This window comes from Saimiri boliviensis, chromosome 1, assembly GCF_048565385.1.
Source record: "Saimiri boliviensis isolate mSaiBol1 chromosome 1, mSaiBol1.pri, whole genome shotgun sequence".
NCBI classification, from domain to species: Eukaryota; Metazoa; Chordata; class Mammalia; order Primates; family Cebidae; genus Saimiri; species Saimiri boliviensis.
The window spans coordinates 277,890,054-277,962,142 of record NC_133449.1 but is presented as its reverse complement, the minus strand read 5'-3'; positions in this window follow the sequence as shown (position 1 = coordinate 277,962,142).

Below are 72,089 nucleotides of genomic sequence, written 5' to 3'. Positions count from 1 at the left end.
AAATCATTTTAAAAGTGAAACAAATAAATAAGCCCAGAAAATTCCAAGGCTAGCAGTCTGCTTTTCTCCCTCTTTATTTTCTCTACACATCTTAAATATTTTCGATTAGAAAATGTAATTCAATCACATTGTTAAAAGGTTAATATGTTTGTTGCTATTACTCTAATCCTGAATCATTAGTAGGCATCAGCAATATTTCATATTTTTATTCATCAAATCTCAGGTTTGAAGTGAGTTGGGTTGTTCCTTCTTTACGTTATTTTTTTTTTAAAGAATGATATCGAAAAACAGTATGTTACACTGCAATTATTTTATTTTACTATAGCACTGTTAAAAGTTATAAATAATTATTTGAATAATGTTAAAGTATTTTTACTGAAGACATCAGAAGGAAATGTCACGCAATTGAAAGCAAAGTATTGGGAAAATTATTTTGCATGTGGCTGAATATTATTGCTTATTTGTTTTACATGATTAAAACTAGAAAGGCATATTTTACAATTCCAGCAGGCAATTGAGTCAGACAACCTAGATTTAGATTTAAAATTTACAAATTTCCAATTTAGTGACCATGAATAAGACATCCCTTTTCTTATTTACAAAATAGGTGATATGATATAAACCACCACATAATCTCACTGAGGAGACCAACTGGCATGTATACCATTTTATAGAGTCCTGCCACTGTTTGGGTTTTGGTTTAAAAAATTGTTAGTTTAAAATTGATATACACTATTTTTTGTGTCACAGAGAATATGCGAATGATTAACTTCATGAGAAAATAATTTATGACATTGCCATTCTGTCAAGGGTGGATAATTACAATGAAAGTTTATCTATTGTTCCAGAACAAATTATCAGTGAATGATGTTTAAGAATAAGTAGGAAGAGTATAATCATTATCTTTAGTGTTGTTTTTGAAACTTCCAAGATTTTGATAATACTGTCAACCTGAGAATAGCTGGTAAGTAGAATATACTAAACCTATAACAATGGTTCTAGCAGAGTTGTGGAAATAATTATTCTATTCTAGGCTTTGCTGATCCTATAGGAGAACAATTAGCCAGCATTTAAAGGTTCCATACAGAGAACAGTCTAGCATTTTAGCCCATCTGAATATATTTCTTCTTACGAAGCTACAAATATGACTAATACTAGGATACAGAAATGGGCAAAGAAATGTAATATGACATGAATACAGTATATTCCCATCATACTCAATGCAGTGATTCTATGGAAAGTTTGAATAAACAATTAAGTACTGCGATCTTTAATTCAGGAGACGAGAGCACCTTGAAAGCTTTACTACAAATGTGTGTTCCAGTTGCAGGTGAAAGAAGAAAAGGAAGAACACTACTGGAAAGCTTTCAAGAATTCCTGTGTAGGTATATGTGATGACAGCAATATAATTATGCAGCGTGATTACCTTTCTCTTGAAAACTTTTATTTGGTTTTGACTGAGTTGATGTTTAAGCATTGTGACCACACTCAGCCAGTAGGAGAATATGTCACTGCAGAAGACATGAATCCATACCACTGAATTTGGCTTGTGCACTCCTAAAAGAGCCTTGGGGTCGGTAACAATGTGTTCCTTTGTAGTTAAATAGAGTTCCTTGTGGCTACATTAGCAAAGGGAAGAACAGTGGTGCAGTTTTTACCTGTCAAATCTTATGATACCTTCCAGGGGAAGAAGCAGAGGAGAAATCATGGCAATGTTGTTACTGTTTGCTGAGTAAGTAATACTGTCAAAGCCTGCTATTCTGCCAGGGAAAGTTAAATGAGGTAATAAATGGGAACTGATGGAGCTTGTGACGAATGTGTAGAAGACTCACAAGACTGTCTCAAAGAAATAGATTAATTCTTATCTTAGTTCATTTATGCTGCTATAACAAAATGTACCATAAACCGGTGGCTTACAAACAACTGAAACTTAGTTCTTACAGTTCTGAAGACTGGAAAAACCACGATCAAGGCACTGGCAGATTAAATGTCTGGCGAAGGCTCACTTTCTGGTTTATAAATGACATTTTTATGTTGTGTTCCCACATGTTGGAAGGGGCAAAGTGGCTCTCTGGAGCCTCTTTAGGAGCACTAATCTCATTCCTGAGAGCTCCAGCCTTATGATCTAATCTTCCCTGAAAGGTCTCACCATCTAATGGCGTCATACTGATAATTAGGTTTCAACAGATAAATTTAGGAGAGGCACACACTCTCAGAACTTAGCAATACTCTAAACAACTTTTCTCCAGCTTGATGCAGACAATGGGTGATGTTAAGTGAAGTTGCCTAAATTACTCCTTTTTCCAGTAAGAGCAAATAGGTCTCCTGCTTATTGAAAGTGTCTGCCTAAAGACTTCACCTGAATGATCTGGATTTAAGAGCAATGGGGCTCACTCTAATATAATCATTGACTGGCTGGAGCTACCATTTGACTCATGATATTAGGATAATGTTCATTGTTGTAATTTTTCAGGTACCTGGATAAAAATATTGTCTTTAAATCATACATGGCAAAGGCTACTGGGCAGCTGAGTATATGTACACTATGTCACTATGAACTAAGTGACAAATTGCTACGATAAATATGTGGAGAGGATGAGAAGCAGATTTTTTGCCAACTGCCCAGTTTGTCATAACTTTGGTCTTTCAATTTTGTCAAATTTGAATGTGAATAAAATGTCTTAAAGTGGTGATAAGACCTAAATAGTCTTGAAAAAGTGGGCACAGAAATGGCCCATAGAGCGGCACAAATCACTGGTAATTCTCATATTGGTCACTCATGGAGAGTCCCATCCAGCAACCAGATTCAGCTGTCTTTATAAAGAATGGGCTCTGATGAAATTTTCATGAAGCATCCAATACGGTGGTGTTCTTACTGGGCATAAAAACGATTCTCATGACAATTGGAGGAACATTGGGTTTTATCAACACCGGCCCCTACCAAAACAGATGAGTCTTGGAAAATTTAGAAAGTTTATTTGGATCACTGAATCATCTGAAAGCGTCCTTCCAGGCTGAAAAAGATTTGCTAACTGCGTAGGAACACTAGAGGGAGCCCACTTCCCAGAGACTTCATGTGGCTGGCAGATAAAGATTATGAAGTGATTCATGAGTGGACAAGACACGTTTTCAAGCCACTAAGGCATCTCATTCATCAACCATACTGGAAGAGGCCTTTACTCTCATTCAGGAAGGAGTACTAGAAATTTACATTACTATAGAATCTGAGAAAGTGATAAAGAGTCCTAGGGGACTAGTTTGGTATACGAGGGGGCAGTTCCTTTACAGAAACTCCATGGCAAGCCTAATCTATGGAGAGAAAAAAAAAAAAAAAAGAAAGAAAGAAAGAAAAAAAGCAGAAAAGCTTGTTGGAAAATGCAGCTTTAACTGAAATATCTACGAGTTTATATCTCCTGGATAAAAATGTCTTTCTGTCGGGGGCAGATGTGTGATTCATAATGATATCTAGAAATCTCTTTTTATATAAACCTGTAATATAATTATGTCCACAAACTATATGGAATCTAAAATTAGTTGAACAGTGGTTTCTTGTCATCAGTCTAGTCACTAAAACTGTATGTCACATGAAAATTGTTCATTTGTTTCCTGGAAATAAATACAAAGAGGAATCTGTAATTTTACTAGATGTATGATGTGTCAAACATTGTTTTAGTCACTATGCTATGGTTATACAAAGTTTAAAAGTGCATGTACGTACATTGATAAAATTAAATTGAAATCAAACTTCTTCGTATGATGACAAATTATTTTGCGAGACTAATTTGAAGCACCTATCTCATGTGATAACTAACAAACTTAATCGGCCGAAAAAGCAGAGCAGTTGGCCTTAGAAAAAGCCGCCACCTCTATTTAGGTGTTTTAATAAAATTATTCAAACCATTGGTGAATATGGGAGAAATAATCCAGCTGATAGTGCGGTGCCAATTCTCACCTGGCTCATGGCCTGCCTTTCACATCTCGATGCCTGAAGTGTTTACTGGTATCCCTTATTTGGTATGCCCTTTTTTCAGTGATCTCTTTCCACAAAACCTTAGTCACAACAGGCATACATGCACACACACCACATCAAACACACAAGTAAGCATTTATTTATCCCATAAATCTGCTGCTCAGGAATTTTAGGCTGGGCTTCAACTGGTGATTCTTCTCATCTTGTTTGACCCTACTCAGATCAGATATTTGATGGTCAAAGGTTGAGACAACTCAGGGTTACTGGATTCGGTTCTACCTACTTTTCCTTTCCTAACAGGCTAGCATGGGTTTTTGTTTATAAAATGGTAGTAATGCAAGACCAGAAAAAGTCTAATCACCCAAATATCCTCAAGCCTCTGCCTTTAATGTGTTCGTGAACAACGTGCCCAGGCCAGAATCCATGTATGAGAGCACTGCAAGAGGACTTGGAAAGAAGGAAATATAAACAGTGTTAGAGACTGAATCACATTTTCCAAACTTTATATATTGAAATCCTAACCTCTAATACCTCATAATGCTACTATATTTAGAGAGAGGATTTTTAAAGAGGTAAATAAAGTTAAATGAAATCTCTGGGGTAGACCCTAATCCAATATAACCGTATCCTAAGAAAAGGAGGTCAGTAGAAAGACCATATGGAGACAAAGAGCGAAGGCAGCCATCTACAAGTCAAAGACAAAGGTTTCAGAATTAAACAAAACCTGCCTACACCTTGAATTTATAGATTTCTTACCCACAGAACTGTGAGAAAAATTTTAAACTTTTGTCATTTAAGTCGTCCAGTGTCTGGTACTTTATTAGGGAAGCCCTACCCAATTGATATGGGAGAAATAAAAAATGTTATCCCAATATGTTTAGTCCCAGATAAGGGCCCCAATATTCCTACACAATCATTTCATCAAGCTCAAATTACAGGACTTTATGAGTCACATCAGGTCTAGATGTAGTGATCCTTAAAATACTGATCTATTAAATGAAGTGCTATGGTTTTAATATCTGACCCCTCCAAAAGTCCTGTTAAAAATATCATCTCCAATGGCAGTATTGAGGGGTGGGCCTTTAAGAGATTATTGGGTCATGGGAGCCCCGCCTTCATAAATGGATTAATTCATACATGAATTAACAGATTAATTAAATACTGGGTTAACAGATTCAACAGTTATCATGGGAGTGATGCTGGTGGCTTTGTAAGAAGAGGAGAGACCTGAGCCAACACATTTAGTTCCCTCACTATGTGATGTCCTTACCTAACTCAAGATTCTGCAGAGGGTTCCAACCAGCAAGAAGGCTGTCATCAGATGTGGCTCCTTAATCTAGGACTTCTTAGCCTCCACACCTCTAAGAAATACCTTTTCATTAAATAAATAACCCGGAGTCAGGTATTCCATTATAAACAACAGAACACAAACTAAGACATTAAATGAAACATTATCCTGACACACACCCAAATGTAGTGTTGGAACAGAAACAGAATAACATCAAAGAGGATCTACATTCAAAAACATGAAAAAAGTGAAGCAGCTGTTCCAAGAAGAGCTCAGCAAGTCTCTATTCAAATAGTGCACATTCCTCAGGTTTTAGATTGGCTCTTTGTGCAGTACCTGGCAGATGTCTCCCAAGTCCCTCAAGTATCTTGCTGAGTTAGTGTGTCTTTGTACACTTGAGTCCTTGGGCCACGACAGATAGTTTATTCTACTAATCTTATTTATGATAGATGTCTGCAGTTGTGGATCTTAGTAGCTGAGCTCAGTCACATGAGCACTGTATGCCTTTGTGAATAATGATTCAGAATGTGAGCACTGCAAACCATTGGCACCAAGGGTGACATCACTGTGCACAGGCTCAAGAAATCCTCCCACTTTAGTCTCTTGAGTAGCTGGGACTACAGGTGTGTGTACCATCAACTGCCCCGAGGTTACAAATCTGTTTGAGCATTTTACTATACTAAACACTGGAGACAATTATAACACAATGGTAATTTGCGCTTACATATATTTATTTACTTATTTATTTATTTACATTTATTTGAGATGAGAGAGTCTTGCTCAGTCACCCAGGCTGGAGTGCAGTGGCATAATCTCGGCTCACTACAACCTCCACCTCTGGAGTTCAAGTGATTCTCCTGCCTCAGTTTCCCAAATAGCTGGGATGACAGGCATGTGCCACCACACTGGCTAATTTTTGTATTTTTAGTAGAAATGAGATTTCATCATGTTGGCCAGGTTGGTCTTGAGCTCCTGCCCTCAGGTGATCCAACCATCTTGGTCTCCCAAAGTGCTGGGATTATAGGCAAGAGCCACCACAACTGCTCCTTAAACATATTTAAACATAGAACATGCAGAGTAAAAATATGGTGTGAAAGATAAAATGTGGTCCACGTGTATAGAGCATTTAACATGAGTGGGGCTCTTAGGACTTCAAGTTGCTGTGGGTGAATCAGCAAGTGAATGGCGAGTGAATGTGGAGGTCTAGGATATTACTGGACACTACTGTAGACTTTATGAACAATGTACTTTTAAGCACTATTAAATTTATTAGAAAATATTTGCTTTATTCTGTAATTAAACTTAGCTTACTGAAAGTTTTTATGTTATAAACTATATTTTTTTTACTCATACTCTTATAAAACACCAACACATTGTACAGCTTTACAAGAAATATTTTTCTTTATATCCTTATTCTATCATCATTTTCCTATTTTAAAATTTATTTGTTATCAATTTATTTTTAAACCTTTACTAAAAAGAAGACACAACCACGCAAATTCACCTAGGCCTGCACATGGCTAGTGCCATCGACAGCAGTTTCTTCTACCTCCACATCCTATTTCTCTGAAAGGTCATCAGAGGCAATCACACTCAAGGAGCTATCATCTCCTGTGATAACATGGCCTTCTTCTGGAATGCCTCTGGAAGGACCTGCCTGCAGCTGTTTTACAGTTAAACTTTTTATTTTCTTTAATACGTAGAAATAATACACTCTGAAATATAGTGTATACATTAATATGAGGTGATGGGAAATAATTTAATATACATTAAATATGAGGTGATGGGAAACTTTCAGTGCCAACATAACCTTATAGGACCACAGTCATATTGTGTATGCAGTCCAAATGGTGACAAGAAATATGATTGTAAGATATTTGTCTATATAAGGTAATATTCACAGGTGTCTGGGATTGGGACATTTTGGGACCATCATCCACTCCATATAAGACAAAGACCAAAGTCAAACGGTGAGGAACAAACTCCGTCCATCATAAGGATATGGCCACAGTGTAAGTTTACAGTACAACAAGGGGCTACTAAAATGTTGGGACCAAAAAGGAAAAAAAAAAAAAATGGCCATCTTTTACATAATGAGTCACGGTATGCAAATGTTACTTTCCCCTAATTCCAAAACTCCCCCAATCTCATTCAACTGTGGTGTCAGACCTAAAGTCTTGGTTTTTATGATCTACAGACAAATTATCCTGTTTTTTAAAATTGTTTAAATATATTTTTAAAATTTTTGAGGGCACATAGTAGGTGCATATATTTATGGAGTGCATGAGATATTTTGATACAGGCATGCAATGTGAAGGAAACATATTATGGAGAATGGGGTATCCCTTCTCTCAAGTATTTATCTTTTTCGTTACAAAAAAATCCAATTATACTCTTTAAATTATTTTAAAATGTACAGTTATTATTGACCACAGTCACCCTCTTGTACCATGAAATAGTAGATCTTATTCATACTTTTTATTTGTTGTATCTATTTAACCATCTCCCTCCTTTCCCTCTTCCCCCTCACTACCCTTCCCAGACTCTGGTAACCATCCTTCTACGCTCTACATCCATGAATTCAATTCTTTGATTTTCGGATCCCTCAAATAAGTGAGATCATGTGATGTTTGTCTTTCTGTGCCTGTATATTTCAGTTACCATAATGATCTCCAGTCTCATACATATTTTTGCAAATATCAGGCTCTCATTCTTTTTTTTTGTGGCTGGATACTACCCCGTCATGAATATGTACCACATTTTCTTTATCCACACACTAATTACAATTGTGCAGTCTTAGCATAAAGTAAACACACTCTCACTTTAAAAAGGAAAAAAAGGGGAGGTGCATATCATATTCTGTGAGCATTGTGAAATCTTGCTGAGAAAATCTTATTAGGTTCTGGGAACCTTCCTTGACTTAATTCTGGTTTTGATCCCAGGGAAGGGCTTCTTGAACCATTTTTCTTTATAGTGTGAATTTGCCTTCTCTGGACTTTTCCTTCCCCATAATATGCTGGTTATTTAAAGAGATCACTGAAAAATATGCCCTTCAATCAACATTTCCAAAATAACTTCTTGCAGAACTTTGGAAGGCAGGGCAGAGATATTTATCACTTTTTACTTTTCCCATCACCTTTACTCCAGACTGGCAGTTCTTTTGGAAATACAACTTTCTCAAATATTCATGAGCTTCCTTGATTTTTGATTCAAGTCTACTCTGTGTAGCAAAAGACAGAAGCAAAATTTATTTCTTAACTTCCCTCTCTTTCTAAGCTTGGTTACTCCAACTATGGGTATGCCGTGACCACTAGCATATTTAAAGTATATTAATTCAGCAAAACTATATTCTGGAGAAAACTTTAATAATTTTAGAAATATTAGTAAACATTTTAGTAATAACAATCTTGATTTGGTTTTATCCTTTAGGTTATATCTTAATGTAAAAATGTTTAACTGAACTTAAAAAAAAATCATCCAAACTAGCAAATTCAGCCCACTGCATATTAATCTCTAAATTCTACTTTGAAACTTTTTAGTTATTTTCTGAGTTAATATCTTTCTTGTAGTATCACAATATCTCATATCATCAGTATGCTGCCTGGAAGACTCTGTTTAAGTGTAAAAGCTCATTTATGCATTTTCTATCTTTTATGTCACTGCTGCTGAAGAGTTGTACTAAATAATTTGCTATTGCAAAACATGGATTGCTCTTTTCCCAGCTTACTATTTTCTTTAATGCTGTGTTATCTCAATCTTCTATAATTATTTTCTTGTCATTTACTAGCCGCTTTTAATAATGTCCCCATCTAGCATCTGGTACAAAATTACTGCTATATACTTTAAGGTTGTCTTACGGTAGCATTGCTCTCTAGGTATTAAAAAATTGATTAATTTGGGCTTTTATCATTTTGAAAAGTTATTATGTGATTTTGAAAACATGGAAATACTGTATTATTCTGTTCTCATGCTGCTAGTAAAACCATACCTAAAACTGAATAATTTAGAAAGGAAAACGGTTTAATTGACTCACAGTTCCACATGGCTGGGGAAGCCTCACAATCATGTTAGAAGGCAAATGAGGAATGAGGAGCAAAGTCATGTCTTACATGGCAGCTGGCAAAGAGAGAACATGTGTAGGAAAATTCCCCTTTATAAAAGCATTGATCTCCTGAGTCTCATTCACTATCATGAGAACAGCAGAGGAAAGACACATCCCCATAATTCTATTACCTCCCACCAGTTCCCACCCATGACATGTGGAGATCATGGGAGCTACAATTCAAGATGAAATTTGGGTGGGGACACAGTCAAACCATATCAAATCCATAGCAGCTAACATACACAAATGTGAGCGGATCTACAGAGTGAAAGTTTGGAAAAAGAAAGTCATAGTATCAGAGAGTTATTGACAATTCCAAACTAAAGCACTGGCACAGAGATATGGACTGTGTGCCAGTTGCTATAATTATCTTCTTTTCAGCTGCAAATTTTGAAATTGCTACTTCCCTTCCAGGGGCAGTGGTTTATATTACAAGGATATATCAGTTTATACAGATCAATTAAGTCTTTAGTAGATTGACCATTTATTCATTTTCTAGAGACACCATGACCAATGTCATATGTCTCTTAGAATCAGACTAGTTTGATTACTGCTTTGGAACTACTGTTCATATTCACCAAATCTTTGACAATTAAAATTAACTCAGCTCCTGCTGTTGATGGCTGTTGTGAAACCTTGGTTCTTGTCTTCTTACTTTAACGGAATTTAAACAAGAGACATAGAGCAAAGGAGATACAGCACAGAGCAATTTATTGCCAGGAGAAATAATACTCTAAAAGTTAAGTGAAAAATAGGTATTACACACTGCGAGGAGATTCATGGTGGGCTGTTCATTAGGATCTGTCTGCAAAAACTGACACTAGGAAAACTCCCTTTATGGGAGGTATTAGTGCATTTTCATACTGTTACGAAGAAATACCCAAGACTGGGTAACTTATAAGAAAAAAAAGGAGTATTAATGGACTCATAGCTTCCACATCACTAGGGAGGTCTCACCATTATGGCAGAAAGCTAAGGAGAAGCAAAGGCAAGGGAGCATGTGCAGGAGAACTGCCCTTTATAAAACCATCAGATCTTGTGATAGTTATTCACTTTCACGAGGACAGCACAGGGAAACTCATCTCTCTGATTTATTCAGGTCTTACTGTGTTCCTGCCTGGACATGTGGGAATTATATAAGCTACAGTTTTAGATGAGGTTTGGGTAGTGGGGACACAGGTAAAACATATCAGAAGCCTTACATGATTATTTGTAAGGGAGTGGGAAGAAGTGTTACTAGGAAGCATGTTATAATGGGTGGTCCTCTGGGTGTACATGTGTAGTGGTGGTACATGCTTTTTCTTACATCCAGGATGTCTCATTAGAATTTTTTACTATTATAATGAGCAAAAAGTCAGTCTTAGGTCAGGTAAAATCAAAATGCACATTCTCTACAGGGAAAATGTCCTACTGAAGATAGCTTTGCTTGAATGAGCTTGACTACAGTGTGAGTGCTGACGCTTGTTGTGTTGACTATATGGTTGCCATGGCTGTTGCATCCAGAAGATGTGATTGCTTCTTTGACTGCCTATCATACCTCAGTGTTACCCTGAAATTTTATTATCACAATTGCACTTAAGGATTCTAGTTTAATGTTAATAGTTCCCACTATAATTTCTGTCATACAGAGAAGAGTAAACATAGATCACATTAAGGACACTGGGGGCACTATCAGAAATTTGTACCTTATAGTCATGATGAAAGATGATTCTTTTGGACCCCCTTAGGGTTGGTGAACAGATCTTTTAGACTAAATTCAATTTAACATCCCCTGTCTAAGCCTTTAATACCTTCCTCTATCCAGCTAGTATGAGAATTTTAACTTCATTAACCATAGGCCACATTTGAATCTATGTGTCAGTCAACAAATAAAACAATTAGAGCCATTTATAACACCTTCTGTTAAAATATTGATTCCAAAAGTTCTGTTTAGTAAGGGGTGTGGTCAAGATGACTGACTACGAGCAGCTACTGTCCATGGCTCTCCCAGAGAGGAACAGAAGGGGTGAGTAAACGTTCAACTAAAACATTCAGGTACTGGCTTTAGGACTAATCAAGCAGACAACTCAACCCATGGTAAATGAAGCCAAAGGAAACTCGTCCACCTAGGGAAGTGGTGAGTGAATGTGGAATCCCAGGAAACCATGCTTTAGTCATGGATCTTTCCAACCCTTGGATCAGAAGATCCCCATGTGGCCTTACTCCACCAGGACTTTTAGTCTGACTCGCAAAACTGTGTGGAGTCTCTACAGAGCAGTCACTTGGGCACACGTGCATACCCAGGAGCTTTAAATACTCTGGCTTTCTGGACTTCCTGGCAAAAATAGCTGCAAATTTAGACCATCTCTATATACCCCCAGGAAACAGGCTGAATCCAGGGGACAAAAGAGCAATTGTCTGCGGGCCTCATTTCCATGACACATCACAGGATAAGACCCTCTGGCTTGAAATTCCAGCCAGTCACTGATAGCAGTGTCCTGAATATCTGGGAGGGAGCTCCTGGGGCTAGGGACAGGTTGTCATCTTTGCTGTTTGGGCAACTTAGCTGTTCCAGCCTTCATGCTTTAGAGAGTCCTAGCAGAGTAGGGGAGGAGGCAGTATCCCAACACATCTCAGCAGCCCTACAATAACATGGCCAGTCTACTTTTTTAAGCTGGTTTCCAATCCCATTCCTCCTGACTGGGTGAGACCTCCCAACCAGGGCTTCTAACCACCTATTACAGGCTCATTCAGGCTGGAAACAGATCTGTACCTGCCTGAGATGGAACTCCCAGAGAAAGTGGCAGGCTGCCATCTTTGCTGTTTTGTAAACTTCACTGGTAATTTTGTAAACTTCACTGGTTATACTCCAGTGAAAGTAACACATACATGGGAAATCTGAGGTGACTAGGGACTGGAGCAGGCCTCAAACATACTGCAGCAGACCTACAGAAAAGTGACCACCATGGGTGTCTGGTCACATATCTTTTCATCAGGCAGGTCTTCCAGGCCTGTGGCTCTAGGCATTTCTCACCAGTTATTGAGCTAGTAGCAATTTGGCAACTCACAGCCTCCAGGAGCAATTTTCCTGTTCTGGCTGGAGAGTCAACATTCAAATTCAAGAAATACAGGGAACCCCAGTAAGATACTCCACAATATCATTCCCAAGACACATATTTATTAAATTCTCAACACTCAAATTCAGGAAATGCGGAGAACCCTAGTAAGATATGCCACAAGATCATCCCCAAGACACATAATTATTAAATTCTCCAAGCTCAAAATGAAAGAAAAAATGTTAAATTCAGCTAAAGAGAAAGGCCCAGTCACCCACAAAAGGAAGTCCACCAAACTAAGAGGCAAACTTTCAGCCGAAACCCAACAAGCTGGAAGAGATTGGGGGCTAATATTCAACATTCTTGAAGAAAGCAATTCCAAGTCAGGATTTCCTGTCTGGCCAAACTCAGCTTAATAATCAAAAGATAAGTAAGTCCCTTTTCAGACAAGCAAATGCTGAGGGAATTTGTTACTACCACAGCTGCCTTATAAGAGCTCCTGAAGGAATTACTAAGTTGGAAAAACAGACCATTAGCAGCCAAAACAAAAACACATTAAAGTACAAAGACCAGTGACACTATAAAGCAACCACACAAACAAGACTGCAAAATAACCAGCTAACATCATGATGACAGTATCAAATCCACACACTTCGATACTAACCATAAATGTAAATAGGCTAAATGCCCCAATTAAAAGATACAGAGTGGTAAGGTGGATAGAGAACCAAGACACTTTGGTATGTTGTCTTCCAGAGACCTATCTCACATGTAATGGCACATATAGGGTCAAAATAAATGGATGGGGAAAAATCTACTTAGCAAATGAAAAACAGAAAAAAAAATGCAAGTTGGAATTATAGTTTCAGACAAAACAGAATTTAAACCAACGAAGAGAGAAAATACCAAGGACAATAAACAACTATAAAGTGTAAAATTCAACAAGATGTAACTATCCTAAATATAAAGACACCCAACACAGGAGCTCTCAGATTCATAAAGCAAGTTCTCAGAGACCTTTAAAGAAACTTAAATTCCCACACAATAATAGTGGAGACTTTAAGACCCCACTGACAATATTAAACTGATCATTGAGACAGAAAATTAACAGAAATTCTCAGGGCCTGAATTCAGCTCTGGATCAAAGATCCCCTGATATCTACAGAACTTTCTACCCTAAAACACCAAAATAGACATTCTTCTAATTGCTCCATGGCATATACTCTAAAATTAATCACATAATTAGAAGTTAAACACTCAGGAAATTCAAAATAAATGAAATTATAGCAAAAAGTCTCTCTGATCATAGCACAAATAAGTTCAAAGTTAAAACTAAGAAATTCACTTAAAACCGTACAGCTACATGAAAAGTGAATAAGCTGCTTCTGAAAGACATTCAGATAAATATTGAAATTTAGGCAAAAATCAAGAAATCATTTGAAACTAATGAGAATGAAGATACAATATACCAGACTCTCTGGAACTAAGACAGTGTTAAGAAGGACATATATAGCACTAAATATCCACATCAAAAAGATAGAAAGATTTATTTTAATGATTCAACAGCTAAAATAATTAAACAACTAAAAGCAAATGAATCCCAAAGCTAGCAAAAGATAAGAAATAACCAAAATCAGAGCTGAACTGAAGGAGATAGAGACATGAAAAAACCACTCAAATGGTCAACATATCCAGGAGCTATTTTTTAAATTAGTAAAATAGATAGACTGATAGCTAGAATAATGAAGAAGAGAGAGAATATTTAAATCAACACAATTGCAAATGAAAATGTGGGTATTACCACTGACCCCACAAAAATACAAAGAGCCAACAGAGAATATTATGAACACTCTATATACATGGACAAGATAGTCTTGAAAAAATAGTTCGGGTCCTGGACACATGCACCCATCCAAGACTGAACCAGGAAGAAATTGAATCCCTGAATAGACCAATAACAAGTTCTGAAATTGAGGAAGTAATAAATAACCAATCAAACAAAAACAAAGGCCAGAACCAGAAGCATTCACAGTTGAATTCTATCATGTGTATAAAGAAGAGCTGGTATCATTCTTACTGAAACTATCCCAAAAGATTGAAAAGGAGAGATGTCTCCCTTTCTATGAAGGGAGCATCATCATTCTATGAAACTAACATCATCCTGATACCAAAACCTGGCAGAGATGCAACAACAACACAAAACTTCAGGGCAACATCTCTGATGAACATTGATGTGAAAATCCTCAATAAAATATAAGCAAACAAAATACAGCAGCATCAAAAAGCTTATCCACCTTCATCAAGTAGGCTTTAACCTCAGTATGCAAGGTTGGTTAAACACACATAAATAAATGTGATTCATCACATAAACAGAACTAAAGACAAAAAACACATGATTGTCTCAATAGATCCAGGGAAAGGTTTCAATAAAATTCAACATCCATTTATGTTTAAAACTCTCAACAAACTACATATTGAAGGAGCATGCCTCAAAATAAGAGTAGCCCTATATTACAAAGATACAGCCAACATATAGTGAATGGGCAAAAGCTAAAAGTGTTCCCCTTCAAAACTGGCAGAAGGATACCATCTCTCACCATACATATGCAACATAGTATTTGAAGTTCTGGCTTGGACAATCAGACAAAAGCAAACAACAACAACAACAACAACAACAACAACAACAACAACAAACATACAAATAGAAAGAAGAAGTTGAACTATCCCTAGCATTCCTATACACCAACAATAGTCAAGCTGGGAGACAAATCTCAAATTAACTCTCATTCACAATCACCAAAAAAAGAATAAAATACTTAGGAATACAGCTAACTGGTCCTCTCTTAAAAGGAGAACTGCAAACCACTGCTCAAAGAAATCAGAAATGAGACAAACAGAAAAACATTCCATGCTCATGGATAGAGAAATCAATATCATTAAAATGGTCATACTGCCCAAAGCAATTTATATATTCAGTGCTAGCGGTTTCTATTCAACTACCATTAACATTCTTCATTGAGCTAGAAAAATCTATTTTAAAATTTATATGAAACAAACAAAGAATTCAAACAGTCAAGGAAATTCTAAGGAAAAGGAACAGGGCCAGAGATATCACACTACCCAACTTTAAACTATATTACAGGGCTACAGTAACCAGACCAGCATGGTACATAAACAGATGCACAGATAAATGGAACCAAATAAAGAATCCAAAAATAAGACCACTCACTTACAACTCTCTGATCTCCATCAAACCTGACAAAAACAAGCAATAGAGAAAAGATTCCCTATTCAACAAATAGTGCTGGTACAACTGGCTAACCATGTAAAATAGATTAAAACTGGATCCCTTCCTTACAGTTTATACAAAAATTAACTCAAGATGGACTAAAGACTTAAATGTCAAATCAAAATATCTAAAAACCTTGGAACACAGTCTAGACAATACAATTCTGGATGTAGGCAGGGACAAATTTTTCATAAAAAGGCACCAAAAGCAATTGCAACAAAAGCAAAAATTGGCAAATTGGATCTAATTAAACTACAGAGCTTCTGTACAGCAAAAGAAACTATCACCAAACAGACAACCTATAGAATGGGAAAGAAGACAGACATATAGCAAACAATCATATGAAAAAAGCTTAAATTCACACATTTAACTTAACAGTTATAAAAAAAAATCAGCCTGATCCAATGTCATATTTTTTTCTGCTGTGATCTCACATCCTTAAGATAAATTTCAACAGATATTCCTAAGATTTCTGGGTTAAGTGGAAAAATCTTGCTGTTCTTGGTGTTTAGCACTTTTTTTTATTGGTTATGCTTTGTATCTTACCCTTTTTGGCCTGCTGACAGTTGAGTCAAATTATAAGTCTACCCATATGTGATATGGGTAGCATATGAGATTTAGTAGTGCCTTGCAAGTCAGAAGCCTCAGGAGAGACCAATATAATTTCTTTTGATTGGGTGGAAGTGCCACTTTTACTGGGAAAGAAGGTTTGAAAGGATTAAGGGACTTGATAATCCATCATTAACACCTGTTCATATTTCTTAATTTAATTTTTAGAATCCCATTTCTTTCAATGAATGACCTCACATTAGAGAAGATATCTTGCAAGATTGAGAAACCAATTTGTATTATAATTCAGCCAGTCACAGGATGAAACTCTGTGGTTTGGTTTTTAGAAAGCTTTAACCTGACACTACTGGAGATGAATATTTATTTCATGGCAGATTTAAAACATTTCTGATTATTTACATAGAGCCTGAGCCAGGAATTTGGTTTCCTGAGTTCATCATTTTCTTTTTCCACTGCTATGAACTTAACTGCATCTGTAAGAATTAATGAAGCCCTAATTAATTGGATTAGAGGTCACAATCTATCCCTAATCTGACTGCATTTGCAGATAGGTCATTTATGCCATTTATTTAAATAAGATTGCAACTGTAGGACTCTAATTTGATAAGGCTGAAACCTTATAGGGAAAGAAATACTAGAGCTGTTTTTCTCTCTCTCCACTCACATCTCCAACAAGGAAAGGTCATGTGAGCACCCAGCAATAAGGGGGTCATCCGAAATGCAGGAAGCATGGCATCACCAGAAACTGACCATGCTGGCACCTGGACACTGAAGCTTCCAGAACAGTGAAAACATGAACTTCTGTTTTTCAAGCCATCCAGTCTGTAACATTTTGTTATGACAGCTGAGCTAACTCATACACCCACTTACTATAGCAAATTCCATGATACTCCTTAATTTGACTAAAGTGTTCTAAAATATCTTCAACAGATATTTGATTAAGAGTATCCAATGACAATAGTTTGTATTATCTCTATTGCCACATTATGCCAGGGAAAATCTGTACTTTCATTTACAGTCGTTGAGTGTTTTGAAATGTGATTACATTAGAAAACCAGTTCCAGAAATTTCAGGACCAACTCAGAGACCTTATTTTTAAACTCTTCCAGAATCACATCCAGTTCCAAAACTTATTCATCATGATTCCACTAGAGAAACAAAAAGAGAAGTAGCTAAATATTAAGAGCTTTATTATCATCACTTGGCTTACATGATTGTGGGGGAACATATAGCAAATTGAAAATCCAAAGGCAACATGTCAGGAGAAAGGCTGGAATTCCTTAGCAGTGACTAAAGCTGTTAGCTACAAGATGAATTTCTCCTTCTTTAGGGAATCATCAGTTCTAATCTTAAGATTTTTCAATTGCTTGAATAGGGCTCACATAAAATATCCACTATAACAACAAATATCTCTAATTTATAGTCAACTGATTATTGACCATGATCACGTCTGCAAAATACCTTTAAAACAACACCTAGATCAGTGTTTGAGTAACTAGAGACTGTAGCTTACACAAGGTGCCATAAAAACATCATAGGTTCTATTGGTTAAAAAAAAAAAAAAGCAAGCATTTAATAAGACTCAAAATATTGACATATTTAAAATATGCCAATAATTATAACAAATTTAAATAGGCTGAGAGTTCTACAATTTTTTTATGTCAAAATTAGCCAATACTTCTTAGAAAGACTCTTTTTTTTTTTTTTTTTTTTTTTTTTTTTGCTTCATTGTTGTTGTTTTGTTTTCTTTAATAAAAAACCCATTTTGCATTTTAGGAAAAAAATATGATGAAAATGTATTGAATGTACATGTGGTTTGCTACACAAAGCCATGATGTTATAACAAACTAAACGTATTTACACAACTATCAACATTTATAAGGTCCAATAAACAATTTATGTATATTGCAGTAGATATTCTTGCAAATATATTTCTATCAATGTTTGTTGAATTTATTTTGATATGTGAATATTTTAATCTGTAGCAACCTGATGGTACTTAGATAATTCACATGTTTAGAGTTATGAGTCTTCTAGTTTTAGTATGGGGCATGATAAGTACTAATTAAGTAAACATTTCATTAAGGCATTTATAGATTTGTGTTAAAATTAATCTGCTGTAACTCATAGAGCCTATCTCATTCTTACCATCTTTTTGAACTCCACTTTTTGGCAAACTGAGCATTTATGATTCCCTGAATATTCCTCCTGTTTTCCCTAATGCTGTGTCTGATAGACCCTTATGCTCTGCCTAAAAAGTGTTTCACTCTCATTCTTCCCATTCATCATCCCAAGTAACTGATTATACAACTTTTATCGTTTGAACTGCTCTAGCACCTTTTAGTGGCAATTTTTTATGACATTTGCTCTGTCTTATATAATTATTTCATATTCATATTATTTATATGCAATAAGAGAGACATTGTGTTTTATTCATAATTTTATCTAATCAGTGATTAGCTTAGTTTCTTATACATATCAATTTTCAATAATAATGTTTTATTTATAAGCTATAATCCATATGCTTTAAGAGCAAGGCTTTTTTACTGTAATAATTATTTTAGTAACAATCTTATTGCTAACATGATTTAGGAAGAAATCAACAGCCTCTCTCATTATTATTTGTCATATATATAATGTTCATATAATAATACTATCAAAAAAGAAAATTTGAACGGGCATAATAAAGTTTGACTCTAACAGATAATCAAAGAAAGAACCATAACTTTTTCTGAACAAAAAGACTTAAGTGATAACTACCCTCTTGTTTATCATTTTATTTTTAATTTTCTAATATTATGTTTAATAAATGCCTATTTCCATATTTGACTCAAGCTGAAAATACAGTATTCAATTTTATGGTCTATACAGGCAGAGCCCTCTGCTGTATGATAGAAATATTACAAGAGAATATAGTTGCTTCAAATCCACTGGAAACAGTTTAGTGAGTAATGTGCTTATATCTACTCTCTTCATGTTTCAAAAATACAAACTAGTTGTAGTTTACATAGGTTGTATTACTGTAACCTAAACGATATTTTCAAAGATTAATATGCTGTGCCAACTCATTTTGTTCCTTTAGGATTGCTAGTTGCATAAAGAAGACTTTGTGTATACATAAAATGTCAGACAGAATCCAAGATTTATTAACTTCTTCCCAGATTCCTTGCTAGCTTATGACTGTATTAAACAATCTTCTTCCAGACACCTAGGGTCTTTATTCATTAACTGTATTTAATTAAATAACTGAGTTACTCTACTTTGAGTATATTGCCTAAGCCATTAACTAATGGGTGCCTCATTTTTCTTTCTTCCGTCTTTCCTTTTTTCTTCCTTCCTTTCGTCTATCTTTATTTTCTTCCTTACTTTTTACTCTTCATTCTTTCTGTTCTTTCCTTCCTCCCTTGAACCAGTATTATAAAGTAGGGTTAGAGAGGAAAACTTGTAAAATTTCAATTATATTTGCATTTCAACAGTGACTATCAAAGTAGCATTCTTATTTCATTGGGCAGAGGGAATGTATCACTTGGGCACAATTTCTATGTGACTAATACATCAGAACTTTACCCAGAATATACTCTGATAGTACATTTGATGGGGCTACACATATTAATTGAGAAATAATAGTATTTTCACCTAAAAATTTAAAATACCATTAATATAAAACTCTAAAAGTCTAAAGTTCTGTGAGATCAGTGGCTGGGATTATAATTTTCACAGCTGTATCTTCAGCACAATACACAGTTTCTAACACATCGTGATTTCTTAAAGTATCCATTCATTGTGTAAGTAGTTATTTAGTATTTAGACTGAACACAGAACTACTCTGTTAATTCTCTAGAAAATTCATTTAGTGAAATAATCTACACAGAAATCATTATGACCTGGTTTGATTAATGAAACTTTATTTTTCTATAAAATATGATCCATAGAATTTAAAAAAAAAATTGTTGGAAAAACAATAATATATAATTCTAAAAAGTATTACAGTCCATAAATTATTATAATAAAAAAGACCATAGCTGGAGCCCTTAGATAACAAAAAATATTCCTCTGAACCAATTATAACAGTTAATTTTATAATATTTTCAATATCTAAAAAAAATTTAGAATTATAGTTTTATATTGGTATAAATGATATATGGGGTAAGATAAAGTTATAATTTTTTAATCTAAGGGTTGTATTAATATAAATTTGACAATAATTATATGAAAAAATAGCCAAGTTATTCTTCAGTTCTGGTAAGGTAAGAAACATTAAGTTAAAAACTATAAATAATAAAATAGAAAACACTATTAATGCTGAGAAATTCTTAAATATTTATACAGAAATGAATTGCAATTAAACATTGGTTCTCAAGTTATATCTCTAATAAAATGCTGGACTCGAGAAAAAATTCTATACTATTATGAGGATAAGATGTGAATATGATATCTATCATCATTACCTAGGCTCTGAGGCCCCAGATCACCTAAAAACACTGCTCTATATTCATGATATTTGTGGATTTTAATTACATTGTTTACATTGTGTGAGAACAACTGGTCCTCTTGTTGAAATAGGTTTTTGTTTTCTATTTGTAAAGTGGACTTTATTTTTTCTCTTTAAAAATAATTCAATAGGTTTTTGGGGAACAGGCTGTATTTGGTTACATGTGTAAGTTCTTTACTGATGATTTTTTAGATTTTTCTGAGATTTGGGGGCACAGGTGGTATTTGGTTACATTAACAACTTCTTTGGTAGTGATTTCTGCAACCAATGTGTAATCTTTTATCCCTCACCCCCTCCCACCGTTTCCCTGGAGTCCCCAGAGTTCTTTGTATCATTCTTACATATTTGCGTCTTCATAGCTTAGCTCCCACTTATGAGTGAAAAGATACCGATGTTCGATTTTCCATTCCTGCGTTACTCCCCTTAGAATAATGGTCTCCGATTCTTTCCAGGTTGTTTTGAAGGTTCGTGATTCACCAGTCTCATTCCACAAGTGACTGTCATCGAAAATTAAACCTACCAAACATGAGTGAAAATTAAAGATCTCATACCAAAAACCCTTTCAACAAAAGCAAAAATTAATAAAAGAATCTATGTCAAACTAAAAAGCTTCTTCATTACCAAGAAAATAATATAGTGAAAAGGCATAAGCCATTCATTTGAAATGGAAGAAAACATTTGCAAACCATTTAAGTGGTATCTGCAAGAGTCAAACTCATAGAAGCAGAGAATAACTTGGTAGTTAACAGACACTAAAGGAAGAGGAAAATAGACAATTTTTGTGAAATAAGTATAAAATTTTAGTTATGTGGAATGAGTAAGTTCTGAGATAATCTGTGCAACATAGTACCTATAATTAACAATATGGTATTATGCATTGAAGCTAAATCTCATGTTAAGTGTTCTTACTGTATTAAGGGTACTAAGAAAGGAGACACAGAAAATTTTGGAAGGTGTTAGATATGTGTATGTTTATTATCTTGATTCCTGATGACATCACAGGTGTATGCATATGTGCACACTGATCAAATTACATACGGGTACATTAAATGTGTACAGTTTGCTTTTTCATCGAATATTAACTATACCTTAATAAAGCCATTAAAAATTTAAAAGTGCTATTAAATCTCTATGAAAAGACAACCCACCTTCAATGAGAATTACACTGAATGTAACACAGAGAAGTGAAACATCAGAAAAAATGGACAACTGTTAAAGACCAGAAACATGTAAAATCATAGCTGTATGTCTGATAGGAACCACAGAAGATCTGGGAAGAAAATAAAGACCTAGTAATTTCTAAACAACAGAAATAACAAATACAATATACATGAAATGACAAAATTTAATGTCAGAAATTACAGATGACAGAATTTACTTTCCAGACAGAACTTACTTTCCAGAAAGAAATAAAAATGTTTCTCATGAAGATAAAACTAAAATCCACTAAAATACAAGTAAAATGTGAGAAATTAAGATAAGAAATACAAAAGAAAAATAAGGAACATATATCAATTTTTATAAGTTTTCTAACTATGCAATACTACATGAGAGGAAAATAGGAGGAAATAAAAACTAACAATCACTTGAACAACCCACTTAAAACTTTTCTATATTACATTTTCCCCAGTTGTTAAACGGGCATTTATACCAAATGATCTCAACAGTCCATTTGCATTTAAGCATGTATAATTTAGTTGAAACAAGTATTTATTACCTATGATTTTTTTGCCTAAAATAAATATGATTAACAGATAGCTCGTTAATCCCCAAACCTTACTCTCTATTTACTTTTTATCTTATTTCTCTAATGAAAGCATTTAAAGTAATCATTAATTAGGGCTAAATTTGACTGCTATTTGTTCAATGTCTATTCGTGTTTTCCCTTTCTAATTCTCTGGTTGGGAAAATAATTAGCAATAAACAAGTAAGTGGTAACATACAAGGGAAAACAGCCAAAATTAAGCCACAAAGTTCACAGTTGTGTTTTCTTTTTTCATTTTGATGATACAATGAAGGAATGAAGATTTATGTATTCATTCAATAAACCTAATTGAGCCTAGCTGCATTCCTGGCACCGTGCTAAGTGTTGAATGGACGTAGTGTTTCACTACTTACAGATCTGAACTCCAAGTTTAGAAATGTCATAAAGAAATAACAGCTGAAAAGTTAGATTAAAATAGAACTAGAACAAATTTACAAATCCAGTGTCCCTATTCTGCCTCTCACCATGTTGGAAATGCATGATCATTGGTTACTAAAGCTGATTTTTCAAAAGGGACTCTAATTAATCCAGAATGCCCAAGAATTATTGTTTCTAATCATCGTGGAAAGATGAACATTAAAATGAACAAACAGATAGATTTGTAAAACATTATTAAAATATAATATGTATATATATTTATATGCACACACATATATATGTAATTAGCAGTCATCCTAATTTTAATTTATTATTGTCTTTTATTACTCATTTCCAACATTTCAATCAAAGTAATCTGACCATTTCTTTCTTACCAAAGTTTAAGATGCCCAAATCACTGGGTTTGTAAATGTAAAAGTAAACAGAATTCCAAGTTAAAAAGAAAAAAAAAAGTGACACAAAAATAATAACAGATGCTGGCAAAGATCTGTTAGTGATCAAGTAAATCAGTAAAGCCATCATGAAAAGCAAGATAAAGATTTCTCAAAAAAAAAACCCTGAAAATAAAACTACCACATGACCCAGCAATCCTCCTGTAGCATATTTATCCAAGGAAAGCAATACAGTATGCCACAAGCATACCTGAACTCTCAGTTTACCGCAGCACTATTCACAATAGCAAAGATATGGAGTCAACCTAAGTGTCCACCAATGGATGAATAAATTAAAAATGTAATATAAATTCAAAATGGCATACTATTCACTATTCAAAAAAGAATAATATCATGTCATTTGTAGCAACATGGATGGAATTGGAGGTCATTATGTGACCTAAGTGAAATAAGTCAGACACAGAAAGACAAATATTGCATGTTCTCACTTCTATATGGGAGCTAAAATATGCTGATCTCATGAGGTAGAGAGTATGATAGATACCAGAGGCTGGGAAGGTAGGGAGGAGAACTAAGAGACGTTGGTTAATAGGTACAAATACACAGTTAAATAGAAGCACTAAGTTCTATGTTCTATAGCACAGTGGGGAGACTAAAATTAATAACAGTGTATTATATATTTTGTAATAACTAGAAGAAAGAACTTGAAATGTTTCTAACACATAGAAATGATGAATACATGAGGTGATAGATATTCTAAGTACCTTGACTTGATCATTACACGTTCCATGCATGTAATAAAATATCACAGGTGCTCCATAAACATGTAGAAATACTATGCATCAATTGAAAAAAAAGAAAAAAAAATCCATAAAGTAAATGTAAGGCAGTTCAACTCTGTTCTATTTTTCCCATAATGTTTACTTGATGCTTTAAAAAAATAAAGTAATAAAATTGTAAACAAACAAAAAGCTCTTAAGAGAAATTTAAAGTGTTACTCCAATGAATACATGAATGATAAGAAAATAAAAAAGCCTTATTTCTGATATGAGGAAAGTTTTAGTGGTCTGGATAGAAGATAGAATGGACTGCAACATTCCCTTAAACCAAATTCTAATCTAGAGAAAGGCCTTAACTCTCTTCAATTCTATGATGGCTGAGAGAGGTAAGGAAGCTGTAGAAGAAACGTTTAAAGCTAGCAGGGGTCGGTTTACAAAATTTAAGGAAAGATGCCATCTCTATAACATACCAATCCAAGGTGAAGCATCAGGTGCTCATGCAGAAGCTGCAGCAAGTTATGAAGAAGTTTTACGTAAGATGAATGTTGACAGTAGATGCACTAACCAACAGATTTTCAATATAGTCAATATGGCCTTCTATTGGAAGATGTCATCTAGGACTTCCACATCTATAGATAAGTAAATGCCTGGCTTCAAAGCTTCCAAAGACAGATTGACTTTCTTATTAGAAGGTACTACAACTGGTGACTTTAAGTCAAAGCCAATGTTCATTTACTATTCTGAAAATCCTAGGGCTGTTAAAAATTATTCTAACTTTCCTCTGCCTATGCTCTATAAATGGAACAATAAGCATGGATGACAGCATATCTGTTTATAACACGGTTTACTGAATATTTTAAGCCTGTTGTTTAAACTTACTACTCAGGAAAAAAAAAAGATTTCTGTCAAAATATTACTGATCATTAATAAGTCACCAAGTTACCCAAGAATGTTAATGAAGATATATATGAAGATTATGCCTGTTAGCAAAACATTTATTCTGTAGCCCATAAGTCAAGGAGTAATTTTGACTTTCATTCATATTATCAAATAAATACATTTTATAAGGCTATAGCTGCCGGAGATAGTGATTCCTTTGATGAATTTGGGGCAAATAATTAAAAACTCTTGTGGAGAGAATTTATCATTCTAGACGTCATGAACGATATTTACAATTCATGGAATGAGGTTAAAATATTGACATAAGCAGGACTTTGGAATAAGTAGATTCCAACTCTCATAGATGACTTTGAGAAATTTGATTTTAGTGGAGGGAGTAACTGCAGATATGTTAGAAACAGCAAGATAACTAAAATTAAAAATGGAATCTGAAGATGCCGCTGAATTGGTGGCATCTCATCATAAAATTTGAATGGATGAGGAGTTGCAAAATAGAAATTATGCGTGAGCAAAGAAGTGGTTTCTTGAGATCAAATCTATTCTTGGTGAAGATGCTGTAAACATTGGTGAAATGACCAACATATTGTTTGTATTATTTTATAAACTTAGTTGATAAAGCAGGAGCATTTGTAACCACTATCCTGATCAGTCAGCAATCATCAAAAATGAGCAAGTTCCTCCACCAGCAAAAACATTTAGACTCCCTGAAGGCTCAGGTGATTGTTAGCACTTTTTAGTTATGAAGTTTCTTTCTTTTCTTTTTTCTTTTTCTTTTCTTTTTTTCCTTTTTGAGATGGAGTCTTCCTCCATTGCTCAGATGGAGTGCAGTGGCACAATCTGGGCTTACTGTAATGCCAACTTTCCAGTGTTAGGTTTAGGTGATTCTCCCACCTCAGCCCCTTCTTTAGTTGGAATCACAGGTATACACCACCATACTCCACTAATATTTTGAAGATTTTTTGTAGAGACCAAGTTTCTTCATGCTTCCCAGACTGGTTTCCAACTCCTGGGCTCAAGCAATCTGCCTGCCTAGGCCTCTCAAAATGCTGCAGTTGCAAGGGTGAGCCACTGCGCCTAGCAGTAAGGATTGTTTAAATTAAGATATGTACATGTTTTAGACATAATGGTAATGCACATGCAATACACTGCAATGAAGTGTTAACTTAACTTTTGTATACATTGAGAAACCAAAAGTTTGCCTGCCCCATTTTATTTTAGTATTAACTTTATTGCAGTGTCTGGATCACAACTTGTGATATCTCAGGTATGCCTACATTTTGCATTTATACATTTTATTTCTCCATATTCCTTAAAATATCTTCCCTCTGTTGTTTTCTTTTCTTTTCTTTTCTTTTTTTTTTTTTTTTTTTTTTTTTTATTTGATGGAGTTTCGCTCTTGTTACCCAGCTGGAGTGCAATGGCGCCATCTCTGCTCACTTCAACCTCCGCCTCCTGGGTTCAGGCAATTCTCCTGCCTCAGCCTCCCAAGTAGTTGGGATTACAGGCACGCGCCACCATGCCCAGCTAATTTTTTGTGTTTTTAGTAGAGACGGGGTTTCACCATGTTGACCTGTTGACCAGGATGGTCTCGATCTCTTGACCTTGTGATCCACCTGCCTCAGCCTCCCAAAGTGCTGGGATTACAGGCATGAGCCACCGGGCCCGGCCTGTTTTTTTTTTTTTTCTTTTTAACTAACATGTAGTTCTTACATTTCTCTGAAACTATTTTGGAGCTATAACCAGAAGATGAGTACTCATAATTCTGCATACACTGGAATCTTCAAAATGTTCAAATGTTTATACATAGGCAGAGACTGTGTGTGTGTGTATGCATGTGCATGCGTATAATCTTAAATAAATGGGATCATAATAAACATGTCTGTTTTATTTTAGAAAAATGTGAGCATTTGTTACTTGTTTTCTCTTTACTTTTGCTTCTCCCATTTTCTTCTCCGTTTTCTGTACCCATGTTAAATAAATTCACTTCATTTTCATGCTTATGTAATTATCTAATTATTTACTGTTTTCCTGTTTGTTTTACTAAACAGATCCCATTTTCTGGGAAACATCGTAAAATGATAACTGGGAATATGTAATTTAGAAATATTTAATAATGATATTACAAACCCTTGAAGGTAAAAGATGTGAGAAGAAAACGCAGCATATGTTTATTAATAAACATACTTACTTTCAAAACTCTTCCTATTCCTTTTGACTTTTTTATCAGTTAAGCATAAATTCAGCTCACTGCAGTATTATAAAAATCATTTGGAAAATGTAATTGGCAAATCATCTCTTGCAATAGGAACAAAGAGCTATGGCACCTTATTTATCACCTTGCAATAACGTCAATACTGTTCAACTGACCTCTGATGGACAGTGGCAGTTAGACAGATCGGTAGAGTAAGAATTTAGAGCATATTTGATAAACTCAGGAAAGCATTTTCTTGCAATGAAAAAATAACTTTTCTGACATTTCTACTTTCCTATTTCTTAATAGCTTCTACAATAGCCCTATGTGATGCTCTAGTAGCTCTGCATGACCTTTTGGAAACCCAAGCCAATCTTTGAATTTTTTTTAGGCTTCTCATTAGCAGCAATGATGAAGACAAAACGACAGCGTTAAATTGAGGATACTTTTAACATTCGTATAAGTAAATGTAGTATGTGCACGTGGAATAATGCTGAATGGATCAAAGGACCGATTAGCTTTCTCCAATAAGGTTTGGGAGAACTTAATTTGTAAGATGTTCTAAGAAGAAATCAGCCTAATATATTCAAAAGTATCAAAACATATAAATTATTTTGTAAAATTTCAAAAACATAAAGGACATATATATTATATGAACAAAATCTACATAATTATCTAATTCAAAGTGATAAAGCAGGGACCCAGGTTCATAATCTGAGAAGTATGTGTGTGTGTGTATATATATATATATATATATATGTATGTTTTAGATCTTGAAGTAATTGATACTCCAAATATTTTTATTTAAATGTAGGAAGAGGCACCATTACATAATATTTAATGAAATAATGCCTTCTGATATAATATTTTAGGAAATCTCTTTCAAACTCTGGCTCTACTGATGATTCACAAGCAGTTTTTGGATGCCTTAGGCATTTCTGTAAAACACCGTGAAACATATAAATCTACAGGAGTAAACCTGTAAAACAATAAGAACAGTTCCTGGAAAATAGAAAGCTGTCACTAAACATAGCTGATTGTTAGAAAATTCAGGTAATGGTGGAAGTCTGCTGCAGAGCAGATAAGTTTTTCTTTCTGCTGGGTCTGTAAATAGGACACAAAGATACAACTTCCTCCATTATGAAGAGGATTGGAAGGAGCTTTGAAAAAAAACTTCTCATATCAACTTAATGCATCAGTCATAATAGTTAAAGAAAATAAAATGTGTAAAACATGAAAGAAAAAAGCCAAAGCCCAAACATATTGGTCGAAAACAAAATGACGGAAAGAAATAAAATTTTAAGATGTCACTATTTGCAATACGTTAATAAGAAGGTCCCTATTTCTTCGATTGAGATTGTTCAGGGTGTAGAAAAGTGAGAATCAAAACAGCCTAAGGTCAAGAATCAGGATAAACATCATGAGACGAACAGTGTGAGATTGCTGTAGGGTAACTTGAATTTGGGACTAGAAGAGAGTGACATTTAACAATTTGTTTTCTACAATTAACAATGAGATGCTGGTAACAGTTAAAGACTGTAGCAGTACAGGGAAGCATAATCGGGTACAGCTGTAAATACTCTAAAGCTGTGAGGCATGCTTCTGCAAAACCATTTTATTAGGCTCTGAAGAAAATTCACATCATTTGAAAATAATACAGTTATTTTATTATCTTTTTACAAAATCAGTGGTGGTTTATTTCAAAGTGGCTAAATTGATCTGCAGCCTTTTAGCATGTATTTCCTCTGTAAAGGAGGACTTGTCAATAAATGCGGTTGCATTCCCTATATTGGGGTTTGGCATGAAGCCAGATGGGTTCCTTAACATAATATCACTGCATGATGTGCTCAGAATGAAGTAGATGCTTAGGCTTAAAAAAAAAAAAAAACATCATTTATCAGAATAAAATATTTTATGATATTTATCTAGAATTAGCATAGCACCCTAAATATAACCAGAAGACAAACAGGAGTGGTGAAAAACAGGTATTTTGAGACATTTTACTTCAACAATAATTACTCATCATTTGTCTGGTTTCAAATGTCCTGTGGAAAGCCAATGCCTTTCCAAGCTTGTAATTTACCATGAACAAAATGTGGAATCCTGTTGGTCAAGCAGGATTGAGGTATACCTCACACTATATGTACAAAACAGTTTTTCAGTGCAGATACAGCAATGGGCGGTGGTTTTAACACTAACCAAATGAGACCATAAAATTCCCCCCAAAGTGGGGACCCTTATCCTAAAAACTACCTAGCAAAATAAAGAATTTCTTAGAGTCAAAGAGATTTAAAATATATATTAGAAAATTTATGTAATTGATTTTCCAGCAAACGGAGGTTTTTTGTTTTTTTTTTTTCCCCCACTGATCTTAACCAAATGCAGGACAATGGGACATATAGATAAACCCCATAATAATAAAATTAATCACTATATCCTCCATATATCTCCTATATTTTTTGTAGAAACCACATCCTATATCTGAGCCCTTAAAGCTGACAGTCCTCAGACTTTTCTGAGTCTCATTTTCTCATCTCAGCCGTTCCATGTGTCTTGTATCTCATCTAACATTTCCGGTTCCTAACATCTTTATTCTCATGTACCCCGAAGCTATATCCTTAGCTGTAATTGCTCTCAAAAGCTCTAGAGTAATTTGTCTGAAGGCTCATGAAAGCACTTATTTGAATATCTATGGGGAAATAGGAGATAATCATCTAACTTTTAATCTTGCCACCCTTTCCCAAACCTGCTCATCTACTGGCATTCTCTTTTCAGTTATTTGAGTTTAAACCACACATCATATGTGACTCTTCCTCTTCTACCCCTTTTCCTAGTCGGTCCCAAAGCCATGTTGATTCTATCTCTTTCATGACCTTCAAACGGCACATTTCTCTTCTCTCCATGCTGCTGCCCAAAAAAATACCATTATGAACTCCCACCAAAATATTTTGATCACCAATATTGTCTATTTTCCATTAGATTTTCATCACGATGTTAGATCTCAGAAAAATGTGACTATTTCTAATATCCAAATAAAATGAATATTGACTTCTTTATTTATATTTTAGGTTCGAGGGTATATGCGCAATTTTGTGACATGGGTATATTGTGTGATGCTGAGATTTGGGATACAAATAATCCTGTAACCTACGTAGCAAATACAGTGACCAATAGATACGGTTTCAACTTTTTTCTTCCTCCTACCTCCCTCATCCAGTAGATGTTAACGTCTGATGTTTCCACTTTTATGTCCATGTATACTCAATATTTAGCTCCCACTTACATGAGACAACATGTAGTATTTTATTTTCTCTTCTGGGAATATTTCACTTAGAATAATGATATCCAGCTGCATCCATGTTGCTCCAAAGGACATGATGTTATTCTTACTAATGGCTACATAGTATTCCATGGTGTATAGAACCATATTCTTTAACCAGCCCATAATGTTGATGGACATCTAGATTGATCCTTGTCTTTATTCTTGTGAGCTATGCTGCAATGAACATACAAGTACATGTGCCTACTTGGTAGAATGATTTATTTTGCTTTGGGTATATACCTAGTAATGGGATTGCTGAGTTGAATGGTAGATCTATTGTAAGTTCTTTGAGAATTCTTCAAACTGCATTTAACAGTGGAATACTGATTTACATCCCCACCAGGAGTGTATAAGTGTTCCCTTTTCTTCACAACCTTGCCAACATCTGTTATTTTTTAAGTTTTTAATAGTAGCTGTTTGGACTGCTGTGAGATGTCATCTCAAAGCAGTCCAATAGAACATATAGATAAATAGGACATATAGATAAACTCAAAAATAATAAAATTATTATTTTATTATTGCCTGCATTTGGTTAAGATCAGCAGAAAAAAGAAAGAAAGAAAAAAAAAAAAGAAACCACCATTTGGTGAAAAATCATGTGGCTTTGATTTGCATTTCTTTCATAATTAATGTGATGGTAAGTATTTCTTATATGTTTGTGGCATATATGCCTTTTTCTGAAAAGTGTTTATTCAAGACCTGTGTCCATATTTTAATGTGGTTATTTGTTATTTTTTTTGTTGAATATTTTAAGTTCCTTATGACTTCTGGATTTTAGACCTCTGATGAATGCAAAGATTGCAAATACGTTCTTCCATTCTGTAGTTGGTTTTTTTTCTTTTTTTTTTCTTTTCTTTTTTTTTTTTTTTTTTTTTTTTTTTTACTATGTTGATAGTTTCTTTCATTGTACAGAAGTTCTTTAATTGGGTGCCAGGTATCGATTTTGTTTTTGTTGCAATTGTTTTTGGGGATATAATCATACATTTTTTTTTTTTTTTTTTTTTTTTTGCCAAGGCTGATGTCTAGACTGGGATTTCTTATGTTTTAGTCTAGTATTTTTATAGTTTTAGGTCTAATATTTAAGTTTTTAATTCATCTAAGTTGATTCTTATATATGCTGAAAATTAGTGGTCCAGTTTAATTCTTCTTTGTATTCACAGCGAGTTATCCCAGCACTATTTATTGAATACAGAGTTCTTTCTCCATTGCTTGTTTTATTTTAATTGTTATAAACCGGAAGATTGTAGGTGTGTGGTTTTATTTTGGGCTTCTCTATTCTGTTCCGTCGGGCTATGTTTCTGTTTTTGTACCGGTACCATGCTTATAGGAGTAGTGAGAGTGGCCGTCCTTGTCTTATTCCAGTTGTTAAAGGAAATGCTGCAAGATTTTGCATACTCAGGATGAATTTAGCTGTGGGCTTGTCAAAGATAGTTCTTACTATTTTGAGGTACTCCTTTTGGATGCTCAGCTTACTGAAGGTTTATTACTGTGAAGGGATGATAGATTTTATCCAAAGCTTTTTTTTTTTTTTTTTTTTTTTTTTTTTTTTTTTTTTTTCTGTGTCTATTGAGATGATCATATGTTTTTTGTTTTTAATTCTATATATGTGGTCAATTACATTTATTGATTTGTGTGCATTGAATGAATTCTGCATCCCAGGAATAAGACCTACTTGATGATGGTGAATTAACTTTTTTATGTGCTGTTGAATTCAGTTTTTGTTGTGGATTTTTGCATCTGTCTTCATCATTTATATTGGCATGTAGTTTTCTTTTTTGGTTATATCTTTGCCAAATTTTGGTAGCAGAGTGATTCTGGCTTCATAGAATTGTTGAGGGATGTGTCTCTCCTCAGATTTTTGGAATAGAGTCAGTAGAACGGTACCAACTAGTTTTTGTATATTTGGTAGAATTTGGCTGTGAATCCATTTGGTCTGGAGTTTTTTGTTTGTTTGTTTGTTTTTCATTTGTTTGTTTTGCTGGTAGGTTCTTTAATACGGATTCAATTTTGGAACTCACTGTTGACGTCTTCAGCACTTTAATTTCTCCCTGATTCAGTCCTCAGAGTTTCTAAGACTTACCCATTTTCTCTAGAGTTTTTAATTTGTGTGCATAGAGGAATTCATAATAGTCTCTGAATTTTTTTTATGTTTCTTTGGTACTGGTTGTTACATCACCTTTGTTGTTTCTGAGGCTGCTTATCAGAATCTTCTCTATTTTCTTTGTTACTCTAGCTACTAATCAATTAGTCTTGTTGATCCTCTCAAATAATCAACTCATATATTTAATATCTCAAGAGTTATTGTTCTTACTATATGTCAACATCTCTATTTTCTCAAAAATAGTGTATGATATAAAACTTATCTATATTAAATATTATTTCAAAATCCTGAGTAATTCAAATATCCACTTCATTCTTCACTGCAATAAAATATCAGAATGTTTTGACTGATACAGTGTAACTATAGTGGAGAAAAATATAAGACATAAAAGTGCTTTTGTGTCTTTTATTTTTACTTATTTTTCTGTTTTTGTAGCAATTTCTTTTTAAAATTGCACTGTTGTTCAGTGAGCATGTTTAAGACTTGGTGAGACTAAGTCACAGTATTCTTCAGTGTAATTACAAGCTATGTGACAGTAGATAAGATATTCTGGATTGTATTCTAATTCTAAATAAATAAAATTGATTTTTCTTTTTTCTGAGAGTAAAATAGTTATGTCTTAGGCCACTGCACTTAGTTCTTGATTATACCGACTTAAAATATTTATTATGAATAACTTGATAAAAATTCTCATACTTCTAGGCTGGGCGCGATGGCTCACTCCTGTAATCCCAGCACTTTGGGAGGCCGAGGAGGGCAGATCACGAGGTCAAGAGATTTAGACCATCCTGGCCAACATGGTGAAACCCTGTCTCTACTAAACATACAAAAAAATTAGCTGGGCATGGTGGTGCGCACCTGTGGTCCCAGCTACTCTGTAGGCTGAGGCAGGAGAATTGCTTGAACACGGGAGGCAGAGGTTGCAGTGAGCCAAGGTCGCACCACTGCACTCCAGCCTGGCACCTGGTGACAGAGTAAGACTCTGTCTCAAAAAATAAATAAATAAATAAATAAAATTCTTACACTTCTCACGGTGTCTCCTGGAATGTTCTCTAACACATTAAAACCGTGATTTGTATGTAATCATGTGTATGTAAGAAACAGTAGATGAAAAATTGAATATTATACTTTTTTATGTTCTTAAGAGCTGTATTAACGCACTGCACATCTTTTTTTATATCACAAGTTAAATATTTTCCCAATATGGGCATATTCTTGAATCAATTTTTTTTTTTTTTCCTGGAGAATCATAAAGATTTCAAGTATCTAGTAACATTCAGGGCATTGTAAGAATGAGTTATGTTTTAGTAAATACTGCATATTCTAATTGTTCATTTCTAGAAGAGTGAAAACAAATATGTATGTTTATACAAAGCCAGATGTTTCTAGTTTGCATTAAAATGTGGTACCCTGCATGGACTGCCTTAGTTTTTTAAAATGTCTAATTAATCATCTATTAAATACTATTGCACTGGGTGACTTATAAAACAATTACAATCTTAATATGGAATCACAACAATTATCAAATTTTCTTTAGTTTGCTTAGATTAATTATTATTGATTCTGAGTTGCAATTAAGCTCTTTTCATATGTAAGAAATTCTGTATTTCCACAAAATGTTTAGCATTTCTCTCCTCATCATGCATGATTCCCTCCTGCAGCTGTTTCCACGTTAATGAATCTGGCTACACTCATGTGTGTGCTAATAGTTCACGGACTCTATAGCTACTCTGTCTCTATTTCACTGGGCTTTATTTGACTTCATCTCTCTTGGTATCTCCTTCAGCAGCTCATAAAGATTCATCAACACAGGATGACCCGATACGAACTCACCTTCTCCCTTCAAAAGTCTGTTGTTTTTCTCATGCTTAATTTGGTTGACTCATATCCAACCAGTCATAAAAGCTATAGTGTCTGTGATTACACCTTTGGTTCTATTTTTCTTTCTTAACAAAAGACCACATTACCATTTTTGTCCCTAAGGCAAACTGTAAAACATGTTCTCCCTTTATATTAAATTCTACAACATAGTTTAAGCCCCATCATATACCATGTGGAATACTAAAAAAAAAAAAAAAAAAAAAAAAAAAAAAAAAAAAATTCTAATCTCAATCATATACAGCATGAGTTGATTAAATGTAAAGGCAAAAGTCACAATTACATTTGCACCAACCTACTATTTTTATAATAATAGATATAATCTATATTTAAATAATATATATTCTATATAAATATAAGACAATTAAAATCTTAATATGAAATCACAATTGCCAGATTTTCTTTTTATAGATTTTATAGATTTTTAAAGAAACAAATTTTATTTTTGTTTAGATTAATAATTGTTTCTTTTGCTATGCAAAAGCTCTTAAGTTTGATTAGATCTCATTTGTCTATTGTGGTGTTTGTTGCCATTGCTTTTAGTGTTTTAGTCATGAAGTCCTTGCCTGTCTCTATGTCCTCAATGGTATTGCCTAGGTTTTCTTCTAGAGTTTTGTTAGGTCTTATGTTTAAATCTTTAATCCATCTGGAGATATTTTTTGTATAAGGTGTAAGTAAGGTGTCCAGTTTCAGCTTTCTGCACATGGCGAGCCAGTTTATTAAACATGGAATCCCTTCCCCATGGCTTGTTTTTGTCAGGTTTGTCAAGATCAGATGGTTGTAGATGTGTGGCATTGTTTCTGAGGCTTCTCTTTTGTTCCATTGGTCTATATCTCTGTTTCGTACCAGTACCATGCTGTTTTGATTACTATGGCCTTGTAGCATAGTTTGAGGTCAGGTAGCATGATGCCTCCAACTTTGTTCTTTTTGCATAAGATTGTCTTGGCTATGCAGGCTCCGTTTGGGGTCCATATGAAGTTTAACGTGTTTTTTTCCAGTTCTGGGAAGAAGGTCAATGGTAATTTCATGGGGAATAACACTGAATCTATAAATTACTTTGGGCAGCATGGCCATTTTCACAATACTGACTCTTCCTAACCATGAGCATGGAATGTTTTTCCATCTGTTCGTGTCCTCTCATTTTCTTGAGCAGTGGTTTATAGTTTTCCTTGAAGAGGAACCTCACATCCTTTGTTAGTTGTATTCCTACATACTTCATTCTCTTTGTAGCAATTGTGAGTGGGAGTTTGCTCATGATTGGCTCTCTGTTTGTCTGTTATTGGTGTATAGGAATGCTTGTGATTTCTGCACATTTATTTTGTACCCTGAGACTTTGATGAAGTTGCTTATCAGCTTAAGGAGATTTTGTGCTGAGACGATGGGGTCTCTTAAATACATCATCATGTAATCTGCACACAGAGACAATTTGACTTCCTCTTTTCCTAATCAAATACCCTTTATTTCTTATCCTTGCCTGATTGTTCTAGCTAGAACTTTCAATACTATGTTGAATAGGAATGATAAGAAAGGACACCCTTGTCTAGTGCCAGTTTTCAAAGGGAATGCCTCCAGTTTTTGCCCATTTAGTATTATATTGACTGTGGGTTTGTCATACATAGCGTTTATTGTTTTGAGATATATTCTATTGCTACCTAGTTTATTGAGAGTTTTTAGCATAAAAGGGCTGTAGAAATTTTTCCTGGTCTGTGGGCTACAAAGACCACAGGAGAAGTATAGCATCCAAACCAGAGCACCAGAGTGATCAGAAAGGTCCCTGTTAATCTCCATTGCATAGGAGGTGGGTCCTTGAGCTCATTCCACTTCCTGGGTGAGGCAGCACCCCACCCAGCCTGGTTTGCCCTTCCTAGGTTATACCCACTGTCCATCCAGTCCCACTGAAATGAACCTGGTACCTTGGTTGGAAATGCAGCGTTAACTTGCCTTCTCCATTCCTCTCACTGGGAACTGCAGTCCAGAGCTGTTCCTATTCAGTCATCTTGGTGGAAATCTGGATTTGTATATATACAAATAAGTTTATATATATTCCTGTACATCTATACACATATATATACACACACACACACACACACACATGCATGTGTGTATATATATAATGTGTGTGTAACATGTATATATGTGTGTATATATCAAAATTTCTACCTAGATTAACTAATTAACTTTATCCTAAAGATAATGGTTCTCTTTACCATAACCCCTTCAACCAATTAACTTTTTCCATCATTTCAGATTTAAGTAATTATTATTCTTTTTTAAACTTGTATCTGATTATTTGCTCTCTCTCTCTCTCTCTCTCTCTCTATATATATATATATATATATATATATATATATATATATATATATTCTGCAATGTATACACACACACACACACACACACACATATATGCTTGTGGATGTATACATATACATATGTGTGTGTGTAGTGCACAATACTCGTGCCTCTTTGTGCTGCTACTGCTCACATCGCTTACCACAGCTGCAGAGTTTGTGTAATGTGATTATACATTCAATTGAATATGTCTCATAGACTATAAGCATTCTGACACATAGAGCCCATAAGTTCTCCCCTTCATAGAACCTGTCATATTTCCAGGCTCAGAGAATGATGGCTGAATATCATCATTCTTGCTTGAAACATTATAGATTACAAACACTGCTCTCTTCCTTTTCTACTCCCTTCTGTCTTACTTCACTAAACCTGTACTGTATTTGCCTGTGCTTTACGTATTGAAACTTCCCAGAGTTTTGCTTTTTTGCTTTCTTGCTTGTTTCTATGTGTATTCTCCTACTATTCATATTTGTTACCATGATTTCCTAACTCACTTGCATGCTCATGGCTTCTGACTATGCTCCTTCAAATTCTACTATTCCTCTTAGATAAAAATGTACATTTCTACTACTTATTAAAAATATTTGTCTGGATGGGTGTGGTGGCTCATGCCTGTAATTCCAGCACTTTGGGAAGCTAAGGTGGGAGAATTGCTTAATACCAGGAGTTTGAGACCAGCCTGGGAAACATAACAAGACCCCCATCTCTACAAAAACTAAAAAAAAAAAAGTATCCAGCATGGTTGAGCATACCTCAAGTCTTACGTACTTTGGAGACTGAGGCAGGATGACCCCTTGACCCCAGAGATTGAGGCTGCAGTGAGCTATGAGCATGTCACTGCTCTCCAACCTAGGTTTCAGAGAAAGATCTTTCCTTAAAAGTAATTAAAATAAAAATAAAGTAAGAAATATTTGTCTTACAGACATCTCTGTGATTTTGCAATATATAAAGTTGAAAAGAAGAATCAACACAGAAAAAGACTGAGGGCAGTGGCTCATGCCTATAATTCCAGCACTTTGGGAGGTCAAGGCAGGAGGATCATCTGAGGTCATGAGTTCAACACCAACCTGGCCAACATGGTGAAACCCCAACCCTATGAATCATGCCAAAATTAGTATGGTGTCAGGCACCTGTAGTCTCAGTTACTCAGGAGACTAAAGCAAGAGAATCACTTAAATCAAGGAGGCAGAAATTGTAGTGAGCAGAGATCACACCACTGCACCCCAGATTTGGGTACAGAATGAGACTAAATTTCAAAAGAAAAAAAAAACAAGAAAGATAGGAAAAGAAAAAGAAATGAAGGTGGTGTTTGTCTGACAACAATAGAGCTACATAGATTGGCTTGAATCCCAGTTAGACAACTTTCTAGCTAAATACTTTGGAGAAGTCACTTACCCTTCATGCTCCTAAATTTTCTCAAGAGTGAAAAGGAAAAATAATAGAAAGAGGAAAGATTAAAATAAGAATGACAGAGCTCTGCATGTAGACAGAGTAGGATATATCATGGGTAATGATTCAGTATCAGTAGAATGACAAAGTAATTAAACTCGAATACATACTGCTCAAAGGAGGAAAATGGAAAAAAATATATAGAGTTTATACTATTAGTTTTTCCATTCTCAAGAAATGGAGTCATGGAAACCTAGCGGGAAATTATTCTGCTTTTCCAAGTGCAAAAATCACTTATTATGTTGCCTTTTATTGGTTTCTATTACAGTGTGGAAAGCCTCATGTTTTTACTTGATTTCATGTGAATAAAAACTGTTGCTTCGATATAAGTTGATCAACAATTTTACTATTCATTCACTCATTCTTTTATCCATTTATTCTTAACTTATTCAGATTTTGAGTAAATCTTCATTTGTTTTCTTTTGATTGTTAACCTCTTATTTGGTAGTCTGAACTGAAAAAAATAAATGTGTGATTTAAACAAAAAAGAGTGAAGAGAAATTTTATGATGTATTTCGTATGTATTTTGAGTAAATAGAGTGAAGATGTACAATAAGATAATTTGACATGGCAGCAATAATTAAATTTCTATTTTATTGATTTAAATGGTATTTATTGTGTTCTTGCTATTATCCATATACTCTATTAGGGATCAGTCCAATTACCAAGAATGACAATCATTGAATATTTTCTAGAGGGCTCATGTCTGAAGGTACAGTATCCAACTGAAATCATGTGGGAAGCACCATATGCAAAGGATAATGGAGCAAAATGATTAATATTAATAACATAACATTTAAAAAGATAAATGGATGTTTTGGGGTGACATAAGGCATTCTTAATTGGGATTCCCATTACATATTAATACATGCATTACACACCGATACAGTTAGTAGAGTAAATAAATCACTTAAGACTCCTGAGTGTTTCAGCGCTTCTGGCACCAGCCTTCTTATCTAGCTTACTTACACACAAGAATTTTACACTGAGAAACTGACTGTACATAATAATCATGGTATTATTATGATTATTGATTGATTAGAATTAAAGATTATTGGTTTAAGTTAGTGAAGAAAGCTGAGAGACATATGTACAGAGAATCATGTTTTCTCCAGTGATTTGACCATTCAGAAAGACAATGAAGAATGAAGATTATCAGGTTGATCTCGGAAACAGAGAATTGCGCTTTTCTGAAACTAAGTTGAGAATCTTAGTTTTAATGTTATTTAATGCAAATACCATAGATATTTCTTTTAGACTTTATATGGTGTCCTAAAGAGTTAGTGAGATGAAAAACACGTTTGAATAAAATTATTCTAATTATTCAAATCAAGATCAGAATATGTGGGGAGTAAGGAAAGAGGGCAAGTAGATTCCCTATTACCCGGGTTTATTATTAGTGTACTAAAGTAATAAAAGTACTAAATCCAATGTACTCTCCAGGTCAATTTCTTTATAACCTGATGAAGTAAAAGATCACAAAATTCAATACTTAAGAGTGAAGATAATGACTATTTTAAGGAGGACATATCTTTTCCAGACTGGCATGTGTTCCATCAAGGTGCTATCCTCATTACTAACACAGTGTGATACTATTTAAAGCAGAGAAACATTTAGGGCTATCCAATAAAAGTGCTAGGAACATTAGCAAAAACAAAACAATACCTTTAATGAAACAGTGTATCTCATATAATAAGTTTTACAGCTTCTTGGTTTTTTTGTGTTTTTCTGTGAAAGTGTGATAGCATACAGAAATTGCTTAACTAAAGAAATGCAACAGAATCTTAAACTAATGGCTATGGTGTGCAATGCTTTAACTTAATGATGTGGCACTTTTTGGACTATCCCACTTTATATGTAAATTTGTGTAACCTTTTTAAATGGAAAATCTCATATAGACTATGCAACATCATTGTGCAGCATAAAAATAACATCAAAATGATTTTTTTTTGATGACATGCATCCATTAGAAGAAGCCCATAAAAATGTTATAAACATATTTTGATCTGCTAGGTGATGACTTTTCCTGACAAGCTAATGTGCTGTGCTATGAGTAGAAATAGGGAGTAATACTTCTGAAAAGTATAAAATGACTCCAGTTTAATTTATGCAAAAAAAAAAAAGAAAAAAGAAAAGAAAAGAAAAGAAAAAAACAAAAACAAAAACAAAAAAACAGTATATCTTCCAAAAGCTCAGCTGTTAAGGTAGCCCTTGGAAAATTTCAAGATACACATGATAAATTTTACAAGCTTTTTTCTATATTTATAAGAAGTATATCAATAACGATAGCATAGTCTTAAATTTGCATTTTAATAATTCAACCACTGTTAAAATCATCATTACTACTTACGTAAATATTTTTCTCTGAGTTTTCTATACTTTGAAAAATAGCTCTGCAGAACTGAAAATGTGAAAATATGTGTCAATTTTCTATTGATATTATCTTCAATAGTCATATATCTACCTTCGTTTTTTAAACAAAGATTATATATATCCACACAGTTTGAATGCATCATTTATATATGATGCAATCTTAAAGGGTTGACTAAAGTCTTTCTGGTCTAAGTGGTAATTGAGTAATCATTTATTTTATTTATCATTTAAACATAACACTGAATTTCTCAATATAGACTTCATTAAAAGTGAAGATTGATAAATCCATCAACCAGCCTGTGTAAAAAGTGGTAGAAAATTTTTAACAAAAAAAGCAAATATTTAATTTACTTAGTGGCTATAAAAGAAAAAATAGTTTTAAAAGAAAAAAATATATGACCACTGTCTACTCACAATGTTGCAATTTTTAATTCAAAATTGTTTTAGAATTTAAAAAAAAAAAAAAACAACAACTACATGGCTAAAAAAAATAGCCTGGCGCGGTGGCTCAAGCCTGTAATCCCAGCACTTTGCGAGGCCGAGGCGGGTGGATCACAAGGTCAATAGATCGAGACCAACCTTGGTCAAGAAGGTGAAACCTTGTCTCTACTAAAAATACAAAAAATTGGCTGGGCATGGTGGTGCATGCCTGTAAACCCAGCTACTCAGGAGGCTGAGACAGGAGAATTGCCTGAACCCAGGAGGTGGAGGTTGCGGTGAGCCGAGATCATGCCATTGCACTCCAGACTGGGTAACAAGAGCGAAACTGCGTCCCCCCCCCCCAAAAAAAAAAAAAAAAAAAGTATAGCAGTGGCTGCTAGTTCTGGAAATGCAGAGCCTAATAAAAAGGAGATGCTCTTTGTGAAACATTTAAATAATGGAAATACAAGATCATCTAAAGTAACAATTAAATGCATTACAGAACTGGTTAGGTAGAGAAGACAATGAATCAAAAGACAGAAAACCATCATCCAATGTTGTGTAAGAGGTGGAGTTTAGATTCTATATTATGACCAATGCCTGAAAATAAAGGTGGCTGTAAGGTCAGGAGCATTGTGATGAGCAAGGTCAACATTTGCAATTAAGACCACAGTATAAAGAAAATGCTCTGGAAATTTTATATTAGTTGCCAAAGAAACTAAAGATTAATAAGTGAATGAATAAATCAAATAGCAGAGATTCTTAAAAGCCAAAATAAGTTTACAATTGCATGCAACAGGGGGATATGTATCTATAAATATATACAAACACACTCATTCTGGTTAAAAATTAACCAGTATGTATCTACTGTATATTACTTATTAGCAAAATATATTACTAATTAGCAAATAGTCCAAATGTATGTTTTATATAAAGGTAAAAAATTCCCAGTCTAAGTAACTATTTTATGAACCAGTTCTAGACTGGTAAAAACCCCAATGACACATAGAAAAAAAAAAAAACTAAAAGAAAAGAAAAAATAGTTTTAAAATACTTACAAAATGTAAGAGAAGAGAAAAATATCGTTTTAAATGTTCCCTTAAATATCTTTAAATCTAGGGTTATCTATGCATAAAAATATCATCAAAAATAAAAACATAAAGTAATTTACTATAAAGTATTAATTCCACAGCAACATAAAATTCAGAAAACAGAAAATACTTACAATATACATCAAGACAGTACAAAATATAAGATTTAAAATTTTACCTTTATTTTATAAATTGAATTTAAAATAGGTGAACAGAATTACTTAAATACGAAAGAGTAAACCACTAAGATAAAAATAATAAAAATAGTTAACTTAAAAATAAAATTCAGTGGGTAAAGAGTTAATTATGTATATATGATTGGAATTATATTTGAAAATATATTTGAGAAAATTACAGAATACAGCATAGAGATAAAAAAAGAATTTATTAAAAGATCAATAGAAATTATGATAAAATCTGAAGAGTCTGTATGTATGGCTCTATATGTCTGTGTGTGTGTGTGTGTGTGTGTGTGTGTGTGTGTGTTTGTGTGTGCGTGTGCGTGTGTGTGTGTGTATGTAAAGAGAGTGTCTGTGGATGAAATGTGAGGTTGGAGCCCCATTTCAGAGTCTTCACTGGGCCACTGCCTAGAAGAGCCATGAGAAGGGGCCACCATCCTTCAGACCACAAAATGGCAATGCCACCAACAGCTTGTACCCTGTAACTGGAAAAGCCACAGTCACTCAATGCAAGCCCATGGGAGCAGCCATGAGGGCTGGCCCCTGCAAAGCCACAGGGATGGAGCTGCCTGAGGCTTTGGGAGTCCACCCCTCAAACCAGAGTGCTCTGGATGCGGTACATGAAATCAAAGATTATTTTGAAGCTTCAGTGTTTAATGGCTGCCCTGCTTGGTTTCAGACTTGCACAGGTCCTGTAGCCTCTTTTTTTTGGTCAAGTTTTCCCTTCTGGCATAGGAGTATTTAACCAATGCCTATATCTCCATCGTATCTTGAAAGTAGCTTACTTGCTTTTGATTTTATAGACTCATAGGTGGAAGGGACTTGCCTTATCTCATACGAGAATAAAAAATAAAACACAATTAATGTAAATATAAATAAATTTAATCTCAGAGTTGTGTATATAAATACAAATTTTGTGTTTGCGTTTCATATGTGTGTTTGTGGTGACAAACAAAAGAACATGAACAAATGGTGCCTGGGAAGTAAAAATTGCCCACTGTTACTGACACCTACTCAAAACAATTTTAACTTTTATTTTCTATTTTATATAGATAATTTTAAAAATTACAGAAATACTTGGAGAGAAGAGGATTAAAGAGACATGCAAAGAATTACTAAAATACAAGACGCCAAAAACGTGGAGAAATGCTTATCATTACTAATCTTTTGAGAAATGCAAATTAAACCCACACTGAGATATCGTTTCCTATCAGTCAGAATACCTATTATTAAAAATTCAAAAAAAACAGCAAATGTTGATGTGGATGCAGAGAAAAGAAAACGCTTATATATTCCTGGTTGGAATGTAAATTAGCTCAATCTCTATGGAAAACAGTATGGAAATATGTCAGAGAACTAAAAACAGAGCCACCATTCAACCCAGAAATCTTACACTGGTTGCCTACCCAAAAGAAAAAAAAAATTATATAAACAAGACATCTGCACTTGTGTGTTCATCACAGCAATATACAGAATAGCAAAATCATGGAACCAACCTCTGTGTCCATCTATGATTGGATGAATAAAGAAACATGGTATATTTGCATCATGGAATACTATGCAGCCATAAAAATAATAAAATCATGCCATGCACACCAACATGGATGGAACTTAAAGACATTATCTTAAGTGATATAACTCAGAAACAGAAATAAAATCTCATATGTTGTCACTTGTATGAGGGAGCTAATAAGTGAGTATACATGAATATAAAGGTATAAAAAATAGACTCTGGACATTCCTAAGGGTGAAGGGTAGGAGGGAGGTGAGGGTTGAAAAAAAAAATCTATTGGGCACAATGTTCAATATTTGCATGATGGGTACACCTGCAGCCCAATCTCTACCATTATGCAATATGCTCATGTAACAAACACACACATGTACCTCCTAAACCTAAAATTTTTCAAAAATCAAATAATCTTCTAGAATGCTTTAATTTTGACATTTTGGAAACAACAAAAATTAATATAAAATAATTTACTTCAATCCAAAGTTTTTTTTGTTTTAGTTTTTGTTTTTTAGATGAAGTTTCACACTGTCCCCAAGAGGGGAGTGCAGTGGCCTGATCTTGACTCATTTCAACTTTTGCCTCTCAGGTTCAAGTGATTCCCCTACCTCAGCCTCCCCCATCACTGGGATTGCAGGAACAAGCCACCATGCCAAGCTAATTTTTAATAGAGATGAGTTTTTGCCATGTTGGTCAGGTTGGTCTGGAATGCCTGACCTCAGGTGATCCAACTGCCTTGGCCTCCCAAAGTGCTGGGATTACAGGAGTGAGCCACCATGCCCTGCCCCAATCCAAAGTTTCAACAATTTGTAGCATTGAAAGAGAATAGCAAGCATAGAACTCTATTTTTTTTTAAAGTAGCATCAGTTGCACACATAAATATTGATGGTGCATTAAGAACATTTTTGAATTCCAATTGCTAATGTTAACAATGCAAATTTTAAAAGTTTAAAATGTGCTTGTGTTTGCTTTCCTAACTAGGGCCTATAAATTAGGAATATAAAAATTGTGGTAATTTTACTTATTTATTTTCAATTTGGATGCTTTTATTTTTATTTCTTGCTTTGTAGAGAAAATAATTTGATATAATTCTACATGCAAAAATCATAAAGATTTCACAAAACACTATAAGAACTAATAAACAAAATTTGTAAAGTTGCAGAATAAAATATCAACTTAAAAATTATAAGTATTTTATATATAAATAATTAGCTGAAAAACAAATCAATTATTCTTAATTTATCAATAAGATATAAAAATTTAAAAATTGCATTTATGACAGCATTAAAACAAAAAACAAAAAAAATCTGGGAAGAAATATAACCAAAGAGATGAAAAATCTTCATATGGTTTGGCTCTGTGTCCCCACCCAAATCTTATTTTGAATTGTAATCTCCCATGTCAAGGGAGGGACCTGTGGGAGGTGATTGTATCATGGGAGTGGTTTCTCCCATACTGTTATTGAGATACTGAGGGAATTGTCATGACAGCTGATGATTTTATGTATGGTACCATACTTACTCTTTCTCTTTCAATGACTTGTGAAGAAGGTACCTGCTTCCCCTTCACCTTCTGTCGTATTCATAAGTTTCCTGAGGTCTCCCAAGCCATGAGGAACTGTGAGTCAATAAAATGTATTTGTTTGTAAATCATCCAGTTTCAGGTAGTATCTTTATAGCAATGTGAAAACTAATACAAATCTATATACTTAAAACAAAAAACAGCAATAAAAAATTCAAAAATTACACAAACAAATGGAAAGATATGCTCACAAATTGGAACAATTCATATTTCATAAATATCCATATTAGCAAAGCACCATTTGGATTTAACACAATCACTTTCAAAATCCCAATAGCATTCTTTCCATAAACAGAAAAGTATTTCTAAATCCATATGGAGCTGGAAAAAAAAAAAGAAAAGAAAACTTGAAAAGCCAATACAATTCTGAAAAAGGAAAACATATTTAGAGGCATCACACATTCTTAAAATGTTATTGAAAACCTCTAGTAATAAATACAGTATGATATTTGCATAAAATAACATATGTATACACCAGTGAAATATAACAGAGAGCATAGAAATAAATCTATGCACTTACAGCAATTGATTTTTGATAAAAGAGCCAAAAACACATATGGAGAAGGAACAAAATTAATTGTGTTGGGGAAACTGGATGTCCACAATATGCAAATATCAACTTAAAATACATGTAAGACTTAAATGTAAGACCTGAAACTTTAAAAGTGCAGCTAAGCTTCTGTCTCAGATAACTTAATTTTAAAACATGAGTAAAATAACCATCTCTAGCTATTCTAAATTATACTTGGATATTTGTGTATGTAATCCAATGTAATATTTCACTTTCTTTTTGTTGAGTTGCTCATTCTGAAGTTTCTCAGGTGTATTACTTGGATTTGCTAGAAAAAAATACATTCTTTTTTATTTATTTATTTATTATTATTTTTATTTATTTATTTATTTTTGAGGTATAGTCTTACACTATTTCTCAGGCTGGAGTGCAGTGGCCTGATCTCGACTCACTGCAACCTCGGCCTCCAAGGATCAAGTAGATTCTTCTGCCTCAGCCTCCTGAGTAGCTTGGATTACAGGCATGCACCACCACTGCCCAGATAATTTTTTTGTAATTTTAGTAGAGCAGGGTTTCATCATGTTGGCCAGAATGGTTTCAAACTCCCCACCTCAAGTGATCTGCCTGTGAGGGCCTCCCTAAGTGCTGGAATTATAGGTATAAGCCATTGTGCCTGGCCAAAGCCCCATATTTTTTACTTAGGGTGAATTTTACTAAATCTCATAATTATGTTTAAAGTTTGAATCTAGATTTATAGTAGATCACATTAATACATTTAAATGTCTCTTTTATATTCTTCGAGCCCATGAACTGAATGATTTCATCTTAACTATGCACTGTTAATTTCATTGCAGTGATTAATAAACCCTGTCACTATGCATTTATAAACCTGAGATTTTTCAGATATTTATTTTAAGCGTTTATTGCTTGCCTTTTTAAAAAATGTCATTTTATAGGAGCAGTTGAACAAAAGTTAAATTTCAAAGACAGATAATAGATAATTACAAACATTTAAATGATGGATGTTAATTTGATCTTCATAAGAATTCAGGTAAACTAAGGTCATGTAAACAGAAGGCAATCATTCTAAACTAATTTTATTGCTAGATAATTAATATGTCTCGCCTCTTACATTCCATCCACACACTTGTTTACTCAGAATTAAAGTTTTTAAATAAGCGTTAGATATAACAAAATTGTTATCATTATTTATCAATACATTTGAAGCAAGCCATTAAAAGGAACCTTTGCTTTAATTCACAAAGTTGGAAACACTCTTTTCGTATAATTTATGAAGGGACATTTCCTAGCCCATTGATGCACATGAGATAAAACTGAATATCCCACAATAAAAACTGAAAACAAGCTATCTATGAAAATGTTATGTGACGTGTGGATGCATCTCAGAGTGGAACCTGTGTTTCATTTGACCAAAGTGGAATCACTCTTATTGTAGAATCTATGATGGGACATTACTGAGCCAATTGAGGCTTATAGTCAGAAATTGAATATCCCACAATAAAAAATGGAAACAAGCTATCTGTGAAAATGCTTTGTGATGTGCGAATTCATCTCACAGAAGGAAAACTTTGTTTTGAATAACAGGTTGAAACCACTGTTTTTGTAGAATCTATGAAGGGACATTCCTGAGGCTCACTGAGGCCTATAGAAAAAAAAAAATATATATATATATATATATATATATATATATATATATATATATCCATCCCATGATAAAACTAGAAAACAAGCAATCTATAAAAATGCTTTGTGATGTATGGATTCATAGCATGGGTTAAACCCGTGTTTTGATTTACCACTTTGAAAACACTCTTTTTGTAGAGTCGATGAGGGTATATTTCTAAGCCATTGAAGCCTTTAGTGAAAGACCCAATACCTTGCAATAAAAAATGGAAACAAACAATGTGTAAAAATACTTTTGATATGTAAATTCAACTCTCAGAATAAAACCTGTCTTTTCATTCACCAGGTTTATACAAAACTCATAGATTATACATAACTATAATGAATTAACTATATATAGTTAATTCATAGATTATACAAAACTCTTTTTGTGTAATCTATGAATTAACATTTCTGAGCCCATTGAAGCTTACAGTGAAAAACCAAATATCCTGCAATAAAAATTAGACAAACTATCTGTGAAAATGTTGTGTGATGTGTGGATGCATCTCAGAGAATGGAAATGTGTTTTGATTCACCAGGTTTCACAGAATCTTTTTTTGTAGAATATACAAAGGGACATTCCTGAGACCATTGAAGCCTATAGGGAAAAACTGATTATCCCATTAGGAAAACCTAGTAACAACCAATCTGTGAATGTCTTGTGATGTGTGGATGCATCTCCCAGAATGGACCTTTTGTTTTGTTTCATTAGGGTGGAAAAACTCTTTTAAAATCTACAATGGGACATTTCTGAACCTATAGATGCCTATCATTAAAAACCAAATATCCTACGATAAATGCTAGAAACAAGTGATCTGTGAAAATGCTTTGTGATGGTGTGGATTCCTCTCACAGAGTTAAACCTGTGTTTTGATTCATCAGGTTGGAAATACTTCTGTTGCAGAATCTACAAAGTGACATTTCTAAGCCTATTGAAGCCTGTAAATAAAATCAAACATTTTATAACAAAAACTAGAAACAAGGTATCTGTTAAAATATTTCCTGTTGTGTGGATTCATCTCACAGAATGGAACCTGTGATTTGATTCTCCATGTTGAAAAAACTCTTTTTTGCTGGGTACACTGGCTAACCCCTGTAATCCCAGCACTTTGGAAAGCTGAGGAAGGCATATCACCTGAGGTCAAGAGTTTGAGACCATCCCAGCAAACATAGTGAAAATCCATCTCTACTAAAATTCAAAAATTAGCTGGGGGATAAGACAGGTACCTGTAATCCCAGCTACTCTGTAGGCCGAGGCAGCAGAATTGCTTGAACCCAGAAGATGAAGTTTGCAGTGAGCTGATATTATGCCATTGCACTCCAAGCCTGTGTGACAGAGCAAGACTGTCTCAGAAAAAATATATATAAATAGAAAGAAACAAATCTCTTTTTGTAAAATGTACAAATGAATTTTTTAGGATATTTATTTATTTATTTATTGTACTTTAAGTCTGGGGCACATGTGCAGGACATTCAGGTTTGTTAAATAGGTATACATGTGCCATGGTGGTTGGCTGCATCCATCACCTCATTACCTACATCAGGTATTTTGAGCCCACTGAACCCTATAGTGAAAAACCAAGTATCTCACAATAAAAACTAGAAACAAACTATCTGTGAAAATGCTTTGTGATATCTGGTTTCCTCTCATGGAACTAAACCTGTGTTTTAACTTATCAGATGGAAACACTTTTGCAGTAGAATTTATGAAGGGACATGTTTAGCTCATTGAGGACTACAGTGAAAAACCAAGTAACCCACAATAAAAACTGGAAACAAGCTATGTTTTCAGAAGTTTTATGATGAGTGGATTCATCTCACTGAATGGAACCTGAAATTGGATTTACTAGGTTGTAAACATTCTCTTTATAGAATATGCATAGGAATATTTTTGAGCCTATTATGGTGCATTAGATAAAATAGAATATCCACAATATAAACAAGAAACAAGATATCTGGAAATGCTTTGCAATGTGTGAGTTCATCTCAAAGAATGGAACATGTGTTTCGATTTGCTAGGTTGAAAACATTCTTTTTGTAGAATCTACAAATGGACATTTCCAAGTCCATTGAGGCCAATAAGAAAAACTTGAATATCTCACTATATAAACTGGAAATGTTTTGTGAAGTGTGGATTCATCTCACAGAATGGAACCTGTGTTATGATTCAACAGGTTGGAAACACTCTTTCTGTAGAATGAGCTAAGATATATTTTTGAGCCCATTGTGGCCAATAAAAATAAATTGAATATTCTGTGATAAAAACTAGAAAAAAAAAGCTATCTGTGAAAATGCTTTGTGATGTTTGGAAACAAGCTTTCTATGAAAATGCTCTGTATTGTGTGGAAACTTCTAACAGAATGAAGCCTGTGTTGCCCTTCACCAGGTTAGAAAAAACTCTTTTGTTAGTATACACAAAACAACAGTTTTGTTCTTATTGATGCCAAAGGTGAAATACCTAATATCCCACAGTAAAAACTAGAAACAATCTATCTGTCAAAATGCATTGCAATATGTGGATTAATCTCACAGAATGGAACCTGTGTTTTGATTTACCAGGTTGGAAATATGATTTTGGAAGAATCTATGAAGGGACATTTCTGAGCCCTTTGTGGCCTATAGTGAAAAAGCAAATATTTCACAGAAAACTAAAACAAGGTATCTGTAAAAATACTTTGTAATGAGTGGATTTATCTCACCAAATGGAACCAGTGTATTGATTCACTAGGTTGGAAGAATTCTTTTCGTATTATATCCCATGCTAAAATCTAGAAAAAAAGCTATCTATCAAAATCCTTTGTGATATATGAATTCATCTTCCAGAATAAAACCTGCATTTTAATTTACCCCAGTGAAAACACTCTTTATGAAGTATTTACAAAGAAACGTTTTTGAGCTCATTGATGCCTATAGTGAAAAACTTAATAACCCTTGCCAAAAAAGAGAAGCAAGCTATCTATGAAAATGCTTTGTGATGTATGGATTCATCTCACAGAGATACATTTGTGTTTTATCCAACAGGCTAGAATCATTCTATTTGTAGGATTGACAAAGAGACATATCTGAGCTTATTAAAGCCTGTAGTGAAAAATGGAATATCCCATGATAAAAACTAGAAACAAGCTATTTGTGAAAATGCTTTATGATGTGTGTATTCATTTCACTGAATTGAACCTGGGTTTTGATTCACTAGCTTGGAAACACTTTTAAGGTAGTATATATGAATGGACATTTCTGAGCCCATAGAAACCTATAGTAGAAATCTGAATATCCTGTGCTAAACTAGAAAAATTGTATTGTAAAAATACTATGTGATGTGTGAATTCTTCTAACAAAATAAAACATGTGTTGTCCTTCACCTGGTTGGGAATACTTTTTTGTTACGACATACGAAGGAACACTTCTGTTCCCATTGAAGCGTATAGTGAAAAACCGAATATCCTGCCAGAAAACTAGAAATTACGTATCTGTCAAAATGCATTGTAATGACTGGCTTCAACAAACAAGATGGAAACTGAGTTTAGATTCACAATGTTGGAAACACTCTTTATGCAGTACATATAAAGAGTCATTTTTGAGCTTTATGAAGCCTATAGTGAAAAATCAAATATCCTGAGAAAAAAACTAGAAACAAAGTATCTTTGAAAATATTGTGTAATGTATAAATTTGACTCACAGAGCTAAATTCATGTCTTGATTTACTAGCTTAGAAACACTCTTTCTGTAGAGTATGTGAAAGGACATTCCTGACCTCATTGAAATCTACACTAAATGACAAAATATAATGAGACAAAAACTAGAAACATGCTCTCCATGAAAATGTTTTGTGCTATGTGGTTTCATATCACAGAATAAAAAATATGTTTAGATCTCCACGTTGGAAACACTCTTTGGTCTTTAAAGAGACATTTCTGAGCCCACTTTGGTCTATAGTTAAAAATATATATCCTGTGATAAAAATTAGAAACAGGCTACCTGTGAAAATGGTTTGTGATATGTGAATGCTTCTCATAGAATGAAACCTGGGTTTTCATTAACCAGATTGAAAACACTCTTTTTGTAGTATATACCAGGTGACATTTCTGTTCAATTTGACACCTATAATTTGAAAACAAATATCTTATGATAAAAGCTACAAACAAACTATCTCTGAAAATGCTTTGTGTCATTTGGATTCATCTCACAGAGCTAAATTTCTGTTTTCATTTACCAAGTTAAAAACACTCTAAGTGTTTTTAAGAAATTTTTAAGTGTTTTTAAGAAAAACTCTTTAAGAATCTATGAAGAGATGTTTCTGAGCTATTTGAAGTCTATAGTGAGTAACCAAATATTCCACAATAAAAACTAGAAGCAAGCTATCTATGAAAATGTTTTGTGCTGTATAAACTGATCTCACAGAATGGAACCTGTGTTTTGATTCACCAGACTAGAAATCATCTTTTGGTAGAATCTGCACAGGAACATTTCTGAGCCCATTGCTGCCTAAGGTGAAAAATGGAATATCCTGAGATAAAAACTAGAAACAAGTTATCTGTCAAAATTCTTTGTGATGTGTGGATTCATCTCATGAAATGGAACCTGTGTTGGGATTCATCATGTTGGAAAAACACTTTGTCTAGGATATAAGAAGGGAGATATCTGAGCCCTTTTAAGCCTGTAGTGAAAAACAAAATATCCCACAATAAGACCTAAAAACAAAGCTATCCTTGAAAATGCTTTGTGATGTGTGGATTCTTCTCAAAAAATAGAAAGTGTGCTTTGATTCACCAGATTCAAAACAGTTTTGTGTACTATATACAAAGGGATATTTTTGTTCTCATTGAAGCCTGTAATGCAAAACCAAATATCCCGCATTGAAAACTAGAAAAAACTTTCTGAAAATGTTTTGTGATATGTGGATTCATCTCATGGGGCTAATCCTGTGTTTTGATTTACCAAGTTAAAAACACTTTTTTTATAGCGTTTACAAATGGACATTTCTGAGCTTATTAAAGTATAAAGTGAGAAGCCCAATATTCAGTGATTAAAAACTAGAAGCAAACTACCTGTGAAAATGCTTTGAGAAGTATGTGAGATTAATTCTCACAGATTTAAACCTTTATTTTTATTCATCAGGTTAGAATCACTCTTTTTGTAGAATCTACAAAGAGTGTATACAAAGGGACATTCCTATTCCCATTGGCGCCTATAGTGAAAAACCAAATATCTCACAGTAAAATCTAGAAAAAAAATCTCTCTATCAAAATAATTTGTAATGTGTGGATTCATCTCACAGAATAAAACCTCCGTTTTGTTTCACCAGAATTGAAACACCCTTCATGTAGTATATATGAAGAGATATCTCTTAGTACATGGAAGTCAATAGTGAAAAACCAAATATCCCATGAGAAAAACTAAAAACAAGCTGTATGTGAAAAGACTTTGTGATGTGTGGATTCATCTCACAGCCGAATATCTTGTGATAAAAATGAAAAACAAGTTATTTTTCAAAATGCTTTGTCATGTGTGGATTCATCTCACAGAATGGAAATTGTATTTTTAATCACCAAGTTGGACATACTTTTTATATAGTATATACAAAGAAACATTGCTGTTCCCTTTGAAGTCAAGAGTCAAAATAAAAATATCTTGTGATACAAAGTAAAACCGGGCTTTCTGTGAAAATGCTTTGTGATGTATCAATTCATCTCACAGTAGTAAACCCGTGTTTTACCAGCTTAGAAATGCTTTTTTTTTTTTTTTTTTTTTTTTTTTTTTTTTGTAGAATCTACCATGATACATTTCTGCACATTGAAGTTTATAGTGAAAAAATGATTGCCTCATTATAAAAATTAGAAACAAGCTATCTGTGAAGATGCTTTGTAATGTGTAAACTCATCTCACTGGTTGGAACCTGCATACTGTTTCACCAATGTTTAAAACACTCTTTTTGTAGTATGTACAATGGAACATTTTTGTTTTCACTGAAGCCTGTAATGCAAAACTGAATATCTGACAATAAATCTAAATACAGGCTATGTTTGAAAATGATATTTTGTGGTATGTGGACTCATCTCACCCAGTGGAACTTGTTTTTTTTTTTTTTTTTTATTCAACAGTTTGGAGACTATTTTCGTTGTTTATACAAAGGGACATTTCTTAGCTCTTTGAAGCTTATAGTTAAAACCAGAATTTCTGCAAATAAAACTAGAAGAAAGATATCTGAGAAAATACTTTCTAATATGTAGATTCATCTCACAGAATGAAACCTGTGTTTTGATTTACCAGGTTGTAAACACTCTTTTTGTAGTACATACCGAGGGTTATTTCTGTTCCCATTGAAGCCTATAGTGAGAAAAGAATAACCCGTTATAAATACTAGAAACAAGCTATTTTTCAATATGCTTTGTGATGTGTGGATTTATCTCAGGGAAAGGAAACTGTGATTTGATTGACCAGGTTGGAAACACTCTATATGTAGAATACACACAGGTACATTTCTGAGCCCTTTAAGACCTATAGGTGAAAATGGAATATTTCAAGATAAAAACTAAGAACAAACGGTGACAATGCTATGTGATGTGTGAATTCATCTCAGAGAACTAAACCTATGTTTTGATTTACCACATTGCAAACACTCTTTTTTTTTTTCCTGAATCTGTGAAAGGACATGTCTGAGCTCATTGAAGTCTATAATGAAAAATAGAATATCCCACAATAAAAACTAGAAACAAGCTATCTATAAAAATGCTTTGTGATGTGTAGATTTAACTCACAGAGCTGAATCCTTTATTTTTATTCATTAGGTTGGAAGCACTCTTTTTGCAGTATATGCAGAGGGACATTTCTGTTCACATTGGAGCCTCCAGAAAAGAAAATGAGTATCTTCCTATAAAAACTAGAAATAAGCTATCTGTCAAAATTATTTGTGATGTGTGGATTTATCTCACTTAATGGTAACTGTGTTTTGATTCACCAAGTAAGATAATCTTTATGTAGTATATACAAAGGGACATTTCTGAGTCCAATGGTGTCTATGGTAAAAAAAACAAATATCTCACAACAAAAAAAGAGAAATAAGCTATCTATGTAAACCATTTGTGAAATATAGATTCATTTCACAGAGGTAAATTTGTGTTTTCATTGACCTGTTTAGAAACATTCTTCTTGTAAAATCTAAGAAGAGACATTTTTGGGCTTTTGAAAGTCTGTAGTGAAAAAAAAAAATGAATACCTTCTAATAAAAATGAAAAACTGTCTATGAAAATCATGAGTGAACTCCCATTCACAATTACTACAAAGATAATAAATGCCTAGGAATATGACTAACAAGGTACATGAAGGACCTCTTCAAAGAGAACTACAATCCACTGCTCAAGTAAATAAGAGAGGACACAAACAAATGGGAAAACATTCAATGTTCATGGTTAGGAAGAATCAACTTTGTGAAAATGTCCATACTACCCAAAGTAATTTATGCATTTAGTGCTATCCCCATCAGGCTACCATTGACTTTCATCACAGAATTGGGGGGTGAAAAAAAAAACCCTTAAATTTCATACGGAACCAAAATACAGCCCACAGAGTAAAGACAATCCTAAGAAGAAGAAGAAGAAAAAAAAAAAAAAAAAAGCTGGAGGCATCATGCTACCTGATTTCAAACTATACTACAAGGCTACAATAATCAAAACAGCACAGCTACAATAATCAAAAGAGCATAGTACTGGTACCAAAACAGAGATATAGATGAATGGAACAGAACAGAGGTCTCAGAAAAACAGCACACATCTACAATCATCTGATATTTGACAAACCTGACAAAAACAGGCAATGGAGAAAGGATTCCTTGTTTAATAAATGGTGTTGAGAAAACTGGCTAGGCCCATGCAGAAAGCTGAAATTAGATCCTTTCCTTACACCTTAGATAAAAATTAGCTCCAGATGGATTAAAGATTTAAAGATAAGACCTAAAATCATAAAAACCCCAGAAGAAAATCTAGGCAATACCATTCAGGATATAGGCAGAGGCAAGGACTTCATGACTAAATCACCAAAAGCAATGGCAACAAAAGCCAAAATAGACAAATGGAATCTTATTAAACTAAAGAGCTTCTGCACAGCAAAAGAAATTATTATTAGAGTGATCAGACAACCTACATAACAGGAGAAAATGTTTGTAATATACCCATCTGACACAGAGCTAATACAGAATCTAAAGAACTGAAACAAATTCACAAGAAAAAAAAAAAAACACTCCATCAAAAAGTGAGCAAAGGATATGAACAGATACTTCTCAGAAGGAGGTATTTATGTAGCCAAGAAACATATGAGAAAAGCTCATTATCAATGGTCATTAGAGAAATGCAAATCAAAACCATCTCATGCCAGTTAGAATGGCAATCACTAAAAAATCAGGGGAAAACAGATACTGGAGAGGATGTGGAGAAATAGAAACACATTTACACCGTTGGTAGGAGTGTAAATTAGTTCACCCATTGTCAAAGACAGTGTGGTGATTCCTCAAGGATCTAGATCTAGAAATATCATTTTACCTGGCAATCCCATTACTGGGTATAAATCATCCTATTATAAAGACACAAGCACACATATGTTTATTGTGGTACAATAGCAACGACTTGGAATCAACCCAAATGCCCATCAATGATAGACTGGATAAAGAAAATGTGGCACATATACACCATGGAATACTATGCAGCCATAAAAAAGGATAAGTTCCTGTCCTTTTTAGGGACATGAATGAAGCTGGAAACCATCGTTCTCAGCAAACTAACACAAGAATAGAAAACCAAACATCACATTTTCTCACTCATAAGTGGGAGATGAACAATGAGGGATTACATTAGGAGAAATATCTAATGCAGATTATGAGCTGATGGATGCAACAAACCACCATAGCATGTATATACCTATCCAACAAACCTGCACGTTCTGCACACATGCCGCAGAACTTAAAGTATAATAATAAAAAAGAAAGAGAATGCTTTGTGATGTGTGGATTTATGTCACGAATTTAAAACTGTGTTTTGATTTACTCAGTTAGAATCCCTTTTTTTCATCAAATGAACAAAGACGCATTTCTAAGCCCATTGAGGCTTATAGTGAAAAACCAAATGTTTCATGATAAAAAGCAGAAACAAGCTATCTTTGAAAATCCTTTGTGATGTGTGGATGCTTCTTACTGAATGGAACCTGTGTTTTATTCAGCAGATTAAAAACTTTCTTTTTTCTCGTATATACAGCAGGACATTTCTGTTCCTATTGAAGCTCACAGTGAAAAACTGAATATTCCACTCTAAAAACTACAATCTATCTATGAAAATGTTTTGTGATGTGCAGATTCATCTCATATAATGGAATCTGTGTTTTAATTCACCAGGTAGTAAACACTCTTTTTGTATTACTTACAGAGAGATATTTCTGTACCCTTTGAAGTCTACAATGAGAAACAAAATAACCCATTATAAGTACTTGAAACAAGCTGTCAAAATGCTCATTGATGTGTAGATTCACCTCACAGAATAAAACTTTGTTTTGATTTACCAGGTTGGAAACACTCTTTGCATAGTATATGTGATGGGGCATTTCTGAGCCCTTTAAAACCTATAGAGAAAAATTGATTATCCTGTGATAAAAACTAAATACAAACTATTTGTGAAAATGCTTTGTGATATAGGGATTCATCTCACAGAGCTAAACCTGTGTTTTGATTTACCAGGTGAGACACACTCTTTTTGTAGAATCTATGAAAGGACATTTCTGAGCCAAATGAGGCCTATAACAAAAAGTCAACTATCCTGTGATAAAAACTAGAAATAAGCTATCTGTGAAAATGCATTGTAATATGTAGATTCATTTCAGAGAATGGAACTTGCATTTTTATTTACCAGGTAGGAAACCGTCTTTTGGTGGAATCTAGAAAGGAACACTTCTGATCTTAATGAGGTCTAAAGCAAAAATCTCAATATCCTATGATAAAAATTAGAAACAAGCTATCTTTGAAAATGTTTTGTGATGTGTGGATTTATCTTACAGAATATAGAACGTGTGTTTTGATTCACCAAGTTGGAAATACTTTTTGGTAGAATCTAGGAAGAATCATTTCTGAGCCTATTAAAGCCTCTAGTGAAAACAAATATCCCATGATGAAAACAGGAAAAAAAACTATCTGTGAAAATGCTTTGTGATGTGTTGACTCAGCTACAGAATAGAACCTGGGTTTTTCATCGCCAGGTTGGAAACAGTCTTTCTGCATAACCTAGGAAATGACATTTTTGAACCCATTGAACCTTCTAGTGAAAAACAGAATATACTGCAATAAACACTAGAAATACGCTATCTGTGAAATTGCTTTGTGATGTGTGGATTCATTACACAGAATAGGAAGTGTTTTTCTATTCACCAGATTGCAAACACTGTTTCTGTAGAATATATGAAGGGACATATTTGAGCCCATTGAAGCCCATTCAAATCTAGAAATCCAGTGCATGATAATTGAGTAATAAAATTGCACTGTATTACAGATTAATGCTAAAAGAGTAGATTTTACCTTGTTTCACCACAACTGGAAAACAATACAGTGTATAACTATGTGAGATGATGGATTGTTGATTTGCCTCTCTTGTAGTAATCTTCTGTATTATCTACATCTATCTCATGCCATCATGTTGTATATCTTAAATATACATAATAAAATGTATTTCTAGAAAAAGAGAATCAGCAATAATCACATTTGTGCTCTTAGCACCTGAATTTAATATTAAACTTACTGTGGTATTCTACTTAAATACAACTTATAGTTTCTTTCTTTCTTTTTTATTTATTTTTTATTTTTGGAAGACTTTTTGATTGGCACCAAATGTAACAGACATAAAAAGTAGAAATAAGTTATTGCCATTATTTTTTAATATTACTTTAGGTTCTGGGGTACATGCGCAGATCCTGCAGGACTGTCGTATAGGTACACACATGACAAAGTGGTTTGCTGTCTCCATAACACTGTCACCTACATCTGGCATTTCTCCCCATGTTGTCCCTCCCTGAACCTTGTCATCCCCCTACTGTCCCTCACTTGGCCCCTTCCAACAGACCCTAGTGTGTGATGTGCCCCACCATGTGTCCATGTGTTTTCATTGGTTAACACTTGCCTATGAGTGAGAATATGCAGTATTTGATTTTCTGTTCTTTTGTCAGTTTGCTGAGAACAATGGTTTCCAGATTCATCCATGTCCATACAAAGGACGCATACTCTTCATTTTTTATGGCTATATAGTATTCCATGGTGTATATGTGCCACATTTTTCTTGTCAAGTCTATTGTCAATGGGCATTTGGTTGGTGCCAGGTCTTTGCTATTGTAAACAGTGCTGCTATGAACATACACATGCATGTGTCTTTATAATAGAGTGATTTATAATCCTTTGGGTATATACCCAGTAATGGGATTGCTGGGTCACATGGAATTTCTGTTTCTAGGTCCTCGAGGAAGCACCACACTGTCTTCCACAATGGTTGAACTAGTTTACACTCCCACCGACAGTGTAAAAGTGTTTCTGTTTCTCCACATCCTCTTCAGCATCTGTTGTCTCCAGATTTTTTAATGATCCCCATTCTAACTAGCGTGAAATATCTCGCTAGTTACCGCTATTAGAGAAATGCAAATCAAAACCACATTGAGATACCTCAATGCAAATCAAAACCACAATGAGGTATCTCAATGTGGTTTTGAATTGCATTTCTCTAATAATCAGTGATTATGAGCACTTTTTCATGTGTTTGTTAGCCTCATATATGTATTGTTTTGAAAAGTGTCTGGTCCTCTCATTTGCCCACTTTTGGATGGATTTTTTTTATTTGTTTGTTTGTTTTGTTTTGTTTTGTTTTTGTTTTGTTTTGTTTTGTTTTGTTTGTTCGTTTGTTTTTGCTTAGAATTGTCTTGGCTAAGTGGGCTCTCTTTTGGTTCCGTATGAGTTTAAGGTGGATTTTTCAAGTTCTATGAAGAAGGTAACTGGTATCATGATAGGAATAGCATGAATCGTTAAATTACTTTGGGCAGTATGTACATTTTTATGATATTGATTCTTCCTAGCCATGAACATAGAATGCTTCTCAATCTGTTTGTGTCCTCTCATTTCTTTGAGCAGTGGTTTGTAGTTTTCCTTGTAGTGGTCCTTTACATCCTTTGTTAGTTGTATTCCTAGGTATTTTATTCACTTTGTAGCAATTGTGAATGGGAGTTTGCTCATAATTTGGCTCTCTGTTAGTCTGTTATTGGTGTATAGAAATGCTTGTAATTTCTGCACATTGATTTTGTATCCTGAGACTTTGTTGAAGTAGCTTATTAGTTTAAGGAGATTTTGTGCTGAGATGATAGGGTCTTATAAATATACAATCATGTCGTCTGCAAATAGAAACAATTTGACTTCCTCTTTTCCTAATTGAATATCTTATTTTTTTTTTCTTGTCTAATTGCCCTGGCTAGAACTTCGAATACTATTTTGAATAGGAGGGGTGAGAGAAGGCATCCTTGTCTAGTGCCAGATTTCAAAGGGAAGGATTCCAGTTTTTGCCTATTCAGTATGATATTGACTATAAGTTTGTCATAAATAGCTTTTATTATTTTGAGATATGTTCCTGTGATACCTAGTTTATTGATAGTTTTTAGCATAAAGTGCTGTTGAATTTTGTCAAAGCCTTCTCTGCATCTATTGAGATAATAATGTGATTTTTGTATTTGGTTCTGTTTATGTGGTGGATTATGTTTACAGACTTGCTTATGTTGAACCAGGCTTGCATCCCTGGAATGAAGTGTACTTGATCATGATGGATAAGCTTTTTGATGTGCTTTTGCAATAGGTTTGCCAGTATTTCATTGAAGATTTTTGCATCTATGTTCATCATAGATATTGGCATGAAGTTTTCTTTTTTTTTGTTAAGTCTTTGTCAGGTTTTGGTGTCAGGATGATGTTGGTCTCACAAAATGATTTGGGAAGGATTCCCTATTTTTGTATTGTTTGGAATAGTTTCAGAAGAAATGATACTAGCTTCTCTTTGTACATCTGGTAGAATTCAGTTGTGAAGCTGTCTGGACCTGGACTTTTTTTGGTTGATAGGCTATTAATTGCTGCTTCAACTTCAGCCTTGTTATTGGTCTATTCAAGGTTTCACCTTCTTCCTGGTTTAGACATGGGAGGGTGCAAGTGTCAAGGAATTTTTCCATTTCTTCCAGGTTTACTGGTTTATGTGCATCGAGTTGTTTGTAGTGTTTTCTGATTGTAGTTTGTATCTTATTGGAATCAGTAGTGATATCCCTTTATCATTTTTATTCTATCTATTTGATTATTCTCCTTTTTTTCTTTTTAATTAATCTGGCTAGTGGTCTATTTTGTTGATCTTTTCAAAAACCAGCTCCTGGATTTACTGATTTTTTTGAAGCATTTTTTTGTTTCTCTTTCTTGTTTAGTCCTGCTCTGATCTTAGTTATTTATTGTCTTCTGTTAGCGTTTGAGTTTTTTTGATCTTGCTCCTTTAACTCTTTCAATTTTGATGATAGGGTGGTGATTTTAGATCTTTCTTCTCTTCTCTGATGAACATTTGTTGCTATAAATTCCCCTCTAGAGACTGTTTTAAATGTGTCCCAGAGATTCTGGTACACTGTGCCTTTGTTCTCACTGGTTTCAAAGTACATCTTTATGTCTGCTTTCATTTTATTGCTTAAAATGGACAGTCAGGGGCCAGTGGACATTCAGGGGCCAGTTGTTCAGTTTCCATGAAATTATGTGGTTCTCATAATTAAGAAACTTATTTTCTTAATTCTAAGTTCTAATTTGATTGCATCGTGGTCTGAGAGACTAAGATTTCCATTCTTCTGCATTTGCTGAGGAGTGATTTACTTCCAATTATATGGTCAATTTTAGAGTAGGTGCAATGTGGTGTTGAGAATAATGTATATTCTGTGCATTTGGGGTGGAGAGTTCTGTAGATGTCTATTAGGTCCACTTGGTCCAGATCTGAGTTCAATTGTCTATAAAGGATTTTCTTTCTCCTTCACTTATGAAGCTAAGTTTGGCTGGATATGAAATTCTAGGTTGAAAGTTCTTTCTTTAAGGATGCTAAATATTGGCTCCCACTCTCTTCTGGCTTGTAGGGATTCTGCGGAGAGATCTGCTGTGAGTCTGATGGGCTTCCCTTTGTGGATAATCAACCTTTCTCTCTGGCTTCCCTTAACATTTTTTCCCTTCGTTTTCACCCTGGTGAATCTAACAATTATGTGTCTTGGGGTTGCTCTTCTTGAGGAATATCTTTGTGGTGCTCTCTGTATTTCCTGGACTTGAATGGTGACCTGGCTGGCTAGATTGGGAAAGTTCTCCTGGATAATATCCTGGAGAATGTTTTCCAGCTTGGATTCATTCTCTCTATCACATTCAGGTACACCTATCAAACGCAGATTAGGTCTTTTCACATAATCCCATATTTCTTGGAGGCTTTGTTCATTTCTTTTTACTCTTTTTTCTCTATTCTTGCCTTATTATATTTTGTTCAGTTGATCTTCAATCTCTGATATCCTTTCTTTTATTTGGTTGATTCAGCTCCTGAAACTTGTGTATGCTTCGTGATGTTCTAGTGCTGTGTTCTTCCACTACATCAGGTTGTTTATATTCTTTTCTAAGCTGTTTATTCTGGTTAGCATGTCATCTAATCTTTTTTCTATGTTCTTAGTTTCTTTGCATTCGATTTGCACATGTCCTTTCAGCTCCAAGAAGTTTATTACCCAGCTTCTGAAGCCTGTTTCTGTCAATTCATCAGATTCATTCTCCATCCATCTTTGTTCGTAGCTGATGAGGAGTTGTGATCTTTTGGAGGAGGAGAGGCACTCTGGTTTTTGATGTTTTCATCCTTTTTGCACTGGTTTCTTCCCGTCTTACTGGCTTTATCCATCTGTGGTATTTGTAGTTGGTAACTTTCAGATGTGGTCTCTGAGTGGGAGTCCTTTTGGTTGATGATGAATTTATTTCTTTCTGTTTCATGATTTTCCTTCTAACAGTCAGGGCTCTCTGCTACAGGACAGCTGGAGGTCCACTCCAGATCCTGCTTGCCTGGGGAACACCTGCAGGGGTCTCTGCATTGTTCTTGCCAGGAACTGCACTCCAGAGCTGTTCCCATTCAGCCATCTTATAGTTTCTTTTTTTATGCAACTAAAACTGTCTTAGATAACTTATTTTTAAAACAGGAGTAGAATAACCATCTCTACCCATTATGAATCATAATTGGATATCTCTGTGTATACTCCAATCTCATAGCTTCACTTTTTTTTTTTTTTTGGTCCCTAATAAACATTGTTTTTGAATTGCTCATTCTGAAGCTTTTTGGATTTAGTACATGGATTTTTTAGGAAAAAAAACAAACCCCCATATTTTAAATACATTTTTTACTTAAGGTAAAATTTACTGAACCCCATAATTATGTTTAAAGTTTAGAACTAGATTTATATTAGATCACATTAGTACATTTAAAGGTCTCTTTGATATTCTTGAAGCCCATGAACTGAATGATTTGATCTTAACTATGCACTGTTAATTTCATTGTGGTGATTAATAAACCCTGTCACTATGCATTTATAAGCTTGCTGTTTTCAGAGTTGCATTTATTGCCTGCCTTTTTTCAAATTACCATTTCCTAGGAGCAGGTTAACAAATGTTAAATTTCAAAGACAGATAATAGATTATACAAACATTTAAATGATGGATGTTAATTTGATCTTAAATTAAGGCCTTGTGTACTGAAGACAGTCATTCTAAACTAATTTTATTGTTACATAATAAATATGTCTCACCTCTTTCATTCTACCCACACAGTTGTCTACTTACTATTTAATGTATTTTTTAAATAAGGGTTAGATATATATAAAAAAGTTGTTATTACTTATCAACACATTTGAAGCAAGTTATTGAATAAAATGATCTTAAATAATAGAACAAAAGTTTTGAACTAATAAAAGTTTTACGATACTATTAAATACATCGAATAACCTCACAATAACAGACAAAAGAGAACAAATACTTTATTCTTTTAGTCAATCAGAAAACTTAGCATAAAGAAATACTGCAACCTGCCCAAAGTAATTAAATAAGTCTTGCAACCACCTCTTAACTCTTGACAAACCAGAAAGTTATACTGCTAAAAAGTTTTTGTTAGTTATGTATGAATAGAGCAGTACTGACATCTAATTAAAAGAATGTGTATAAATGTGTCTAAATCATTTTGTTTAAAATTGGTCATCTACAGTTCATTTGTAATTAACAATTTGCAAATCCTCTCAGGTTTATCTCTCTACTGAGGGGCCTTTGATGATGCCAAAAATATTTCATTAAAATTCTGATATATGCTCTACAGTTAGAATCTAAACTCTTATTAACTAAAGAAAATACACAAATAATTTGAAAGGATTTAGGTAGACACATTAATAGCTTCAGCAATAGTCTGTAAAATATTTTATCTGAATTCATATTTGACTATATTTTTGTATATTAAAAATAAACCTATCTTAGAGTTGGAGAAAAAAAGACACTATTAAAGAAAATTAATAAAACCATTATATTAGATCAGAACACTTGTGTCTTGAGAAATAAGAAAAAGGTGCAAAAGAATCAAAAGGTTAATAAGTAGCACCAAAACCAAATTGTACTCTGTGATGACATTTGAATTCATTCATAAGGAAATACAGTAGTGTTTTTCAAATAACTTAAATAGTTACTAGAAACTTTATGCATGATTGCTCATTTTTATTCCATGAAATTAAAATATTAAGTGCACATATCTGTAACTTAATAGGTCATTTGGATACCTTTTCTCATGGAGACTCAAAGAAATAATTTTACCATGTCTTAAATATTACCAAGTCAGAATACTCACAGATGGATACCATGTCAAAATGGCTATTTGTAATTGTGAGTTTACACACACATATTTTTTTCCATTGGTAAAATAAATGAAGTTTTATTAGAATATCATCAGTTTCTTCACACTGAAACGAAGACATTATTAAAAGTCAATATAGTTGATATTGTAAGTTAAGGTTAAATTTGAAACAAAAGATCATAATCAAAATATGTTTATTCATTTTTTCTCATTAATTCTGATAATCTAATAAGACTATCTTGTATTTGTAATTGTGAAATGGAACATGGTACACATAGTATCAACATTAGTAAGTGATATCCAAGGATATAAATATGCCCCTGGTTTAGGCTGAGTCCTTTCTCTTTTGATTTTCTAAACCATTTATCTCTCTGAATTTTGATTTCTACTTTCTTCAGTGATAGTGTGGGCAGATGCATCATACACTTTAATTACAGTGAAAACTATTTTTATTGAGCTACAAAATTTTAGTTTAAATTTAATTTTAATGTTTCCTGTGTTTAACTAAAAATATGTTCAAATTAATTTATTTTAATCGACTGAAATTTTGATATTCACAAGAGATCTATTCATTAAAATAATTACAGCAAAACATTTGCCAAAATGTAAAAAAAATACTTTTTTAAAAAAATGTATTTATATATATTTATATGTCACCATTAAAGTATGATAAAAATAAAAATATAAAATTATTAAGTAAATATGTACCTTGACAGTGAAAATGGCTTATATAATGATAGCTTTTATAAGAGCCACTAGCTTTTAGCTTTCAGTTTGTTTTATTTTGTAAGCCTCAGTGATTTTTACCAAAGTATATCTTTAGTTCTTCTACTAACATGTTCACAGGAATAAAGCACAAATAGGGAATATCTGATCACAGAGGATACTGTGAATTATGTCACATTGGCCTCTTATGTCCTCAAACTTAGTACATATTTGTTTTAGAAATATATTCTCAGGGACCTCCTCAGTAACATCAAGAAAAATGACTTATTAAAATGTGAAGATATGAGAGTGTTTGCTACTTCTATTATAAAACTCCTTACCTGGCTAGCTGTGTCACACTCATTACAAAGGACCCCTAATCATGGTTCATGGCTGTAACAGGTTTTTTTGTTGTTGTTGTTTTCGTTTAATTTATTTTTAAATGTCTTTAAGGAGTGAAATAATCAATTTTGAAAATAATATTATTTTATTATACCATCAACAGAAAGAAAGGAAGAAGTATCAAAGGGGATAGTTGCTGTGGGTTTGTCAAATGTTATCAGAAAATAATAAAGTTTTTATAAGGATATATGAAGAACATGCTAAATCACTTACCATAATCAAATGTTAGAAGCTAATTCCAGTTTAGGAAATAAGATATTTTTCTTGGCAGGCTGATTGGTAGCTTCTAGAATCTATGTGATGAATGGAGAATTAGACTTGGTTAGAATCAAAGTATTGTTGGCTTAATTGATATCCAGGCATGAGAATTATGTACTTAGGTTGCAGCTAACAGAGAAGTCATCACAAATACTCTGAAGTTGTCCCTGGAAAAGTGACTGTTCAAACTAGGCTGTGAATCTCCTAGATCTGTCCACCTGGACATAGGCACCCTGATACACCAAACTCGGTACTTAGACCATAACCACACAGTTTGGAAAAGTAGAGGGGGAACAGGAAGAATGTATATTTCATTTAGGTGTCTGCTCAGAAAGCTAGTTAATACCTACTACCAAAGTCTATTAGTAATTTTACTCTAATATAGGGAGATAGTGTAAATGTGGAGCTGCTGAAACAGTGACAAAATTACATTGCACTAAAGGATTTATTTTGAAGATTGCTTTGATTGTCATGTTTCATAAGCATTAGACACTTTTTTAAATGACTATGAAATAGTAGACTTGGATATAACTAAAATATTACAAATTTAATAGAAAATGTGATTCAGAATGGTTGAACTAATTTACACTTCCACCAAAAGTGTAAAAGTGTTCCTACTTCTCCACATCCTCTCCAGCATTTGTTGTCTCCAGATTTTTTAATGATCACAATTTTAACTGGCGTGAGATGGTATCTCAGTGTAGTTTTGATTTGCATTTCTCAAATGACCAGTGATGATGAACATTTTTTCATATGTTTGTTGGCCTCCTGCATGTCGTCTTTTGTAAAGTGTCTGTTCATATCCTTCACCCACTTTTGAATGGGCTTGTTTGTTTTTTTCTTGTAGATCTGTTTTAGTTCTTTGTAAATTCTGGATATCAGCCCCTTGTCAGATGGGTAGACTGCAAAATTATTTTGCCATTCTGTTGGTTGCCGATTCACTCTAATGACTGTTTCTTTTGGTGGAGTTTGATTAGGTTCAATTTGTTTATTTCAGCTTTTGTTGCCAATGCTTTTGGTGTTTTGGTCATGAAGTCCTTGCCTACGCCTATGTCCTGAATGGTTTTGCCCAGATTTTCTTCTAGGGTTTTTATGATGTTAGGTTTTATGTTTAAATATTTCATCCATCTGGAGTTAATTTTAGTGTAAGGTGTCAGGAAGGGGTCCAGTTTCTACTTTCTGCACATGGCTAGCTAGTAACCCAAATGTCCATCAATGATAGACTGGACAAGAAAATTGTGGTACATATACACCATGGAATACTATGCAGCCATCAAAAACAATGAGTTCATGTCCTTTGTAGGGACATGGATGAACCTGGAAACCATCATTCTCAGCAAACTGACACAAGAACAGAAAATCAAACACCACATGTTCTCACTCACAGGCGGGTGTTGAACAGTCAGAACACATGGACGCAGGGAGGGGAGCACTACACACTGGGGTCTATTGGGGGAAAATGGGGGAGGGAAGGGAGTGGGGAGGTGGGGAGGGATAGCATGGGGAGAAATGCCAGATATAGGTGAAGGGGAGGAAGGCAGAAAATCACACTGCCATGTGTGTACCTATGCAACAATCTTGCATGTTCTTCACATATACCCCCAAATTTAAAATGCAATTAAAAATAAAAAAAAAAAAGAAAAGAAAATGTGATTCAGTATTTCAGTGTCATGAATCACAGTGAAAGTAACTTATATTCTATGCTGGTCTTCTGCTTTAAAAAATATGCTTTTTATTGAATTGTGCTTTGTTTCATTATACTTCACAGATACTATGATGTTTACAAATTGAAAGTTTGTGCTAATCCAGCATGAAGAAAGTCTGTCAGCATCATTTTTCCAACAGCATATATGCACATTCTTAAAGTATTTTTGTAGCAATAGTATTTTTAATTAAGACATATAAATTTTTTAACACAATGCTATTCCATACTTAATAGAATACAGTAAACTGTAAATATAACTATTATATACACTGGAAAGTCAAAAATGTATATGAGTCACTTTATCATGATATTTGCTTTACTGCTATGGTCTGAAACAGTAACCATAATATCTCTGGGTTATGTCTATGTACTCAAAACTCTTTCAAAAGAAACCTTACTACAAACGTTGATCTTGTCATGGATACATTCATAAATGTTTAGATTTAAAAACATCTAGGAATCAAGACTCTGGCTTTTATGAAGATAGTTTATTTCCTAGAATCATACCAGATAACATTTCAAAAGCATTCATCTAGTCCAACCAATGGTCAACTTCTCAAGACAAATCTTTGAAGAGAAGATTCACTATTTGCTTAAATAAAGGTATTGAGATTATCACTATCAATATAATTTATCTGCCATTTCTACTACATGCACTTGAACTGCAGTTTACATATTTTATCAGTATTTTTAAGTATTAAGTTATGCATTATTCAGTGAGAAATCTTGTCAAAACTTATGTTTTCTTGGATATATAGATATCAAATAAAAATATTTTTATATATAACTATTGTTTATTTTTTTAGAATAAATAACATTTAAGGAAAAGTCAAACAAACTCATTACTTAAACAGTATGGAAAGGAACTATACAGGCTGTGTTCTTAAACTAAAACCCTAATATGCATACATAAAAAAGGATTTACTACAATTCTACAAGGTAAGAATATTATACACAATTGTGGAAAGTGCAGACATGTCTCAGAAATAGAGAGGTGACAGAAAGTCACTCTTGCCATTTACATTCTTTTCATGAATTACATAATTTCATTTTGATACTCTCTACCACTCTCTCACATTGTTACCTTATCTGTTCATACATTTCTATTCATTATTTACTAGTAATCTCTCTCTCTCTCTCTCTCTCTCTCTCTCTCACTCTCTCTCTCTCTCTCTCTCATCTACAGAAACTTGGAGTTCATTTTTCTTTGAATAAGGGATTAACTCTATTCAAATCTCAGTCAAAAAAATGAAGAAAATGAAGTTACGTGACTTTAAATCTGGTGTCCATATGTTACTGTCGGCCATGCTATTTTTGAGGGCAAATTCTATTAGAAGGCATTTTTCAATCAATGCTTATCTAATAGGCTACCTGTTTAAAATATATGCTACCATCCTTTCTTCCCAAACATATAAATTTAACAACATCCCTTAGCATCATAGTCTAGCTGTATTAGTCTGTTTTCACACTGCTAATAAAGGCATACCCAAGTAACTTATAAAAGAAACAGGTTTAATGGACTCACAGTTCTACATGGCCAGGGAGACTATACAATTATAGTGGAAGGCAAAGGAGAAGCAAAGTCAAGTCTTACATGGCTGCAGGCAAGAGAGTTTGTGCAGGAGAACTCCCATTTATAAAACCATCAGATCTACTGAGATTTATTTTCTATCATGAGGATACCATGGGGAAAACTGCCCCCATGATTCAATTATCTCCACCTGATCCCACCCTTGGTGTGGAGGAAGATGTTTATTACAATTCAGGCTGAGATTTGGGTGGGGATACAGCCAAACAGTATCAGTAGCAAAGTATAACATACATAAATTTGACTTCTAACCTCCTCCTCAGTAAAGGCAAACAAAAATTCCAGATTTTTGCATTTTAGGATAGACTCATAAGATAATTTTGAATGTGGTTAAACTAAGAAGTGTATCTTCTCCAAGTAATTGAAAATTGAACACAGGTAATATTAATCACTATGCTATGTAGGCCACAATATTTTAAAAAGATACAATATCTGCTGTACAAAGTGCCTAGAAGTCTAAACCTGGAATTTGAAGCTGTTTTTACCTAATACAATTTCATGTTATCAGTGAGGTCACTGAGAATATGAGCACAATATTGGAGAAACTCAAAGGTATAGGACAAAAATTAGAGTTAAATGATCTACCAATAGAAATACCAGTGTCCTCAGACTGAGTTATATCTCATACAGCTCAACTAAAAATGCATGTGGTTGCAGAGAGTAAAGCCTAATTTTGCACCCTCTAAATCTCTGCTTGATGTTAGTTGATCCAACATGTTAAAGACTTTGCTATTTGCCAGCAGTGAATATAAATTATCTCTGATGACCTTACAGTAACTGAACTACATGAAATATGTAAGTAAAGACACAAGAAATATGACTAGTGCCATTGTTGTGCTCAGCCTTGAGCTGTTTGTCTTGAGCAAACTTGATGTAAACTGCAAGAACAACCAGTAAATGAAGAAAGACTTTAGCATAACTTTCAAATTATGCAAAATCCAACTGATAGTGGAGTATAGATGATAATCATAGTAAGATTTCTGAATATAACTGGTTATCATTCAACAGAAAATAAATAGGTGCACTTTTTAAATATTCTTATCACAGTTAAAAAAAACACTTCTTATATATATATCAGGTTTCTTTTCCATCCTATTTTCTCAAATATAAATTTTTATTGCTTTTATAATATCAACTATTTCTGAAAGCCTTAGGTCTAACTCTAGCAGCTCTCCTCTCTCCAACAACCCAAGATGTATGCTAGTTCTCCTGAATCTTAATAAAAAATATTAAGGATTATAAGATTATCTTAGTGTTTATACATTTAATGTATTTTTCACTTCTTTATTTCAATGATACATTCAAGTACTAATATAATTACATTGTTTTATTATATTGATCATGGTCTATCCATATTTGTGAAAGTCACTGCAATATTTTAAAATATGAAACATAACTTTTAGGGATAATAGTTTATTTCACTGTGTATTCACATACTTTTAGAAAATACGCATTTCAAGGGAATAAATATTTGATCAACTGATTTTTGTCTGAGCTACATATGTTAATGTCACTTATTTAAAACACACTAATTCATCAACACAATTTCTTCCCCACATCAAGTTACCTACGATTGGTAAAATTATGCAAGGAAATTTGATCTTTTTATATATGAAACATAGTTTTCATATAAGAATATGACACAATGAGTAATTTTTTTTTTTTTTTGCAATTGGTATACGTGGTACTAAACAAAAATTACTTCTAGCATTCCCCCTGAGAACCAGAACAAGATACGGATGTCTGCTCTCCCCACTCCTATTCAGCATACTACTAGAAATCCTAGCAAGAAAAATCAGGAAAGAGAAAGAAACAAAAAGGCATCCAAAATAGGAAGAGAGAATGTCAAATTATCTCTTTGTTTAGGCAATATTATTTTATACATAGAAAATTACACAGTCTCTGCCCAAAAGCTCCTAGAGCTGATACACAACTTTAGTAAACTTTCAGGATACAAAATCAATGTACAAAATTCAGTAGCATTTGTATACACTGATAATATCCAAGCTGAAAAACAAATTAAGAATTCAATCCCACTCACAATAGCCACAAAAAGAATAAAATAGCTAGGTATACAGCTAATGAAGGAGGTGAAAGATTTCTACAGCAAAAACTACAGAACATTACCAAAGGAATTCAGAGTTCACAAACAAATGGATAAAACTTCCTAGGCTCATGGATAGAAGGAATCATTATTACCAAAATGGCCATACTGCCCAAAGCAATTTAACTTTCAATGTTATCCCCATCAAACTATCAACATCATTTTTCACAGATTAGAAAAAAAATAAAAAATAAAAAATAAAAAAATAATCTAAAATTCAAATGGAACCAAAAAGGAGCCCAATAGCCAAAGCAATCCTAATCAATATGAACATAGCTGGAGGCATCACTTACTCAACTTTATACTATAATGCTAGAATAACCAAAAGATCATGGTATTGGTACAAAAACAGACATGTAGACCAAATGACCTGGTTAGAGAACACAGACTAAGGCTGTACAAAAACAACCATCTGTTTTTCAACAATGTTGACAATAACAAGCATGAAAAAAATAGTTCTGATTTAATAAATCCTGCTCGGATAAGTGGCTAGCCATATGCAGAAGGTTGAAACTGAACCACTTTCTTTTACCATATATAAAACTCAACTCAAGATTGATCAAAGACTTAAATTTAAAACCTAAAACTATAACAGCCCTAGAAGATGGTCTAGGACACAGCCTTCTGGACATAGGCCTTGGCAAAGATTTTGCAACGAAGACTCTTAAAGCAATTGCAACAAAAGCAAAAATTCACAGGTAGGATCTAATTAAACTAAAGAGCTTCTGCACAGCAAAAGAAACTATCAACAGAATAAACAGACAATCTACAAAATGGTAAAAAAAAATATTTACAAACTCTGCATCTGACAAATGT